Source organism: Emydura macquarii, unplaced genomic scaffold (genome assembly GCF_026122565.2).
Source record: "Emydura macquarii macquarii isolate MOO-44397 ecotype Brisbane River unplaced genomic scaffold, CSIRO-AGI_Emac_v2 contig_2897, whole genome shotgun sequence".
In the NCBI taxonomy this organism is placed as follows: domain Eukaryota; kingdom Metazoa; phylum Chordata; order Testudines; family Chelidae; genus Emydura; species Emydura macquarii.
In genome coordinates this window covers 34,622,320-34,691,960 of record NW_027133034.1, presented here as the reverse complement: position 1 = coordinate 34,691,960, position 69,641 = coordinate 34,622,320, and the positions used below count along the sequence as shown (strand labels likewise).

The 69,641-nt window shown below is 38.6% G+C and overlaps 1 long non-coding RNA gene across 1 annotated transcript; it reads left to right on the top strand.

Annotated features, from left to right (window-relative positions):
• Nucleotides 1–8,902: 8,902 nt before the first annotated feature.
• Nucleotides 8,903–42,886, top strand: LOC137167097 (uncharacterized). Its single transcript, XR_010923991.1, has 3 exons — nt 8,903–9,364; nt 37,601–37,771; nt 42,535–42,886. It is a non-coding gene; the product is annotated as an uncharacterized lncRNA (long non-coding RNA).
• Nucleotides 42,887–69,641: the final 26,755 nt, after the last annotated feature.

Here is a 69,641-nt window from a genome sequence, read left to right as displayed (position 1 = left end):
CACATGAGGCATAAAGGTGTAAGAAGCTAATTGGCTCTGGGACTGACTGATTCAAATAAAATAAAACCAAAAAAATATATTTACCTACATTCTGTGGATGTGTCAGGTACAGTGCGGGAGCACTACCTCTTTACATCACTCCTGGAAATAATGTCAAAGTCAGTATCAAAAAATTATCCCTGCACTATTCTTCCTAGGAATTATTTTTACCAAGACCAGGGGCACTGGTATTTATCAATAACAACGTTCCAGTTTTATAAGTTAGTGATGCAAATCCTTGATCTCGCTTAGCAAGAAAGTGCTAAATACTAAACTAAACAATAGTGTTATGAGCTGAGCAATATAATGTGTGGTTAACTTTATTAATTATGAATTAAGAGCATAACTTCCAGTATTTCTTGTGGGTACATAAAATCCACAGATTATTTAAAGCCTGGCCTAAATCTACTAATTTTAAAACTAAATTTACATAAAAAGACTTACATGCTTAAAAATTTATAATTCTAATTATTCAAACTCCTTGTTTCTTTCCATTATAACACTACTGTATTATATGACAAGAGAATTCACTTACTCCCAGATGTCTCTCTTGGTGTTCATGTAAAATAAACTAAATGTAGATTTGCAATGCTGCAAACAAACAAACAAACAAAAAAAGATAATTGATCAGGCCACATTAATAAAAACCCTGCATGATTAGTGCCACCCCTGCTTTACATGGCTGATGTCTCTGAAAGTATTGGTGGCTGAGTACTAATCTCCATCACATTTTATTCGAAGCATTCATTAACTAATGGTAAATTAATATGAAACATACATGGAAAGACATGTGACATCCATAAGACTAGCAAATGCCATTATGGGAAGTGCTCTTTCAATAACTATCAGATGAATTCATAATGATCGGACAGTTAAAGTAAAAATATCCAAATTTCTGTTATAGTGGATGCCCTGAAAAAACATCATGTTTTAAAGACCAGCTTTTCTATTGCTAGTTAGGGTTCATTTACTGAATGTTTGCTCCAACATAAATATAAGTCATGTATAAAGTTAATAGAACTATTATTGGTGATATTCCTAGTGCTAAAGTATCAGTGTTTCAGATTCTTAATGGCTTTCAGACAGACTCGAAGACACGGATGAGCAAATTGGTTCTATTGCTTATATAGCTTCACCCTTCCTTGTTTAGGCTGATTTTGTCTTGAACCAGAGAGCATGCCAAACATGAGTAGATAATATACAGGACAGATGTTAGAATATCTTAACATGACATCTTTATTCCTTTGTCTACACCTCATAATTTCTCTCTGCATAATTTTATTAGATCTCTAAAGTGCTTTGGAACACAGTTCAGCTATGCAAAATTAAGGGCAAGATTTTGCACTCCTCACTCAGGCAAAACTTCTTTTGAAATCAACGCAAGCTGCATTGCATTTACACAGAGAATGGGAGCTCCAGTGGTAGAAGTGATAGTGCTAGGCTGGACAGCAATGTTTTTACCACTGTGTCAGAGCAGTTCCAGAAAAGATGGCAGTAAAACCACCAGCATCTTGATGGCTACTCTACTTGAGTATTCCTAACCTTGCTAGCACCAACAGAACAATGCCAGTGCTAGAGCAACAGTGGAAGATTTCCCCAAACCCTCAGAATAGATTTGGGATCGGCAGATACTAGTCATAAAAGACCAAGATATATCTGACTCTACTCTCTGCTACTGGTTTATTGGTTTGCAAGCAGACATTGTTTGCAGTATTAACATTTTTTAGGAAAATTTCAGCTATTAAATCTAAGTTAATGGGTTTTTTTGTTTTGGTTTTGTTCATAACATATAAAAATAAAGTTGCATGACTTTCAAAAGTGGTTTACATGAATATGCACACACCATTTCACTTTAAATGTTTTGCTTTTTTTTGTAACATGAATTCCTCCCAAATTCACGAAATTCATGTTTATTTCTTGTAGGTGAATTTTTGATATACTAAATATTATGAGAACATGGAATTTTGCTAATGGACAGTTAAGGCACAATGTAATGAAGTTTAGAGGACAATTTCTCTCAGTGGACCCACATAATTTTGGCACAGCTCCATTTGTTTCAGTTAAGTTACTTTGGATTTATTAGTGTAAGAGATAGGAATCTCTTCCTTTCTCCCTTCATCTATATCAAAAAAATGTAGTCAGACAGCAGGAATTTAAAAATTAATTATAAATAAAATGAAAAGTTATTGCTAAAGAATTAGAACAGTAAAGTGTAGAACATTAAAAGAGATGTCTGCTTCTAGGTGATGGTAATACTGTAACTCTTTCACAATTAAGACTTAACATCCAGCCTGACACAAAGCATGATATTTTGGTCCCTGGGTAGATGTCAATGAGAAGGTTTTACTTCCATTTTTTAAGATTAGTTAGCATTCAGGTCTCAATGGGCAGATTCCACTTTCTGGAAGTTCTATTTCTCAAGACCATCTGACTGTGTAAGATGTCTCAAGAAAGCCATCAATGTATCTGAAAAAGGTTGATTTGAAAATTTCTTATTTCTAGGTTGTGTCATGGGATGTATAGACCCCATGAGGGTCTGACACCAAGGAATTAATATAGAAACTACCAGCCAACACAGCAGCTGGGAGAATAAAAGAGCTGAGAAGCAAAAGGTGCGGAGTGGCTGCTAGATGATAAGCAGGCTAGAGAAAGAAGGTCCTGCCAGCAAATTGGTGACAAGCTGGCCCACAGTGACAACAACTCAAAGAAAGGACAACCAGAGCCAGAAGTCTACAGAACAGTCTCCAGAAGTGTACAGAACCAAGGGCGGTAGGAAGGAGCACAGGCTACAGCAGAAGAATTGAGGACTGATTCTGCCTGCCTGGGTTAAGGGACCTGAGCTGGAACCAGTGGAGTGGGTGGGCCTGGGATTCCCTGCCTCCCCTTAACAGAGATTTAAGAGTCAAAGGCATTTGCAGGCCCTTTGAGGAGAAGGACCAGATAACCCCTACCAAACATCTGGGGAAGTCTGTACACCCCAGTAGGACAGAAATTAACATCCTTGCTTCCAGAATAGGACTACAGAGACAAACAGGCAGGGTGGGCTGACCACTCTACCAATCTGAGCAGACTCTGTGCAACACTCTGTCTGACCAAAGGGGGGCACTGGTGCATTGGGGCATCAACCCATATAATCTATGTACCAATACAGCCTGAAGGCAAAAAGACTCTTGTGTTAAATGGGGGCAGGGGTAAAGGTGAAAAAATATATATAATAACTTTTACACAAAGGCACTTTTCTTTTCCAGTAAGTTTCTGAAGATTTATATTTTGGGAGACATTTTTGTAAGAATAACCTTCTCCTTCCTAACCCAATTTCTGCCTGGTCTTCTGTTTGTGACATCTGTTGCCAACAGATTACAAATTCAGTATTGTGTCTTCATCAGAATAGCAAGCAGAACATGGACTAAGACACATATATATGTCAATATTCATTTTTTGGATATTTGTGCAAAATTATATTGACATTTTGAAAAAAGATAGAAGCTACATACAATTTAGCAGAAAGATACATTTGTAAATTTTGCCCAGTATAATTGTCTTTGAGTGTGCATTATAAAACAGTAGATATGGCCTTATGTACATTTATTAGTAGGTCAGATAGAGTCTGTGGACTCCTTTACACTTCATAAACATTCTACTCAGATTGAATTCTGTGATTATGGCAATTACCCTGCAGTGTCTTAACACAGCCTAATTTCTCACGTCTGCACATAAATATGATTACCTCACTCCTGTTCTGAAAATCATCCCCTGTTATTAAGCCCCTATAAAATAATTTCCTCAGATTCCTCCATATCTATGTTCCCATCTACCTCTATATTCCCTCTCTCTCTCCTTCACTATCATTCTGGCCACTCCCACATTGCCTCTGTAGTAGCTACTGATATATCCTATGCAACTAACACGTGAGCTGCTTGAAACTGACTGTATGCCTCTCTTTCCACCACAATAAAGTCCCTATTCCCTTTAAAAAGGCACTTTAAAACTCATTGACCTATGGCCAGTAAGTTATCAACACGTTTCCCATACATCCCCAACACGTCATTATCCCTTCATGTCTCTCGTCATCTATTGGCCCCATTTCCACATGCCTTGTTGTTAGAGATTTCCATTGCTGTAACAGCTGTGCAGCGTCAGGTATTTTTATGAACAAGATATAATAAAGGTAAGTTGTATTGAATCATATTTTTTGGCTATGAGGGCTTGTAAACAATTTTGTTCTGATTATGATTTAATAGCTGAGGTGCTCAGACACAGAATAACTTGCATTTTCTTCCCAGGATAGAAGTGCATCATCTGTTATCGTAAAACAGGCCTTTAAATTCAAAGTGCATCAGTTCTTGTAAATTTGTCATTGCTACTCAAATTAGGGATGTTGCTTTAATTTTTTTTAGCTTCTGTCTTCTGTCACAATAACTATTAATAAAGAGCTAGAGAAATGGGAATGAGAGGCAGATAACATTTAATTCTGCTTCAGATGCCTGGCAATGAATAATAATAGATTCTGGGTCCCTCTAGTGGAGAAATGCTTTTAGTTCCAATTTACAACCAGGAGACACCGGAGAAAATCATTCCAGGCTATATGATGTATTATATTGATGAAGCGTAGAGCTCCTGTACAGCAAGCTCAGTGCAGAGTTTTGCAGCCATAAATGTCAGTGATATGTGACCCTTTCCATAATAAAGAACCATTTACTTCTGAATTTCGCTTATCTTAGAGATAGATCGCTAGTATTTTATCTTCTGTACAGATAAGTTTCTTCTCTTCACTGTTTGAATTTTGCACCACTGATTTCATTACTGAACATCTGGGAATCAATTCTGAAATAGTTCAACAGTATTCTAAAAATAGTGTGCAACATATGTGTTGAGACTTTCCTAATTCCTATGCTTCTCCTTGTCACTTGTCTCCAGGCTCTGCCAACCGCTTCTTATTGTATCAAAACAAGAAATTAGCAACAACCACATTAATACAAATGTCTTTTCTCTCCTGTGAAAGGAAGGAAGGTCCAGAGTCGAGGGTGTTAACATAAGAGCCCAGAAAGCCAGGTTCAGTTTCCTGCACTACCACAGACTTCCTGTGTGGTAGTGGGTAAGTCACTTAGGCCAGGGCTACACTAGAAAAGATACGCTGGTATAACTGCCATTTTTGTGAGAAGATGTTTGGGCAGCTAACTCTAGGGGACAGCTCATGGCTGTGAAGCCTGAGTGGAGGGATGAGCTCCTCCAGTCCAAACATAGGTACCTAACATCTGCTGAAGGGGGCCTAAACCGTGGTATTTCCTATTGGTTAGCTTGGGCTCAGCTTGCTGGATTTTGGGAGTGCTGTCATTCTTAGATGCCTGTCTTTTCCCATGCATTGTGTAGGGACCCTGGGCATCCAACTCAGGTCTGTGGATTGCATTAAGTGGCAGGGAGCCTAAAGTTAAGGGTTGAAATGCTGAACCTATGTCACCTTTGTGGATCTAGCCCCTAGTGTAGATGCAATTTTATACTGGCAAAAAAAGTGCTTTTGCTAGTATATCTTATACCGGCATGTCCTCAAGCAAAATAAGTATTACTGACAAAAGCACCAATGCCAGTATAACTGTGTCTATATCAGGAAGATTTGCCGGTATGGAATTTGTTAGGGGTTTGATTTTTTTTTTTTTTTTGTATGAGACATTACTATTCTCGCAAAAGTTTCTAGTGTAGACCTGGTTTTAGGCAATCTGCACCTTAGTTCCCCTGTAACATGGGATTAAGAATACTTCTTCCCCATATTTGATGATAAATACATTAGAGATTCGGAGATACTTGGATACTATAGAAATGAGGCCTATACAAGTACCTAAGATAAATAGTAATTACAAAAATTCAAAAAAAATCCTGGCACTTTCTTCAACTTCATCTACCCACTTCAGCACATGCATCCATGTTTCCCCATATTGTTATGTCTGTGGGTTTATTTACCAGTTTTCTGAAAAGGTGTGGTTAGCTCTACAACATAACAGTGCATCAATGCACCAACAATAGTTCTAGAGAAATACAACAACACATGCTACACAGAATGGGAAGGACCAAAAAAATACTGCCCAACAAAGCCAGGTGCTATCAGAATGTTTCCCATCCTACTTCTGTGTGATAGTCAGAGAAGAAATATCTGCTGTTCTTTGAAGGTGCAGTATGGCATGAGCAATTCAACCTGATTCCTGGCTATTCTTAGTGCACTAATATATTTAGGAAAGTCAAAGGAATGGGAGTAAAGGGAAGTGGAGAAAGGAAAAAGAGAAAAAGATGATGATTTCAGGAAGACTAGGAGAAAGAGAGGAAACCAGCACATGTTTCAGGCCGGCCAGCACTACGGACAAACAGGGAGCAAAGTGAGAATAAAATTGGGAAACATAACAAAATGCCTACAGAAAAGAGTATACATAGAATGAGAGAGGTAACCAATAATGTTGCACTTGAAGCAGAAAGAGATAAAGAACAATCTGGTGGTGGTGCATCAGCGGGAAATTTCCTGAAAAATCCCATCATAGGCCAGGCTGAAGGGCAAGTAGCACAGAGCACACTGGGGTCCTGGTCTGCAACTAGGGATTCTAAGCACTACCGTAATAAAAATAATAAACAACTGGTCAGAGCTTCAGCTGTAGTCCTAGTGCCCCCTCCTAACTAGTATAGCTCCTCATGTGGAAGGGAGGACTATTGTGGTGACTTGTCTTAGTACTAGCTAAAGCTCATAAAAAATGTGGGGGGTTGGGCGGAATGAAAAAAATTAGCAATTATTGTTCTGTAGGTTGTGAAAATGAGTGATTTTTTGCTCATTCAAAATGGTCGTTTTTGATTTCTTCTACCTTCCTATTTCTACTTTTGTTTGCTACTTAAAATGTGAAAAGCCAAACGAATAAACTTTTCATTTTCCAGTTTTGTTGGAGGGGAAAGTTTCAAGATAATTTTTTCACAACAATTTCTGAATTAAAAACAGGCTGTTTTTCCAACAACACAACTTGTTTGAAAAACTTTTGACCAGCTCTAATAGCAGCTCCTGTAATAAATTGTGCTCACCACAGAGCTTAAAAACATAACAGAACTTAAATAAACAGGGTTAAAAATTATATGAACCTAGCGGGTGTATAAATACAGACTGTGAGAGGAGACAAGAAAATAAATATATTTATTTCCCCTTTACTGACAACTCTAATAGCTTCTCAGAGCAGGGCTTCTCCAATTGCTCATTTTCAGTAGCAAACTTTTATTATTAGTGTACTTAAGCTTCCCTGAAAACTCTTCCCATACAGAACTTTCCCTCCTTTAGCACTTTGTACTGACGGACTGTCTGTTATAAGAATTTTCCCAGGTTGTTGTTGTTAAGAAAGAACCCATGACTCACTTTTATATTCCCACTTCTACTAGATGGATATCTAGATCTCCCAGCTGCATTTCATAAAAGACAAAGGAAAGAGACTGCTAAGTTCTGGAAAATCAATTCTAAGGTACATAGCCTCAAGGAATAATTCCTTATTTTAAGATTTTTGGAAAACTAACAAATATGCATTTTCTTTTTAAGCTACTAAACCACAGGAACTCATCATTTTATAAGTTAATTGTTGAGGGTTTTTTCTCCTAGACTATCTTACATATAGGCTTCTTGGTACAGTGAAGTAGCTATAAGCAAGTACATTTAAATGAGGGAAAGGAGAAGGGAAAAAGAATTGTGTAAGTACTTGAACAGAATATGCAACATTTGTTTGGACTGCCTGCTCTCAAAATAGGGAAGTAGTAGAAGGAGAGAAGGAAGAATGACAGATTTGTCTCTTCCAGAAGGTGTCTTAATTTGCTCTGGGGAAGGTGCACTTTTATATAGCAAGAAATTCCATTTCTTTCTATTACCTGTTTCATGTAGAAGGAGTATAGCTTCAATGGGGGGGGAGGAGAAGGAGCAGCTGGATTGAGAATGTTGCCAATCCCTTCCCTGGGACTCTGGTGATGTTTCTGGGTTGTCTAGCCCCTCTTCTGCCTTAGGAATCTGTGTGGAATAAGTGTGTGCTAGTGTATGTTATATAGATGGTATATGAAATGTAGTTTAACATTTTCTGTCTCTTGTTAAAATACTGCAGTGTATTTAACTTTCACCAAAACTAGGAAAACTCCTTAATAATCATACCACTGTAAGAGAGACTAATTGTGTATCATGATGTGGCTCTAGCTTCATTGATGTCAGAAAGAAAGATAAAGGTTGCCAATAAAAAGAGCTCTGGTGGAGTGTAACCCCTCCCCCTCCCCCCAGGTTAAACATGGGTTAACAGGAACCTGAGCCTATTTAGGTCAATGTGAGTGTGTCTACATTATAACTGGGAGATGGGAATCCCACCATGGGTAGACTCATGCAGCTTTGCTCCTTCTAGCAAGTTAAAAATAGCAGCATGGAGATAGGGCAGCTCAGCATAGCTGCCTGAGTTCTAGATTGTCTGACCCTTTAAGGGTCTGAGCTCAGCTGGCTAGCCTGAGCCCTCAAGTGTGCAACAATGTCCATGCTGCTTGAGCTACTGTGAGACTGTCTACCAGGCAGGGAATTACTTCTCCTAGCTGCCATATAGACATAACCTGGATAGCATCTGAAGAGTTTTTAGGCATAATTGATGATCAAACCCAGCTGGGCCTTCATAAAGGCAGGTACATAGGATAGTACAAAGAGGATCAGGGAGAGGGATTCAAGGCAGAGAAACCCAGGAGGTAGGGAATTTCTTCTCTCTGAAAAGGCAGACTAAAGAAGGCTATAGGGATAGAATTAATCTCTGTAGAAGGCCCTGGAAAGTGGGGAGGGACTCTGGGGGAGGGGGGTTGGAGTTCTAGCAGAAGAAAGAAGGACCTGGGAAGACCTAAGAAGAAGCCAGGAAATCAGAGCAGTGGCTGGGTTAAGCCCAGGTTATACAAAGCAGCATATGGGGCTCAAAGGTGGAAAGTGGCTCAGAGAAAAAACAAAGGAACAGACTTTGCTATTTAATAGAACCCAGTGAAGTGAGTGGCCTGGGTTCCCCTATCCTAAATAAGGGATATATAAGCTTGATATAAGGGTATTGAACATAGGAGAACTGAAGATGGAGCTTCAAAGACAGGAAAATGAGTAGCCCAAGAGGGAGCAGAAAGATCTCTTGTTTTGGGATTCCTACTTGTACTTTTTGATAACCAAAAAGAGGTGTGAAACCATCTCGTGAGCTGGATGGAGGTCTAAGTCACAAGAAGAGGCAGACCACCACAGGGTTGGAGCAACTGTCAGCAGGGGTCCCTGGAGTGGAATGAGTTTGCTACACCACACCCACCATGAGGGAGCACTTCAGCTGTGAGTCTATTCTTCTATGAGCTCTTAGTTTGACTTTGTTCTTGTTTTGAAGTTTTTCCCTGCAGCATTACCTCCTCTGGCTGAGACTAGAGAGAGAATGCAATTCCATCTTAGCAGTAGCCATTAAAATCTGGCTACCTTAGTTGTGGATAATAGAAAGTCAAAGATGCAGTAATTTCTACTTAAATCTGAGACTAGATAGGAGTTGCATTGTAGTAATTGGTTTAAAAAAAAAAAAGGCAGTTTCAAGGAGGGAGGACGCACAACTTCAGAAATACTCAAGAGCTAGTTCTGAAATTATTTGTACTATTGTCTTGTAATCAGCCTTTTTTGGGTCTACTTTTTTTTAATTTAGGTGTTAAACTTTAGTTAATTGATGTCCACATGGTTTGAAGCTTTTAATTTAAAAGAAAACAGGCCAACCTGTACTTCTGGTCTGTGACAAAAAGGAAAACAAGAGTTTACATAAGGGTCTGATTCTTTTCCAGTGTTTTAGTAGTGTAAGGAGAGGAAAAAAGACTCAGGATTTCCTAGGACAGAAGTTAGTAGATATTGTCTGTCTGTCCTTGTGTCCCTCTCTCTTTAATCCTGAAAATAGGGTTTCTAATGTTTAGTGACACTAAAGAACTCTAACTATGCTATAAGAAGCTACACTGTTACACTTTTTAGCAGTTTTAATGTGACCATTAACAGATGATTGTATAATGCATTTTCTCCAAAGATCTCAAAGTAGTTGAGTTTCCTAATTCCCCATCTTATTGATTATCTGCTCTTGTGGATTTGAGTAATCCCTTGCACCCATGCAAAATGGTTTAGCACCTCATAAAATAAGAGTGGTAGTATTTGTGCTAGTTTACCACAGCTGTAAATGACTATGCAAGGCAAGGAGGAGTCAGACTGAATGTATACCTAAACACTAATTTGATCAATATTAGCAGGGCAATAACACACCATTATAACTTGAACTGATTCTCAAACCTGCATTGTGAAAAGGTGCATTGGTGTGTCTTAACTAAACTAAATTTATTTTGGTGTGTCTCTCTTGCTAAGAGTGACTTCCTGTTTTACAACTATATGGATGTCTGTTCAATGGTGATAATTACTGACATTTTGAATTTCCATTTAAAAATATTTATAGTTTTGCAAATGGCTGTCTTGGACCACAAATTATCACATAGTCTTGCTTAGCTTGGAATATGATGTACACATACACAGATATATTCTTCGCTTTTTGTAGCCAGTCCCTTAAAATGGGGATGTCCGCATTCTGGTTAATGGACATAGCTCATTCTCTGGGAACAGGAGCATTGCATTAATCGGTCATTACCTGAATAGCTCAATATTTATCAGTTTTTCTCCTGAAAAGTGACCACTTTGGAAGGGAACTTGACAAGATGAGAGGCAGTTTGTCTCAATAAATATTTAAATGTACATCAGGAAATTTCAATACAAAATAGCAATTTATTGCAAAAATATTTTTATTGCTAAAGAGATAAATGAGTATTTGGCAAACAAGGTACCTAGAAGAGTCAACAGGGCTTGTGAATCACACCAGAATATAAGCTGTTGCCATTACTTTGCAAAGCAAGTTCAGCAGCTTCTTGCTACTCTTAGGTGGAAGCTAGCTCCCTGTGATTATCCTGATTTCCTTTCCTCCTTCACCCCTCTCACAACTCTACTTAGAAAATATCTGGAAATGAATGTCTATGTTCTTCACTATAGTATAATCCCTCATGGGTCATCACCCTGTATGACTTATAGCCAAAACAATTTGCGCAAAAGAAAAAGTCATGAAAAGGTCAACAAATTACAAAGTGATTATAAAATCATTTCTTAATCAAGAGATGAATTTTCAGTCTAATAACGTGTGTGTGTGTGTGTGTGTGTGTATATATTATTGGAAAGCAATGTTAAATTTGTGTGGTTGGCAAGCTGACATAAATAGCAACTTTTAAGGATGGTGAACCAGGATGACTAAAACCAAAGTAAATGTTTCTTTTCTCCTCCATTTGAGTTCACTTACTACTGTAAACTTATGAAGCAGACTTTGTTAGGTTCTTGAGTTAAATCAGCTGCAAATGTTTAAATTGGATATACTTGAACAGTACATAAAAAAAACCTTAAATATTCATTGCATAGACTTATCTTTATTTTCAAAATATAATCTTGCATTTGATTGTAGAGATGTGTCAAGTAATAGAGCTGTTTGGTTTATCTATGCTAAGGGTCTCCTCCACCAAAGACCTAAAGAATAAGGAAAAGCTTAGCATGAATCTTACAGGGAGAAATCACCACTTGCAAGAATGACTTACCTGGGGGTTGTGATGGATTCTCCCTCTCTTGAAGTCTTGATTTAAAGACTGGGTCTTTTTCTGGGAGATCAGACTATAGAAGCTAGACTGTAGCTCAAACAAACGTTATGGGCTTGCTGCAGAAATTACTAGTGAGAGTCCTTGGCCTGTGTTATGTAGGTCAGACAAGCTGATGTTTAAGGCCAGAAGGGACCAACATACATGAAGGCGTTCAGTAGAAACACCACCAATTATTAGAGTCCCATTGTGCTAGGCAACATACAAATGAAGTAGATACTTCCTGTCCTAGAGAGCTCAGGGCCCAGGTCCTGCATTCAGTTTTGGTACGGGCACACCCTTATGCACTTGTGAGCCCCACTGATTTTTGCATGGCTCTGCATAAGCAGTCTATCTGCATAGATCCTATTGCAGCACCGGGGGCCTTCTTGTCACTCAGGATGCAACAGGTGTATGCAACAGACAAGGAGGGGGAGGATAGGGTAACAAAATGAGCAAAACTTATCATGAATGCAGAAGATTCAGCTTGCCACTTATTAAATCAATTATTGTATAATTTACTAACCAATTTAGAGCCTGATCCTATAACCTTTATTCCTGTGAGCCGTTCCATTAGCTTAAAAGCATGAATATTTGCATGAGAAAAGGCTGCAGTATAGATGTATGCAATCTTATACATGATCAGAATGCCATTTTTGTCTATTTAGCATCTATCTAATCCTATCATTTTAATGATTGATAAAATCTCATTCCTTTAGTCTGGTTTAACATCTGACTCCTAAACAAGCATGGTAGCTTAAAACAATATTGTCAAAACTGCTGCCTCTGGTTCACCTTTGGTCTTCTAAGAAACAACAAGTCACTCAAATCTTCCCCAAAAGTGAGTGATTATGAATTAAATACTTTTTCTGAGCTGTGAAATGTCAGAGTCATTGTCCCTTGGTTACAGGGAGTGGACTTGGCCAACATGATGATTTGCAGTTGCCTTCATACAGGCTTTGGCCCTTTCACTTACAACGTCCATTTCCAGACATGAAAACTTGGGTGTCATGTGGAAGTGCTATCTGCTCACTAGTCTAAGTCCTACATGCACTATCCCAGTTTCTCAAGGGGCTGTTTTAAAATGCAAAGACATGATCTGTTTCCCTGTTTCAAGTTGCCTGAATAGGAATAAACTCTCTCTGACAGATATCATTAATGTTTTGGAGTTCTCCGCATCCCATTTCATGCTGGTTTGAAACTCAAAGCTATAACGTTTCTTAAAATAACATGAAATATATTTGTGATTACTTTCTGAGCCAAGAGTTCCTTTACTGAAGTGATGCATAAAAAAAGTAAATTACGGTATAGTGTAATCTGATAAAATAATATTTCTACAAGTATGTATTTGGAGGATTAATTTACAGCATCTGTAAATTTAATTTATATATGTAAATTTGTTATAATCCAACTAGAATAATTAACTTCAGTCGTAGTTATGATTGACAACTGGTCTCCCAGAGATGCCCAATGAAATCTTTCACATTCCCTTTTTCCTCTGAAAACATGTCAAACTGCAAAGGGAAAAAGTCAGTTTTTTCAAATACAAATATAACAACAATGCAGAAGGTTACAATAACAATGAGGACCTCAAAGACTAGTCCATTCCTAGGAGAATGTCTGACCTAAAGTGAACTCTTCCTGCCTGTCATGAATCCCCAGGAAGCGCCCCGTATCTCAGCCATTGGAGTTTCATTACTTGGTTAGGTTTCAGTATAACTGTGTGTCTCATGCTTTTAACTGAGCAGTTAATTTACTTATCTATGCACCACTTCGGTAAAGAAACTCTTGCTCTATAACTCTCTGACAAACGAGACTGTTTTGCATACAGTGTCCAAGTAGTTGGAAACAGCTCTGTCTTCATGGCACAAGAATATTGGGATGTTTAAGTAGTGTGGTTGGCCATGTATGCTCACATTGCAGTTGGCTTCTGAGGTGGTTTTGCATGAGACAAAGGCAAAGTTGACAAACCAGGGCACATCATTTAGGGGGAACTCTTGGAATAACCCTTTCCCTCCCCCCACTGGAATAAACTTGGTGGTTTCCTAATAGGCCAGTCATCCTGAAATGCTCATCTCTGGCTGCAGAATTTCTTCCCACCCACTTACTCCTTAAAAGGGGGTGTACCTATTTTGTTTTGTCTCCTGCACAGCAAGTGCCCTTGAGTCTGAAATCCATCCCAGAATTTTTTTCACTGACTTCCACAGCATCTCTTCTGAAACACTGCTACAGCTGGTGCAAAGAATTCTGGGATGCATTTGGGAGCTGAAGTTGCCTGCTGCAGAAAGAGAGATTGGGAGGGCTGTTGAGGAGAATGGGAGCAGACCAGGGAGCAATATGAGTAATAAGGGGTCAGACTGTCTTTGCCTAAGAAGTCATCAGTCACCGCAGCTTCTGCTTCTTCTGAAGTTGAGTGTGCCAGATCTCTTGTCAATTTAAGCAATAGCGGTTCTGTTCTTATGTAGAGTCTGTAAAAAGCCTACAGAGTAGGCAATGAATACAATTACCATTACAGCCAGATTTCCGAGTATTCAACACTGGGCCAGATTTGCAGTAGAGCTCAGCCACCATTCTGGCACCTAAATAAGGGCCGTATTTTTAGAGATGCTCAGCACTTGTAAATCATAAGGCAAGATTTTTTCAAAGAAAAAAAAAAAGCTGGTCAAAGGGTCCCACTAATTCCTTTTTTATGATCCAAAAATATAATGTGGATGTCACAATACTTCTAGAGGAATTCCATTTTAATTTAGCATAACTAACGAATGATAGCTTGCTGTGCTACCAACTTTTAATTAACAAGACGTTTAACTATAAAGGATTGTAAATGTTGAGTTGTGCCGTATTTAATTTGACGATTATTTCAATGCTTTTAATTTAAATATCCATTTTAAAGGTGGGCTTCTTCGAGGGTGCTCAGATCTTTGGTTTTGGTTTCTCTCCTCCTTTCAGAGGTAACATTGTAGCACTGTTTCTTAAAACACCTGATTTAGAAACTTAGCAGCTGTAGAGGAAAATGTGATTTGGTGATTAAATATTGTTTAGGACAAAAGCAGTTTGTCAATCTGAGATATTATTTTACAATGTTGGGAAGGAGTGAAGAAAGGAACAAGATGGGAAGGGAAATGAAAGAATTATGTAGGAGCAATAATGTGCTGGAGGAACTTTTCAGGACCTCTGTTAAAATTCTGCCACTCTATGGGAGGAGGGGAGTGGAGAGTTGGGGGGAGACTGGTTTGTCTTTATCCCACATTCCTGGTTTTGATGGAGTTAATGTTAAATCAGCTGCATCAAACACTACTTAGTATTGGGACTCACAAATATACTATTAAAGGCCACATTTGTCTTTGAAATGCACAAAATAGCATCAAATGGCGGTTCTCAAAGTTCAAGGGCCAGGATAACCCATCAACCATCCTCTTATCCATTAAAAATATGTTTTTCATTCACAGTCCTTGCCACCAATGCAACTCCCATCAACAAATAGGCCACATTAAACATACCAGAGTTGTTGGTTTTTGGTTTTGTGGGTTTAAGACTTTTTTTTTTTTTTTACTGTGGAAAAACTTTGATGTTTGATGGAAAACTGATGAATTTTGGCCCCCCAAAAAGAGAAATTTAATTTGAAATGCTGCTGGAAGTACGTCATTGGAGTGGTAATTCAGGTTCTTCATGTTCCCAGTCTCCTTTATAGGCTGGGATAAACATCCCATGATGCTTCACATCTCTTCTCCTGGAGGGGGGAGGTGGTGAATAATGGGAGTCCTTGGCCATAATGCATCATGGGAGACAGGGAACCTCTCCCTTAAAGGAGAATGGGAATGTGATGCAGTATAAAATGGAAGATAGCTAGTTGCATTAATGCTGTCACAAACTTGCAGTCAATCTTGTCGAAAGTATGTCATCTAAGGTATCTATGGAAAAGTTCTAGATTGCTAAGTATTATCCTGTTTAAATGCATGTACCCTCTTTGTATATGAGGTTATAAATACTGACTATGTGTTTGTATCTCAAACATGTTTTCTTGGGTGACATCCCAAAACAGATTTGCATCAAGGCTCACCAGCCTGTTTGGCCAATTAAGAACAATCCGCTCACCTAGTGAGCTCCTCCTGGAGATATTTCAGAAAGTAGTGAGGCAATAGCTGGCCCATGGTTCAGCTAAGCATGTAAGGACCTATGATAAGGACATGGGATCTTAGACGCCATCTTTTGCCAGTAACTTCCCATTCACGTAGACTGAAAGTATAAAAGGAGATGGTGACATCCCTGCTTTGTCTTCATTCCTGCTCCAGATCTCTTGACATAATTTCTAACAAAGAGCTGTGAACAAAGGAAGTCATTAGTCCAATTTAATGAGTAAACCAGAGAGATTTATTACAAGCTAATAGATTTAACATCACTGCTGTGATCCTGACCTGCAAACTCTGCAATGAGGTGTAATGTATATATTTCCTTTAACCAATTAACTCTTCTTGTCTTATATTAATAATCAGTTTTGAGTTACCAGTGGAATTCGTTATAATGCCATATTTGGTAAGATCTAACATATATGTATTGCCCTGGGGGAGTGGCTGATCCTCTGGGATTAGAAGAACCGTATGTATGATGAATCTGGTTTTAAGTAACCTCTCATCATAAAGGCCAAATGTCTGGGTGGTGATAAAAGCTGGATTGCCTAAGGAGACTGTGTTTTTTGGCTTCTTGCTACCCAGTGTGGTGATACAGGAGTTTACTTTTTTTGTTACCGGCTTGGTGAACTCTAATGTTAGAATAACTGCTAGTTTTGGGGTGTGGCTGCCTTGTTTTTATCAGTTTGTCCTGAATTTACCACTCTCAGCTCTGACACACACCAGGCATGGCTCACAGGGAACATGGGACAACAAAATTCCCAGCACCAACAATGCACCTGTGTCACTTTGGCCTGGTCCTGGAAGTAGGCCATTGTTCTGTAACTGTCCCCACCCCAATGTTTGCTGGAAGGTTGTTTACCTATAGTTATCGTAGTTTCCCTACTTACTTCCCCCCCACAGTCCCCTATTAAGCCAGATCAATGCATGCCTACAGACATAATCGGTGAGGTGAAGTTTATCATATATTGGTTAGGTCATATACACTGTTTATAATATTACATGTTAATATTCTTAGTCATCGAATTGTTATGCAATAACTTATTGCAATAGGTGCCGTAGTGATCCCAGAGATAACACTGTATCGCATCCCACCCCCAGGTTTGTAGGATGACTTTAATGGTGTAATAACAGAAAAAGACATCATGATGTAAATTTCTTTACTGCTACATTTTAACTTCCATAAGATAAGTAATACAACTTCTAGAGCTATGTGCTTGTCATAGCATGATGAGAAAATATTATCCCTCTCAAACTTTTTTGATATCAACTTCTCTGGCTATGGGCTCTGCTACAGCACACAACCATTTCTGATGTTAAGAAATAAGAGACTTATATGGAATCTAGGAAGAATACTTGGTGGTTGAACAGGAAGGCATTTGTTGCAAGGGTGCCATTTAAGAGAAGCAAAGGGGGCAGTAGCCCCCCCCCCCTGAATTTTGTACAGGAGGTCTTGTTGCAGCACCCGTCTTAGCCCCAGGCAACCTGGGTGTGGAATGTGAATTCTGCAGAGGAGAAGGGCTGCTCCCAGCTTGTGTCTCTGAGGTGGCAGTGGGGAGTCAGTATTTTGTTTAAACACAGAGGCAGGGTGATTAAGATAATAATGGGCTGGTGATTAGATTAAGGATCTGAAAATTGTTAGATAAGCCTGTAGGCAGGAATCCCTCTGCAGGGGGGAGGTGTTGAAGAGAGAACACAGGGGATGGAAGAAATACAACCAAGCTCTCTGAGACAAGAGCTATGTCTACACTGCTGTGGGAAGTCGATTTTCTTTAATTCGATTTTCAGCAGCCAATTTTTAGAAATCACAGTAGCGTGTACACACTATGCTGTTTGCGATGGTATCTTGCGTTTACACTGACCAACCTTAATTCGAATTGCAAAACAGTGCAATGTGGATAGCTATCCCACAGTGGAACTAGCCATGGTGGCTATTGGGACAAGTGTCATCGTCCCATGATGCAACACTGCTTCCTCCATCTTTCTCCCCCCTTCAACTCCCCCCCCCCCACAGGAAAAGTATTTTTGTTCCATGTTTTTACTCCCTGTGACTTCCATTGCTGCAGAGACATGGAGCCAGCTCAACTCTGCACTATAATTGTGAGCGTGACAAATACATCACGGTTTATCATCGAGTATTTTAGAAATAGAGCAAGAAGTCGAAGCAGAGACAACAGCGATGCCACTGAGGCTGCCCTGCTACTAACCATCGAGCAGAACAATTCCCGATTGCTGCAGGCTGTAACACATCATCTGAAGTCAGTGGAGCACCAGTTCTGGTCCAGGGAAACAAGCACAGACTGGTGGGACCGCATTGTTATGCAGCTGTGGGATGATGATCAGTGGCTGCAAAACTTTTGTATGTGAAAGGCAACATTCCTGGAACTGTGCTCGGAGCTGGCCCCATCCCTGAAGCACATGAATACTCGCTTGAGACGAGCTCTGACGGTGGAGAAGAGAGTCGCCATCGCTCTCTGGAAGCTGGGAACCCCTGATTATTACCACTTGGTTGGGAATCAATTCGGTGTCGGTAAATCTACAGTGGGCATTGCTGTGAATCAAGTGTGCAGTGTCATAAATAGACTTCTGCTATGAATGCTAGTGACTTTGGGAAAAGTGCAGGATATAGTAGAGGGGTTTGCCACGATGCAGTTCCCAAACTGTGGGGGGCAATTGATGGGACACGCATCCCTATCTTAGGGCCTGCCCACCTAGTGACCGAGTACATAAATCGCAAGGGGTACTTGTCCATGGGCCTGCAGGGGCTTGTGGATCACAGGTGTCGTTTCACAGACCTCTATGTGGGGTGGTCTGGGAAGGTGCATGACCCTTGTGTATTTCGTAATTCGGGGCTGTTCTCTAAGATGCAGGTGGGCACCTTTTTCCCTGACCAAAAAATTCACATCAGGGGCTGTGGAAATGCCAATAGTGATCCTGAGGGATCATGCTTATCCCTTGCTCCCTTGGCTAATGAAGGCATACACCGGTCACCTTGACAGTGACAAGGAGTGTTTTAATAAGAGGTTAAGCAGTTGCACAATGGTTGTAGAATGTGCCTTTGGGTGTTTAAAGGGTAGATGGAGGAGTCTCCTCACTAGGCTAGACATGAATGAGAAGAACCTCCTGTCAATGATATCTGCGTGCTGTGTTCTTCATAAAGTGTGTGAAGCGAAGGGTGAGAGGTTCCCCCAGTGTTGGGCTGTGGAGGCAGAAAGACTGGGCGCCAATTATGAGCAGCCAGATGCCAGCACTATGCTGAGAGATAACTACGTAGCACTTTGCATTAGGGAAGCTTTGAAAACCAGGTTCAGAAATGAGATGCAGGACTGATTTCTGTTCCTGTATGTTTTTTGCCTTTGCTGAACCCCCCCCCCCCCCCCCCCCCCCCCCCCGATTGATATCTGTGCCTGATAAATCCTTCCTGAACAAGATATGGTTTAATAAAGAAACATGTTGAAATGATTACAAACTTTATTTCTTAACATTCAAGTCATGGGGGAAGGAGGGAGTGTTCATTCACTGTTCCAAGGGGTAGTGTGGTAGCTTGCTGGCCAGCTATCAGCATGGCTGCTGCTGCTTTCTCCACCCCGATGGAGGCGAGCACATACTGCAGCCTGGACAATCTCCTTTGAGACCTTTTGGGGAGGGGGAGGGCGGCAAAGCCCTTGGTTGAGGAGCATTATGTAGGGGCTGCAACGGGACTCTGTCCTGCCTCCGCTCCTCCAGCGGCTTGTGGAGTTTCAGGAGCATGTCTACCTGGTCCAGCATGATTCGCAGCATTTCCTGTGTGGTACTGCGATCATGCTCCATCATTTCTTGGTGACTCTCTCTGTCCATGTCCATATTCTGGGACAAGGTCAGCCCCCACTCTCTTTGCTCTGTCTCTGCAGCCGCTGAAGCGTTCATGGGCTTGCCAAACATTTCATCTCTGCTTTTTTTTTTTGTCTCAGATTAGAAAGAGGAAAAAAGTGTTTCCGCAGCACTTCTGGAGGGTCTGTCAAGGTGTCTACAGAATGAAAGAAAAATAACAAGATAGCCACTCTTAGCATAGTGAAGAAAATGAGCCCCTGATACAATGTAGAAAATGAAACCCTTGGTACAATGTAGAAAATGATCACCATGCAGCGTACAGGACAAACAGAGTCTTGTTCCATTCCTGATGTCTGAGAACGGTCTGCTCGCTGTGCCATTTCAGAGAGGATCTGAGGAGTGTGTGTGTGTGTGTGTGTGTGTGTGTGGGGTGGGGGGGAAGCTGTGCTTGTATTTTAAACCCTTAAAGAGAGGAACTGCGGATAGCGTGGGGGGAAGGGGGAAGGCTATGCTTAAAACACGGATTTGCTGGATGCAGCGGGGTACCAGCAGTGTTCCGCCATGATGCAAGCTACCTTGATTACAGTGAAGTATCATACCGTGGAGGGAGGAACAAAGCCGCCCTCCCCTGAAAAGTTTTGCAAAGGATAACAGATGACATACATAAAAGTTTCTGTGAGATATCAACTGATGATAAATGTAGCATTTCTCATCACATAAATCACTGTTCCTTGGTTAACCACACAGTACAGTCACCAAAATGCCTGAAATCCACTTCAAGCCCATCCCACCCAATGTAAAACGACAGAAATGCTAATAAGAAAAAAACCCAAAAAAACTCACCAGATGTGCCTTCCCCAGGATCATTATTACTGTCCTGTGTGCTGCTGGACTGCTCGAGGGGTCAGGAATAAGTCCTGACTTTCAGGGAGAACAGACACCCTGCTCTCCTCAGGTACCTCCTCCTCCTCGTCCACGGAGTCCTCATCATTGTCCATGGACTGTGACCTAGCAAAGGTATCGATGCCGTAGGGCGGCACCGTGGTGGGATCGCCACCGAGAATTGCATACACCTCATCATAGAACTGGCATTTTTTGGGCAAGGAGCCAGAATGGCTGTTAGCTTCCCTGGCTTTCTGATACGACTGGTGCAGCTCCTTGATCTTCACGCGGCACTGCTGTGTGTCCCTGTTGTGCCCCTTCTCCAACTTGCCCTGGGATATCTTCCCGTAAATGTCCAAATTCCTTTTGCTGCTCTGAGCTAAGCCAGAACGGACTCCTTGCCCCACAGACCGATGAGATGTAAGATATCTGGTCGACTCCATGCTGAAGCGTGTTTGGGCTTTGCAGTAGCCATGTAGAGAACAGTGACAAAGCTCTCTCCACGCTGGCAGCACAGGAAATGAAAATTCAAATCTTCCCAGGGCTTGAGGGGAGGGGACTTTTCCTGCTAGCGTGACCACTGAGCAGCACAGCATGACTGTCCAGAGTGGTCAAAATGGGGCATTGTGGGATACATTTCAGATGCCAATTAATTCAATTTAAGTAACGTTGTGTCTACACTGACACTAAATCGATTTAACAAATTCGATTTAGGCGCTACACCACTTGCAGAGGTGGTCTTATTAAGTCGATTTTCCAGGCACCTTAATTTGAATTAACAGTGGCGCCAGTGTAGACGCGGGTGTAAGTAAGTCAACTTAAGTGACTTTAAGTCGTCCGTGTAGACCAGGCCTGAAAGGTTACATTCAGAAAAGATGGAAATGTGAGATATCTGTGAGGGCAGATGCTGAGGGCAATAGAAGTTCTACCTGATTAAGGCCTGGAAGATTTGACCCTTCAACTCTTTCAAGAGGAAGAGCTGCCCAGAGCTCCTGTGCCTGTTAATCCTTTTCTGCCATGCCCTGATATACCTCAGCAGACTCCATTTTTTTTCTCAACTTTAAAAGGTGGAATTTTCTTCTATGAGAACTGCAACTCAATCACTGTACTGTTGTTTTTAAGAGCCTGTTGCCAACGCTCATGGTTTTGTCATAAGTCTCATGATAACTATGATTTTCCTTAAAACCCCAGCTCCTGGACTCAAGTGTGTATGTGATTTCAGTCCTTGTTTTTTAAAGGAAAAATAAGTTTCTAGCCCTCGTGGATGTGGAGAAAACCTCACAATGTGACCCCAGTGCATCCTAAAGGTTCAAAAAGCAGAAAGCCAATAAAAAGAACACCAAATCTATTATTTTTACATAATCTCATGATTTTTAAGCCAATCTTATGGGTGTTTTTTTTTTTTGTGAGCATGACTCATGTCTTCTGATTATTTGGGGTTGGCGATACTATGACAGTGACTGAAAGTGTCCATTTCATTCCTGTTTAAAGTCCATTTCTAGTCTAGTAGTATGATAACACCCCGTACAACTCCAGGCAGGTGCAATATAAATCACAGGGTTTTGATCTATTCCAAGCTTGGTGAACTGCAAAAAGTAAGTAGTCTAAATGATAGAAAGTATTCTAGATTTTTCTACTATTGTTTCAATTGTATTCAAGAGTTTGTAAAAAAGTAAGAATATACATTAAAATTTTAAGCCTAACTAGTGTCCCTTAAGTGATTTGACACAAGATGTCAGAATATGTTAGTATTAGCGGTGAGTGGGTCTAATATTTATTTAATTTTCTTTTTTTATAAATAGTGTTAGAAATAATCAAAAAGGTTGTCCTGGGGCTGGATTGGGGAGACAGAACCTTTTATTGCCTGCTCGTTCCACCATGATGCCGCGAGTGAGCAACGAGGGGGTTACTTTACAATTCTTTTATTTATAATAGTATGTAAATGTATAAATTTCTAGCAACTCCCCATAGACCCTTATTTGATTACATTGACACCTATAAAATGAGTATTAACTACATAATGAATATAATTATACCCGCCCCTGTTTGTTGTTTACAGGATTACCATACAGAGGTCGGGCCCACCACCTTAAAAACTATAAATTTTACACTAACATTCTTTGAAGTACAGGCATGCCAGGGGGAGAAGGAAGATAATGCTTTCTTCCCACCAAAAGACCTTGCACAGAAATGGCGATAGTTTATTTTATTAGCCTCATTCCCAGCACAGATGACCAGGAAAGGAGGAAAAGCAGAAAAAAATAAGACTCTTAACTAAAATTCACACCAATTAACAGAACAAGGTTTGCCATTGCCTTGACCCCATTCCGTGTAGTTTAGGCCTGACTACTTGTCCAGCTTTTAACTCTTTACTTTCCTACATATAGGAATTAGATACAGTGCTTCTGTCAGCCAATTTCTAAATTATCTGCAAAAACCTAGAATTTTCAGGTGCGTAAGTAGCCCCTGGAATCATGGTTAAAGTTGCCTCTCCTTTTCCCCTCCCTCCCCCATCTGAAATGGCACCCCTGTTTGTCAGTAGAAGGGCTTTTTTAACCCTTAAGGTAGCAAACTTTTCAGGTGAAAAGTCAGAGATGTTCAACTAGTTGATTATCAACTTGATCTCTTGGGTGGATGGTTTTCTCCTTCATCTTCTGGAAGCTTTCTGAGCCCAACTGTTTCAAGATACAAAATAGTGTGGATTATTCAGTAAAAGCAAGGAATTGATGAATCCCTTTCACCTCTTAGTGAGAATGTGGCTGTGTCAAAGATAGTAGGAAGATAGGGAGGCTTGGTGAGGAGCAGGCACAGATAGGCAGGCCAGGGATGGCAGCCCCCAGACGACGGACTAGCAAGAAGAAGTTATTAGTTCTCTATTTTTGCATCATGTGCATAGATAACAGGATGGGGGCAGTTTATGCTTATTAAGCAGTACTTGTAATGATTACATATTCCAACTTTTTTTTTTTGTCAGTTGCCAATCAAAACTGCAAACAGCAATATCGGTGTTGCCTGGAATTTCTTGCCTCTTCATATATTGTGCAATATTTTATTTAATCACAGTACTTTATTTGAAATCAAAGAGACAAATTGCCATTTACACTTAGCATAATTTATTAGATTTGGATGCAAGAAAAATCTTAATTCACTTTCTTTGAACAATCGACTTGAAATAGAATTATGTTTATGTTAACTGATAATATAGAGAAGGCTGGCACTTACAAAGAAGTCAGAGATCAGTGGAGTATAATATTACAAACTAATGAAGTTGCATAAAGAGTTGAACTGGTTGTATATTAATACTCTGTTTCCCTTCAATCATATAGTAATAAACACTCTTTTATTCTATTGTCTTTCCACAGTCCACTGAGCATTATTTATATAGATTTAAAATATTAATAACTTTGTACCAGTGTTTAAATTGAATTTCAGTGCAAAACCCACAGAACAGCTTTAGTAATATTTAACAGGCATATTTTGGTTCCTTGGATTAATATTTAGAAATATGGCTGGATTTACACTTGGAAAGTCAAGATGCTTAAGAATTTTTAGTAATAAAGTTCTGGTTTCATGTGCTTTAATTGTAGGCTCTAATCCTCCTTCTGAAAGCCATAACCTCTACAGCAGGACTAAACTGTCACACTTAGAGTGGCCAATACAAAACTTTGTTGGCTTTGTGCTTGGACATAAAAAATAAGGGAATGTTCAGAGGAACACTACTAAAAGTGGAGGGGGAGTTGTTTCTTCTCCCTGGCTTAGAAAGCTAGTACACTCCCTTTTCTCTGGTTGGTGCTGTACAGATTCTATTCACCAGAAAGAGGATTCTAAAAAGAGAGTAGAAGGAACTCATGTCTAATTGAAAAGTTTCTGGGGCTAAAAGTGGGATAAAATAACAAACATGTGAAGGAGATGGGCGTCTCCCAGCCTCATCTCCTCTAAGAAGATCTATTCCCTCCTCCCTGCCACACACATGGTCTCCCCCTCCTCTACAATGGGGAAAAAGAAGACCACTCTTGTTGATGGATCCCTCTTTTATGTGGGAGGAAAGGCAGAATAATAATTTTGCAGAAAATCAGGTTTCAAAAACTCTCCAGGAGAGGTCATCCTCTTTATAAAGGTTCTTTTACATCAGGTCAGACTCTCAGCATATGTGCTGGCATTTATTGGAATAGAATGAGGGCACCAGGTAGCTGTCACGCACACATATTCTTACACTAACTCTTGTTTGGGTGGCTATGGACTTCTTTTTGGACGTAACCTCTCTTAAAATACATTTCTTCTCTCTGTCCAACTTTTTTCCTCTACCTGCATCCTGTCAACACATGACATAAAATCCATCAAGCCCTCCAAGCCTAAGCTCCCACTCATACTTTATCTAGTTTAACCACTGGTATTAAAGTAAACACAGAATATTGGTGGGGCGTTGCCCTCACAATACTGTTCATGACATTAATTTTACTTATAGTTGCTGTGAACAGTATACATTTATTCCCTGTGTTACTACACAAATCTGTGCCACTCAGCTGAAAATTTGGAGGCAGCATAATATTTTATGTTAATATAAAACAAATACAAGGGATAATAAACCGATTACTTCAATTTTAAATTTTATTGGATTTTATTTGAAAAAAGTTACTTCAAGCTGTAGTGCAACTTCCAGTATGACGCATCAAAATGAGGAAAACAGTAAGAGGCCTTTTGAGAAACTATAGCTTTCCTATATATAACTTAACCACTGTGAATGAGTAGAACCCAGAGTCTCAAATCAAAATTCAGGCTCCATTCTATTAGGTGGTATTCAACCACATTTAAATGAACAGCTCCCGGTAACTAGCACTCAAGCATTGGCTGAGGAGCTCTTTGGACCATTACATTTTAAATTCTTGGGTAATTGTGCTCCTTGTGGGGCTGTCAATAAGGACTGAACCTGGGATTTTGGGATCTAAAAGCATAAGCCCCTACTGATAGCTCCCACCTGCATATTCAAGCTTAAATTTTTATGGGCCTGATCCACAAGTGAAATAGAGGACTGGGAGTCAGCGGGGGAGAGAAGACGGTCAGTGTGTCACACTTGTAGGGCTGGAGAAATTCTTGAGGAAATGGAAGAAATTTAATATTATGCCAATATTGTAAAAGGTAAGCAGAATGACCCTACCCAAAATCATGCAATGGCTATTACAAAACTCCTAACTAAAGATAAAAATGTAGTTAATTCCAATGAACATGGTCATATGCAAAAATAGGTGTTCTTGAACTAACATAGCTTTTTGATGCGTTACAAGTTTGTCTGAAGGATGCAACAGATTTAATATTTTGATTTTTGTTATGTGTTTGAGTTAGTACTGCATGACATCTTATTTTTGAAAAAACAATATAGTCTAGACAAAATCAATGTCACATCTTGCATGGATTGAAAGCTGGTTAACTAATAGCTCTCAAAACAATTTAATGTGACATCAATCAGTGGAAGTAACTTTTTTTTCTCCCTCTGGGATCTCTTGTAGGCCCAACACAATTCAATATGTTGAAAATATGCTCTGTTTCAGCCACAAAGGGATTAATGAAGGAACCATTGGGTCAAATTCTATGGCATATGTTATACAAAGGGTCAGAGTAGATTATCCTAAGGGTCCCTTCTGGCCCTAAAATCTATGAGGGGGAAGTCCCTGCCTCAAAGAGTTTACAATGTGATCTAAGACAAACCCTCCCCCCCCTCATTTTTTTGTTTTTGTTTTTTGTTTTTTTGGTCTTAAAAAAAACATTGAGAAGGAATAGGGGAGAAAGGAAAGGGTAACTGTGTTTTGAGTGACCTGGGTTCAAGTCTTTGCTTGGTTGCAAACTTTCTCTATGACCAGGGAAAGTCACTTAACCTCTCACTACCTTAATTTCCCGCCTGTAAAATAGGGATAATAGTGCTTCCTACCTTGCAGAATGTTGTGATGATAAATATGCTAATAAAGATTGTGAAGTGTTCAGATACTACAGTGATTGGGGGGCAGAGGAGGCATATCAATACCTAAGACTGCCTGGGGGTGGGAGGAAAGCTTACCTTTGCAAATATTTCCTTTGCCAACCTGCCTGTAGTAGTTTAAAGACATACACAAAATGACTGTTAGATCGTGTTCATTCTACCAAATAATTAGCAAATATAAGAAGTGGATTTTTATTCAGTAAGAGTTTGTAAATAACTGCAGCTGGTTTATATAGATTATGCAAATGAAGGAAATGATTTTTACACTTGTTGCCAACACTTTGCAAATGTGGTACAAAAAGCCAGAAAGAAATATCAACTGTATTCCATTTTAAGTATCTAACAAGAAATATTACAATATAGCGTGCCAGCTATATATAATGGAGAGATGCTTGTGTTAAAATATCTGCAAGTGTGTTATCTGCTTCTCATGCAGAAATCCATCTACTCAGTAGCTGGTACAATGATTTTTTTTAAACTCTTCTCCATGCCTTATTATCCTGAAACACTCAGTGCTTCTCTTCAAAATGCTTTACAAACCTTGATCCTCACCACACCTACATGAAGTGGATATTATCCTAGTTTCATGTAGAGAGCAACAGAATCAGATGTCAAGTGACTTCATCAAGCATAGGAGTTGTTAGACAGGATTAAATCAAATTGGCTAATCTAGTGGGGATACTCAGGTAGTGGGGAAACAGGTGGTTGTGTTTTTTTCCTCTGAATATTTACATATGTCGGCATCATAATTGCAATGTCGCTGATCTGTGACCCAGTTGTAGGAATAAATAGAAAAAGCATGTCAACACTGGCACTTGAGCAACAGCAATAAAGCGATACCAAGGCTGGGACACATGCAAATCCAGGTACAATGGTTTATCAATACACAAAACTTTGTAGTGAAGCAGTTAGGATTGTCTAACACACACAGAGATAGGAGAACTAAGCCAATTAACAGCATATTCTTTTACTCCTGCACCCACAAACACATACTTAACACACCACAGTAGTTGTGATAATGGTTATCTGTGGTGTATAACCTTAACTCAGACAACTAGGAGTGCCAGCCTTCCATCAACCACTTTAACCACACATTTTCATGTAACTCTTCACCAGACTATTCTTTCCCAATACAATCAACCACTACACTGAACATCTACAACTATTAGTGTTTGGGAGGAGGCAGGAAATGAGCTGGTAAAGGAGTGTGTTCCCAAGGATGGGGAAAAAAAAGATTGTTTTCAGGGCCCAGGCTGTGTTGTACAGTAGTTGTGGCAACAATAAAGTGTGTGGAACAGTAAATGGCTCTCACGTGCTTAGTTCATCACAGCCATTATACACTGAAGTGAAATTCTGTCCTCACAGAAGTCATAGGACTTTTGCTATTGATTTCAGTGGGGCCAGGATTTCATCCCAAGATTGTAATGTGATCAATCCTAGGCACTTACAAAAGGAACTTTCATTTTTCCCAAAGTGAAACAGTCCTAATTGCCTCTCCAGCTTTCTTCATCTCCAGACAGCTGTAAGGACCCAGGGACTAGAACCTCCATGTGCAGAACCTAGGGTTGCTGATATTCCCACAGTATCACCAGGAGGCCATGCAGAGACACTACCAGAGAACATTGTGTAGAGTAGGTGCCATAGGAAGTACTGCCCATGAGAGCCAGACTTACTGCTCTATGATTGGCCAAGTGCCTCTACTTACTCCTAGGAATTGGCCCAGGAAGTTATCTAGGCAACCACATAGACCTTGGTCTATGGAATGCCAGATTTTGCCTTGTCTTCTGGTCTTTGTCTCCAGCCTGACTCTGACTCTAGTTCGTGGAACCTGGCCTTGTGATTCCTCCAGCTCTGGCCTGGCAACACCTATCTCAGGTAGGCAGGCCTCAGCTCAGTTGTGATCACTAAGTAAGACTGCCTATGCCCTGGTCCCTTACAACATCTGTTCTTGTGGTCAGCATGCTGTACGGCTTGTCAAAAATAATAGTATGCATCTTCCATGAAATTTAAAAAACTCAACTAAGAGTGTGTTCTAACTTACCCCCCTCCCCTCCCCAAAAGAATTTTTGTCAAACCTAAACAAAAATCCTCTCCCCTTTCCTACAGTAGGAAAGGGGGCTGGAGCAGAGAAACACCCCTCCGCTCCCCCTACCAAAATGTTGACTAGATGACAATATTTGAGTACAGACATTTCCCACGGGAAGGAGTTCAAGCAGCATTCTGATCCCTGTGTCATCTCCTGGGACTAAATCTCTGCAACCGGACTGCTCCTTGGATGATCTCCTAACTTTCAATTCAGGGTTCTTGTGCTTGGGCTTCTCACTGTGCTTCTGCCATAGCCCAGGTTGTACAGATTCCAGTCAACTACTTCCCCCAATTGCTGATCAGGTATCATTTGCCTGTCATTACTTGAGTTGCGCCTCATTCAATGGGAAGTGGACTGGCAGCCGGAAGTTGAAGGTGGGATTTCTTTGCCAGCTGTCTAGCAAACAAGGAGTTTGTGAGGATGTTGGTTCCTCTTTTCTGTCTTCCTCTTAATCTATCTGGGATGGGGAGCAGCACTCCCACTGGCATGTGGCAAAGGCGATCCACAACAGTGTGTACAATTAATCAAAGGCATTTAAGAGGGGACAGGTGACCTTGAAAGGATCAAAAGCTGAGCTCCTGAAGTTGTTAATTTCTGTGTCACAGATGTAGCAGGAACTAGGTTTTTATTTTAATCCTTAATATTTCTCCATTTACAGCCAAGAAGTTTCTAGGAGGAGGAAAACCATATCCTTCCACATGTGGCTTGGGAAGTACTTGCTATAGCAAATATCAATTCTACCTGTATTACTCTGGCTATATTGACAATATGTCTCCAATAGAAATAAGTGTCATCTTCAAAAATAGATTAATTTAGTGGTAAGCGATTAAAATGTGCTAATTCTCTCACTAGTCCTCCTAATGACCATGTTCATCTCTTCTTACTCTGGCAAAACTACCAATGATCTCATTGGCAGCTTCAATGAAGTGATGAGTAGGTTCAAGTGATTCAGTTAATTACACCTACCCACATGAAGAGTAATGTATTGGCTTACCATGTGTGTATTTTTTTTTCCTTCTGGGCCCACTTTTTAGTGACTGGCTCCAGCCAGCTGTAATTCTGGCAACTTATTGATAGCTAATGGAGTTATTTAAGTTGCAGCAATAGCTGCTGAAAGTCCCAAGTACACTCCCGAGTGATCACTGTGGTGTTTATACGTATGTGGCTCTGGCTTGTTACATTTGTTGGCCCAAAGAGAAATGACCATCTGTATGATTGTGCATCTGCAAATATTGGATTCTGTGTGTCCAATTGTACCTCTATCTGTGACAGAGGATTGTGTATCTATAATTTACAAATGATAGGGGTACTGGTAAATGGAATTAATGTCTATTAAAGGAGACAATGTTTAAAAAAAAAAAAAAAAGGTACAGGTTGAAGGCTTGTCTACAGAGAAACTGGAGCCAAAATAACTTGTCAGTTGTAATTCATATCTTTGTACTTATGTCAGTATGACTTAAGTTATATAGAAATAAATGTGTCCACACACACACGTACTGAAATAATTAAAGGTGTGAATTACAACTGACTTAGTTACTGGTTTGAGTTTCCATGTAGATAAGTCTTGACATAATGAGAGCTCTATCCAGGAACAATGGCAAAACTAGCCGTCCCTGAAAAGAATCAAGAGGATAAAATTCTGGTTTAAAGGTAGGGAAGCTCAAACTGGATTTAAAAGCAGGAAGGTGGGGTGGGAAGAAAGAGGGTGACATCTGGAACCAAACTAGTGTGTTGTGGATTTTTTGGGGGTGGGATGGGACGTGGGGAGGAGGAAGGGGATTTAGCAGATGACACACCAGAAAAATGGTGCTTTGAAGTGTGGATGTAATCTTGCCCTGCTAGAACAAACACAAACTCTTGAGCTGAAATGGATGAGAGGAAAGGTCTAATGAAGAACTTGAGACCTAAATATCCTGGGACCAAAAAAGGTGTGCATATAGTGCATTTGCCAAAAGGATAAGAGGAAAACTAGATGTATAGCAACATAATGTATATTTCTCTCTTGTTTCACTCTTAATTAAAGATAGGATGGGCCTAGCTAAACTGAGCTTTGCACAGTTTGAAGCTTGCTAAGGCTTGTACACTGTCTAACTTTAATATGCCTTTTTTTCCTCACTGAAATCTCATCCCCCCAGAGAGGAAGCTATCTTTAGAAAGGAGGGTATCTGAAGCTTACCCTGATTTATCTCTGTCAAAAGGGTATGGATCAAGGAGTCCTAGCCTGTGTTGTATATGTGACTGGAGTCAGGTGGACAAATGTAAAACACCTAATTACTAGATGTGACAATGGTTGGTGCAGATGATACCAACTCCATCACATGGTGCATAATTGTATGTACAGAATACCATTTTATAGACAAGGCAGGAACAGATTTGAGTTCATAGCTCTTTGTTGCTCAAAGCCCTCTTTCTCATTAACACGCCATCCTCTTTATTTTGCTTTCACTGGTACTATGTAAATAACCACTAACAACTTCAATTTCTTTTCATTCAAACAAGCAACAGTGTTTGCAACTAAAATGAACATTTAAACTTGACTTACTGTTATCTTTCACTGAAAATGAGATTAAAAATATTTACTCTCCAACTCTCATTTCTCTCCAACTCCATTTGTAATTGTTCTGACATAGGGCCTGATTCTGTTCTTAAACTGTTGTACAACAGAGTAATTCCACTGCCTTCCATAGTAACCGAGTTTACATCAGTGTACCTGGATGCAGAATTTGGCTCATTAGTTTAGCCTAAATAATTGACACAACTAACCTTTGACTGTATACATTATTCGCAAACTTGCCTTTTCTTTATTTTCTTCTTCCACTTCATATAATAAAAATATATGAATGAATGTTGAACTTCATACAAGCAGATGTAATAGCCTTTTCATATTTATGTGGACTGTGAGAAGCAACTCAAATACAAAGTTCTATTTTAAAACATTTAAAATCTGAACAAGCTTGTGTTAGTGGGTCAGGCCTGGGAACTAGGCATTTAAGGTAGATGCATGCTCAATTTCCTTTAAAATTCATTGGGAATTGGGCACCTAACTCCCTTGGTCTCCTTTGAAACTCTCACCCAAGATGTAAGCGGTGTTCATAAAATGGTGTGACTATTTCCATAGATACTATTAGTAGACCTGCTGACCATGGTCTGCTGTGATTCAAGGGCACATGACTGGCATACCCTTGTCTTCTTGCAAATGCAGCTGTGCACCCATTTTGAGAAGGATGGCAGCATCAATATAAACTTCCTGCACCTGTATAATATATTGCAGTGAGGGGTAGAATCCACCACTACTGCAGCATACAAAGACTGGAAGTTGACCTGTTCAATCTCCATTTTGGGCAATGTGGGATGAATACTAAAGTGGTCTTCTGTCTGTAGCACTTTTGTTTCTCTGAAAATAAAGTGAGTAAATTTGCCTATAAAATACTGTGGTGGAGGGGGAAGATTCCTGAAGCATTAAATCCGACTCCCAACTACTGTAGGACTACATCATATAGCTGTTGCCACAGTAACATGTTAATGGCCTGCCCCTCCAAAGGGTTTAATAGAGAGAAGCATGAAATACTGTGATATTAGCTGTGGCAGTTCTGGTCAACTGCACCTGTATTTCCCACTCTCAGGCTTCCGGCTCCCCTATTGCCTTTGCAGGTGGAGATCCACATCTCTCTCCCTTCTGAGCAGTGTATTTCCAGGTTTCACACTTCCCTGCCTTCACTATGTTATTCCCAGATGAGACAGGCTGCCTAAACACACCTGCTTGCTTTCTCTTCAGAGACTGGTAACAGAGTGATTGCCAACAGTTATAAGTACCATACTGTTCTTTCTAGGCAAACCTATTTTATTCTGAAGATAAAAAGTACTACAGAGAAAACATATTTTAAAGGAACCAATATGCTTGCTAATAACCCTACCAGGGTTCGCTCCAATGCTGACATGGATTCTGGCAGGAGCAGTCCTCCAAATCCCTACCCAATGGGATTCCTTGTGGTTACAAACTCAGCTCAGCAAGCATTTGGTCTTATGGGGTCTCAGTAGGCTCAGTCCTTCATACCCTTCATAAACTGAGGTATCCTGTCCATGTGCTGCATCAGGAAGAAGGCCCAGGATAAAAATTGTTTATCCCAAAATCTTTGCTTTGTTTGTTGGTCCCTGAAGACTCCAGTTTGAACTAGTATATGTGTACTCCAGAGGGTGGCCACAAAGGGTTGATAATGGAGTAAATACATCAGCATTCCCTTCCTGCTACAGAAGGTACATCTAATGCCACAAGAACACATACATAACCGTGTCTTTAATACAATGGATCTCTAAAGGTATTAACTCTAATTCAGTAAGGTTTATCTTAATTCCATAAGGTTTGCTAAGAATATTACTGGATATTGTCACTCTGTCATGCTAGCATTGATGTTCTAGCCTTTGAAAGAAGAAATGGGATGACTGGGCTACTCTTTGAGGTTCAGTATTATTCAAATATAACGTATATATTAACAAAACTCTACATTTTCTTCTTTATTTTTAAGAACTCAAGCAGGGGGAAAATACTTAATCCAATCAATGAATTATCTAATCTCATTTCCCATGGCCACTTCCCTGCTAAATTTATGAATGAATCAGTATAAACTCTTGGATCTTCATTGATACATTTATTATACAAAAACAACTTAAAGGAGTCAAGAACAAAAAATATCAAACCTATATTCTCCAAGACCCCCTGAAATCTCTTAAGAAATCAGTATGTGTATATAGAGCAGTTTAGCAGTTACCGTTAATGCCCTTTCTTATGTCTTCTGTCATGGCTGTGAGTAGTATTGCAATAGTGATTAGTGGCCCTAATCAGGGCCTCGCTGTACCAGGCACTGTCCTCACAAAAGAAATGATGGTTCCTGCCCAAGAGCACTTATAACTGAAGCAGAGGCTGTTACCTCGGATATAGGTATTTGGTTTATTATGGAAAGACATAAAACTTAGAGTCCATTTTTGGTGCTTAGTATAAACTCAGTCATCAGTTGTCAATGCTTTGGCTACTGTCTTTTTGTGGCTTAAAATTGCAGTGAGCTCTCTGCTCATGCTATCTTCAAGATTCAATGAATGACTTCTAAAACCCCCTCAATATTAACATCCTGGTAAATGGTGAGTGATTGATTGGTTTGTGTGCAAACCAGTGATGTCCTCTCTTATTCCATTTCTTTCACTGAATGCAATGAAAACTGGAACGTCACTCCTTCTGGGCAGGGTTTCCTGAAAAATGCGTGAATTCAGTGGCTCCACAATTTCAGAAATGTCAATATGCCATTACAGTTTGATAAAATGCCGACTTTATATTAAAAAAAAAAACATTCTGTAGCCTTGGTCAGTGGATGGCATTTGTGTTCACACAGTGCTGATAATTTCAAGAAACTTTTCTTAAATGTCTTTGAGTATCTTAGATCTATTTATTACATTTTAAAATATTTGTTGCAGATAAATACTTCAGTATAACTGCAGTGGGAGACATACAGGAGCAAATGACATGTTGATGTAGATATTTCAAATGTTTATTTTCATACTTCCTTGTAATTGTATTTCATATGTCAATTCAAGACTAATACTTGTATCTATAGGCATGTGTCTTGTTTGAACATATATCAATTTTTATAATTTAGATTCAATTTAATTTCCTTAGAACTACAAAAATGCATAAAACAAGTGTACAAAATATAACATTTACTCTGTACATTTCATTAACCAATTTGTATAGTCCGGTAAACAGAAGATGTGTATTCTTCAATTCAGTATTTAAAATGAAAAAATATAATCAGTTTAACAATCACTTTTAAAATTTTAAATCAGTCCAACTAAATATGACAGGTTTCAAAGTCTGTAAATGTTACCAGGTTATAATTCCTTAAACAAGATGTTACAAATGATTTCAAGGGTGCTCCCCAGTTCGAAAATTTGTAGCCCAAAGCACTAAAATGGTGCTATAAAATAAGTCCTAATTGGCAACATTCAGGAACACACAAGTGTAGTCATTCACCTGACTCTATACTATTTGTTAAGCACCAAAGAGGTGTGCTGGGTATCTTCCACCTACCTCAGAGACAGTCTCTTATTACTCAGAGTTTACAATCTCATGCAGGTTTTCACTTGTATTTGAATTGATGATTAAACTCCCACATCCATCCACTTAATTCTGTTCTCTCATTTTAAACCCAAAATAGTTTCTCTTGGGGTAGGCAAACTGACTAATACTTTTGCTGAACAGCTAGAATATTGCCATACTTGGGGAATGGAACGTAATAATTTTGTTCTTTTCTATAGTACCTTTTATCGGGAGATCTTAAAGTGGATTTTAATGCTAGTTAAGCCATCAACCACCCAGTGAAGTACCAGAGCTAAGCATTAGTGTCCTGAATTTTGATAGGAAAACAGATACACAGATTAAATGTCTTTTTGAAGATCAAAAGCCTGTGCTGGAAGCAAGGCCCAGATCCACAAAAGGACTTAGACAATGCAAAACAAATTGTTGCAACACTTAATTTTTAGGCACTTAGCTACCAGTGTCATCTACAAACTCTAGATTAGGCACTGGGGTTCCCTATACGATGCATGGGGAAAGATGCTTTAGAATGGGATCCACATAAGCCAATGTACCAGGTAGGGATCCACCTCAGCTAGCCAATGGAAAGGTTGTGTCTTACACCCTACCCCTCTCAGATTTAGGGGCAAGCTGGATGGAAGTTCCTATCTTTGTTTCAGATCTAAAGCTGGCAGCTGTCTTCTGTATTCAGGTACCTAGGCCACTTGCAAAAATGGCAGAACAACTACACAATGAGGTGGGGAAAACATAGACTTTCCTTATAATCTTTAGCTCAATGATTAGGGAACTGAGATGGATTGTGGGAGACCTTGGTTCAGTTCCCCCTGCCTGGGGAGAATAGATTTGCACAGGGGGTTCCCATCACCACTTTACTATAGTTATTCTCTTTCTCCCAATGCATATTTAATACAAAGTGGAATGACTTCAACAGAAGCAATTAAGAGATTCACTCAAGAATATCCTATGCCCAAACTAGTGAGCTATTAACATAAGACGTAGGAAACCCCTGGTCAAATCCATTCTCCTCAACAGGTGGAAAAGATTAATAATTGTTTATGGTTTCAGATTCTGCTACTAGAAATGGTGTGTAAGTGTAGCAAGATGCTTAGTATAATTGTGATTTTTCTGTGAACAAAGGAGGCAGATTGAACACTAACTTTTTCATGTCGTTTTTAATGTACAAAGCAATTTTAAAAATTGAACACGCAGATTGTTGCAACTTGAAGTTCAAAGGAAGGCTCTGGGTCAAGGATCACTTCAGGATGTGGACCAGGAAAACATAAGGAGAGAAAGCAGATGGAAGAACTAGAGAGGTTGCTGAGGGCATTTCTCTTATACAGTAAGAGGATGTCCATTTAGGTGACTTAAAAGTGAAGAAAGATAAGAGGAACTCAGATGTGCAACACTTCCATTTCTACAAGTATTGTGGCTTTGTGAGATTCTGTATGATTGGCATGTTACAAAATGAAACCGTAAAGCAGGGCTGTGCAGTGGTGACTGATATAGTTACATTAGTAAAAGTATTTGCATCTAAATTCAAAAGTTTACAAAGCATTTTTGGTTCCAAAGATTGATTATTTTTATCTATAATCAACAATGATCACCATTTGTCATTCCCCTCTCCTTCCCCAGTTACATCTCATGCATCCTTCAAAGAAAAACAAATGACCAAGGAAATGAGAATTTCATATTCAGAATCAAAATACTGTTTCAGAAGAGGCAAACATTAGAATGATGGTGTAAAGAGCTTTAAATAAAGAGAAATACTAAGAAGCAGACCAAAAGAATCACCCCTTTGCTCCCATCTATGATCTGAATTGTGTTTAGTGAAGAAATAATTCAGTCTAGTCGTCAGCAGAGGTCCTCAGTTCCATACTTTATCCAGCACATTTGAATGCCAACAAAACCTTTGTCCTCAGTTTACAGTCAGCCTAACTCCTGTGTTTATATTCAATTCCTTCAGCCAACTGATTGCAATTAATTGAAGTAGTTTCACATTCTGGCTATGAGTGGGTACTTTTAGGTTTCTGAAAGAGACATGATGGAGCTAACACATGCACAAAATATTCAATGGAGTAACATTTTAAAAAGGATTGACAGACGCAAACCAACAAGGGCTATGAAATACAAAGTGAAAACACAGCTTGAGGAGGGGAAAGAGCAAACCATTTTGTTTCTATGGTATTATTTTTGCACAATCAGTTTACTAAATTACAACTTGTACTACAGAGGTCACTCTGGAAATGGATAAAGACAGTACCACGGTGGAGGTGGGGTAGATGTTTTGAAAAGAGTGGTACTAAATGGAAATAAATTCTGAAGAAGCAGAGGGGGCATAGGAGTATAATAAGGGGATGGATTGAAACATTTTGGCAAATTAGTATCTGGAGTAATTTGCCCTACTGTAGCATGACTGATCCAAAATGTACAAAAAGCATGGGATTGGCTGAAATCATGATTTTTACAATTATTTTTATTTGCCCATGATGGTGCACTTGGGTTATATTTTTAAGCTTTTCTCTGCAGCCATGCAGGCTAGAAACACATGATTTTTTAAAAACAAAGATGAGATTTTACTTAAAACTATAATTCTAAGAGGTGATGCTTTTAAAAAAAATGCACCAAATATCAAAAGACTTGGGATAAAATCACAGTAGCTGGAAACACTTCTTAACTATCCCTTCCTTCTTAGCATTGCTGCTGACCTCACACCTGAACATTAAGGGACTGATTCTGCTCACTGGTGTAAATCGGGAGTAACTTCATTTAAGTAAAACTGTTTATAAGTGGGAGGGCGGGGAGAAAAATCAAGCCTAAAAAATTTGTCCTAGCGCTTGAAATAAAATGTCTTCCCATCTGCAGTCTCCTCTGAGCATTGGTGCTCTCCTACCTCTGTCTCCACAGCTCTTGACTCTGGTTCTTTTCCACAGCTGATATACTTCAGGAGGCTCATTGCAATTCCAGAAGGAACAGACAAAAGCAAACAATTCTGGAGTGCAGTTGCAGATGGGACAAGAGTGGATGGAAGCTCTGCATGCTTAGCAGTACTGCTTGAGGGAAGGGAACAGACAGCTGAAAAGACCCAGATGAGAAGTCAGGGAGTAAGCTTATTTTTTTTCTCATTTATTCTTCTTATTGGGGGAATGAAGAAATCAATCAAATTGCCCCTCCAAATAACACACTGCTGTGGAATATATACTGTAGGATGTGCAAGTTAACACAATGATTTGAAGTGTTGGTAGTGCCAAGACACGATAGCATGCTTCTTTATTTCCTTATGGAGAAGGAGCAAGGGTGGGGGTGTATACAAAAGAGAGACATACAGAAGAAATATATATTTTTAAAGAACGTAACTAGGTCAGAAAATCCCAGGGCCTTATTAATATGCAATCAGGCTCTTTATTGTCTATCCTGTTAAGGCCTGCTGAAGTGTATGGTTTAGTTTAAGCACATAGATTTTTTTTTAAACAAAGGTCCAAGGACTGCAGGTTTTATGTATTACTTTATTCTACATATGCATTCAAAGTGTTTACCAGAATAGCTTCATTATAAAAGTTTTTTTGGAGTATTAGGATTAAAATTGCTACCGTGCCTGTGAAAGAGCTGTTTTTCAGCAGTCACTAAGTAAGTATGAAAAGGTATCCACCACATGCAATGCACTGCTTAATTCAATTTGAAAGTGTTTCAGTTCTTAAAATTCAATGATGAGCAAAAAAGTGTCCCAGAGATAATCCACCTGTTTTTCTTTTCCTTCCTGTTATCTTATTGACTTTGCATACTGTGAAAATCCAATGAATAAGAGTGGGAAAAAGATGCGTGTGCGTGTGTGCGTGTGTGTGTAAAATCTACACACCACATTATAATGCACAACATTGATTAGTAGTTATTTTCTTTCAGATATCGATAATTTGAGTGCTATTCCTGAGACATATTCCAATATATTTGAAAAGTAAATTCAGGATCTCAACATCCAATTTCTATTCTCACTAAATTTTCTATAAAAGTTTAACTTGATTTTTTTTTTAAATGACTCAAGGTGACCTTTCTTGCAAAACTCAAAAACGTTTTTTTCAAAACTTTGATGAAATCTCTGAAAGATGTGCATTGTAATTCAGTCACTAACTCTGAAGCAGCACTTGTGACACACCACTTAAGCAAGCCCTATGAGCTTGTGTCTCCCAATGATCACCTTCTTTATTCATGTGCCAACTGGGATTCACTTCACCACCTTTAATTTGTCTGAGAAGCTAAGAGATAAGAAATAAGAGGTAAAAAGAGAATCAATGGAATTCTAATAATGTTGTACTACTTATGTTTTTCCTCACTTTATACAATACTCATCTGAAAAACTTAGGACTCAGGAAAGTATATCTTAAAGAAGACAGCCAACCTCAAAGTTAAAAATGTGGTGGCTTAGACTGAAGTTCACACATCCTAGAATCATCCTGCTGCACATCTTCAGTTACAGAACAATATATGAAACCACATTTCTACTTAAACAATATGCAATTATTTAGGAAGACCCCAAGTCTCATACAAGCAAAATTTCCACTCCTTCTTAGGCAAAATTGTTCTGTTTGCCTGCAGGAAACAATTCTTTTTTCCTCAATTATATCCATACAGGGATATTTCCTCTTGGCAGGAAAGCATTTCCTAGAGTCAGGATGGAATTTTCAACAGCTGTCAGTGTTGGCCTAACTCTGCTTCCATTACAGAGTTAGGCTAATGCTGAAGAGGGTGACCAGATGTCCCAATTTTAAAGGGACAGTCCCAATATTTGGGGCTTTATCTTATATAGGCACCTATTACACCCCGGTTCTGATTTTTCACACTAGCTATGTGGTCACTCTTGTGCTGAAATGCTTTTGAAAATCCCACCCTTAAGATAACTGCAGTAATAGATTGCTGCCTCTTTAATAAACAATAAAGGAAATGGGGAAAGTACTGTTAGGGAACTGAGACACAAGCTTCAAGATGAATTCATTCTGAATCAATTGTTCATGCATTCATTCAAAAAAATTAACGGTGGCCTCACTGTCCAGTCTCCCTACAGCCATTTGGAACTTTGAAAGAGTCACAGAATCTAGATCCAACTCCTCCAAAATTTATTGCTTTTGTCATTTGAGCTAAAGAAGAATCTCAAACTGTTAGCAGTGCAGGGTTCGTAACACAGTTGAACAATTCTGATGTCATCCAGTAGATGGCAGTGCTACACATCCAGTAAACCAATCCATTGCAATACGGTTTATTTTATAATCCACTTTCCTGGTAGTGAAAAATCATCTCAAGAATTGCTGTCTTCTACAGAATGACATCTAAGTGATACAGAGAAGAAGGGCGCTGAGCTATTTTTTCCTGTCTGTAAAAGGTGGTACAGATGAAAAAGAATAATAAATCAGTCTCTCACCTGAGAGATTGCCTTTGTCCCTGTGACATTCTGCCACAATTTCAGTCAGCAGAGGGGCTAGAGCTGTACGTCCCTCAACATAAAAGAGAGGGGGCTGCTGGCAGGGTGTCTTGGTGAGGCCCCCAGGACTCTGGAATTTGCTACCCTTTGGTGTGATATAGATCAATTTGGATGACTTTATAGGGATGCTGCAAAAGTCATTTGTTTCATAGAGTTTATGGGACAGCATGAGGGTATGTTCCTAGCCATGATTTACAGGTGAGAGAGGCTTTTCTGTTGTCTGGCTGGCTGAGATAAATTATGACCTTCATTTGATTATTTAAGGCTGCTGGCTAGCAGAGCTAATTTATCTGTGTATTAATATTAATAGTGCTGGGTGGATATTAATTACAATTAATGATTTTAGTATTATTATTATTATTATTATGGCCAGGATGTTCAGAGCTTTTATATGGGTATGTTTTTTTAATGTCAAGTCTAAAGAAGCAAATATCCATCCAGGCATTTTGAAGATGCTCACATCTTCCTATGGGAAATCACTACAATTTTAAAACAAAATTATAGCACAAAGTTCAGTGGGAATGTTTGAATGTCAATCAAGTTTGCATCATGGGGTATAATCTTATTAAAATATCCTGGTGAATCTGAAATGGAATCCATTTTAAAATATGAACTAAAAGTTGTTTTGTGTGCTACACCTGTCCAGAGTGTCTCAGCAAATTATTGTGGCTTTACAATCACATTTATATTTGTAGTGTTTTCTCAAACTTGTTGCTGCTACAGGCCTATGCAAATGCGGAGATCTGACTATAGTAAAACAGTAATATTGATTATACACAAAGTGCTGTCAAACTCAAAGTAAGCAAACTGAAAGAGAATATGTTTCTCTAATCTCTTCAATTATAGTAATCTGAGGTGTTAATTGGCAACAATAGGTTTAAAAAAAAATCACAAGTGTCACTTTTAAAAAAACTGGAGTCCCTTTAAGCACAGTTCGATTCACTGGAAACATCTGAACTGAATTTTCCATGATGCTACCAACGTCTTTATAATAAAGGGAAACATCTTGTTTTGAGACATGTTTGTGTAGAGACCATACTAATTTCTATGCATTGATCCCAAACACTGGTTTTTTTCCACAATTCTTGCTTGGGAAAGCACTTTATTTTTCATCTAGGAATTGGTTTTCCTTTGGAAATGCAATTAGAGTTTGGTTACCATGGCAACAGATTTCAGTACTTCTGTTTCTCACACCTTCTCACACCATATATTTCTCTGGGTTGCTACAGTGCTAGTGCTTATCAGTGCTTATCCATTGAGGGAGGTTGGTGCTGTCTGACATCTAGAATAAACTTCAAAATAGTGACCTATGATACTTCTGAGTGACAGGGCAATTTGCCACTATATATGTATATACAGCTTTACCTCTTATCTTCAGTCATTTACTTAGGGTACTATTAACTTATCTGGTGTGGGTTTTTTTTTTTAGTAGCATGACTGTCTTAATTCAGAAATAATAATAAAAGGGTTGTTTAAAAAATGTATATGGTTTTGAAACAGTGACCAGATGAACAGTGACCCTCCCCCATCCTTCTGTCATAGAAGTTAAATAAAGTAACTATGTGTAGTTTGGGTAAGAGCCATGACAGAGTGGAGTGAGAGATATATTATATACAAATGTTTGATTTAGTACAACATTCCCCTTCCTGGAAGCATTTAAGCATTGACTTCAAAGGGACACAACAGTACTTAATTTTTGTCCTGAATGAGAGCCTGGAGGAGGACAAGAATTAATAAGCATGGTGCAAGGGGTTATAATTAAGAGTAAATGGATGGCGTCAAAGAGAGCTAAAGCTGAATATTAGTGAGGGTTAATCTTCCAAACTGCAAGATCTATTAGCTTTTTGAAAACTGTTCCATAGCCTCTGTCTGCTTTAGTATTTTTAGAAATTACCACCATTGATGCTCCAAAAGCAAAATCTCTTGAGTAGATAAACTGCTGTCACTTTAACCCCAATGTTGTATAACCCTGTTCTGAGAAGGTCTAGTCATCACAGTATTAAAAAGACCAGTGGCAAAGGCTAACCTGTCTGTGCTTGGGACCCCATGATGACATCCATAGAATTACATGGTATGTAGCGACATCTTTGAAAAATAGACATTCTGTATGAAATTCTGGCCCTGCTGAAATCAATTTACCATTCACTTCAATGAACCCAGGATTTCACCCTTCATGTAGTCTGTCTCACTTGGAGACTATTTGAGAAGTTGGTCCAATAAAAGTGTTGGTTGCCTCACCCACCACTAATATACTGGGACTGACATGGCTACAACTACACTGCATGGAAACTATTTGTTTTTCTTTGTTCTCCATAATCTGAAATAGAAGTAATTTACACTGAAACACATTTCATTCTGCATACATGGGAAAACACCACTTTGATCTTATCTTTCCAGAATGGTTTAAGAGTCTGGAAGGGACTTCCTCCTCCTAATTTCCAACCTGATGGACTCCATTTGTCATGATTTAGTCATACAGACCAGAATGCAGCCATTGTGAATTATTTCATACTGTGTTAAGATGTTTCTTGTTTGCTCATGCCATAACATGTACATAAGTTCCCCTTTAATTACATATGGTAACTTAATAATTTATTTTAGATTCTCAAATGTTTCCTTCCTATTTCTTTTTCTGTGCTTGCTATTCAACATTTTCATCTTTGAAATCCTCCTTTTCAAGCTTTTATTTGTCACATACCTTTTATTAATGTACTTGCACCTTAAAGTTCTGTAAATGCCATAAGTCTTGTGAACGATGCTATATAAATGAATAAATAAAATACTTCTTTGATTCATTGGGGACTAGACAGCTTGCAATTCAAGAGAGTGTCAAATCTTTGTTTTCTTTGAATACCTTTTCCCTATATGTAGCTCTGATAGCACAGAGATAATTATATTATATAATTATATTATTCCATATGTATGAAAAAGAAACTGCTGTCTCCTACCTCTTCTAAAAATCTAAAAATCTCCCTGATAAAGCATCAGATGCTACTGTAGGACTCACATTAAACTTCCAGAGTAGGCCAAAATTCCAGTAAGTAGTGCTACTGTATATCTTTCTTTTGTTTACTTTCTCATGTTGATGAATGAGACTCTAAATAAAATAAAATGGGCAGATATCACTGTTAATCATCATCATACATATAACTTACCCTGGCATTCTTTCCCTGCTTCCCCCCGTGTTTTTTTTTTTTTTAAATCCAACTTCATTTCAGCAGGGAATCTTTTATCCTATTCAATCTCTCTCAAGAGGATGAATTCATTTTTCACAAGGTTACTAAGTGCATTTGTGCATTTGCAAGATTTTACAACTAAACAAACATATTGTGTGCGTATGGCAATTACTCACTTGGATGATCACATCTGTAATAAATCTATATCTTGGCTTTTATCACACTACATTGAAGTTCTAAGAATATATTAATAGCTCCTCACTAACTCTGATGTACTAGAATCAGAAATAGTTTTCTTAAAGATGCCCAAACTGTTCAATATGAAATCTCGAAGTGGATTACTGATGAGTGGAGCTTTGGTCTAAAAATGCCAATTGTTTTCTTGAGAAAAAACAAACAATTTCACAGGGAATTATTTTTTTTCTTTTCTCCTTTTTTCAGCTGCTAACTAGAAACAAGGCAAAAAGGAGGAGGAAAAACCATTTTCCCATCTTATCTTTGCTGTAAAGTTTTTAACTAACTCTATCTCTGAGCTAATATAGGAAGTATGTCAAAGATGTCTTTTTTGTCTTGATATACTAGGTTAATACTAAGTTTTCTTGTTTAAATTCTAAGGACTAAGATAATCATCTTGATAAAGGTGAGTAAATTTTAGGTTTTATCTAAACAAATCTGATTGGTGTAATAAATAATGAGACTCAAGCAACAGAATCAAGCTGTTGGCGAAGTGGGAATAGAACACTTAAGGAAGATATCCCTTGGAGATTAGTTGAGTGGAGATGTGTGAAAGAACTTTAAAATATTTGTTGTAATTCCTTCAGCAGCTAGAGCGGCTTCTGACATCACCAGTCTTTGTTGCCCCATGCTAAACTTCCACTCCAGAATCTGTATGGGCTCCCTCATGATCCTCCCTCATCTTTCATGGCCACTTCCTTTCTAAGTAGTTTTCCTTGATGGCTTTATTCATCTTTTCTAATTCTTGTTGCTCTATTGCATTTGTTATGGACTCCTGGATAAAAGAGATAGTAACAAGCATATCTCCCTTCAATTATTTCCTTTTAGGATTACTATTTTTCCATGGTGGAAGAATAGTACTTTGAAAAATGTCATCATTCTGTATGTAAACTGTCTGGCTCTCAGAACTGCTAAGGCTCTGTTGTATTGTTGATTGGCAGAGCTAAAATGGAATGACTAATGTAACATATATAAGTAGGTAGAGCCAAGACAACATTTCTCTTTCTGAATTGACATTTACTATATCTTTGTTCGACTCTGGCTGCATTTGCAATTAAGTGTTTGTTCTAAGTTTAGAACGTGTTTGCCATTTTCCGACTGGCTTTGACTCATTAACTGTGCTTGGAGTACTTCTTGATGTTCTTCGTGTGTGTGCAGCTTGTTTGCCTTCATGGCGGAGGTCAGAGAAATTTTGGTCTTGTCAAACATTGAAGTGCATTTTATTTGTTGAGAATGCTTGGCTTATATATTTTTTTAGGGCGCTGTGAGTTTACCTTTTAGAATGTTTGCCTGTAAATTGGATAATGGGGGGAAAGGGGAAGAAGAGGGAGGTTGTTGGAAGAGCAGGGAAATGATTCCTTTGCTATATTTATATATTCTTTTGTCCTTTAGGAAGAGATTACTCAAATCAGGGCCTAAGGCCTGGTCTACACTTAAAAGTGATCTGCATAATTGTCGGAAAATAATGGTTTTATTTATTTACATACTTACAGACATAATTGTGCTGGTAAGATCCCTAGTGTAGATATAGTTATATTGGTATAAGGCACATTATACTGGGATAAATTAGATCTAGTCTACACTACAAAGTTTTGCTGGCATAGCTATGTTGGCTAGGAGTGTGGAAAAAAAAATCCCACCCCCTAGTCAACAAAGCCCCATGTGGAGATGCAACTACACCAACTGGGGAGTGCTTCAACTGGTATAGCAAATGTCATTTGGGGAGTTGGCATAGCTATGACAGCAAAACTCTTTCTGTTGATTTATGCTGCTTTTCCACTGGGGGCTCTTTTGGCATCGCTAAAAGTCTGTGTAGTATAGACAAGCCCTTATTTTGCTTCACCAAACCAAAATAAGCTATATAGATATGACTGCATCCACAGTACATGGTGGCTTGTTTTTTTGTTTTGTTTTTTGCTGCTTTCACTATATCAGCATTCTTAAAACAACAGAACTGTTAAGCATAAACAAAGCCTAATTCTCCAATGCCTTGCACCATCTGTTGTCACATACACTTTTGCAAAGTGGATGTAAAACACTGCCTGATCAGAATTATGCCATTTTGATCCCACTTTGCACAGGTGTGAATGACCACAAAAGGTGCTGAGGCACTGAAGAATTAGGCTATGTGTGCTGAAAGTCTCTCTCTTGTCTAGACTTATGAATGTTATCAAACTTCAACTAGTGGTAGCCCTAGTTTAACTAGGACTCTGGTGGCTTTTGGGTTGTTTGTTTTTTGGTTTTTTTTTTTTTTGCTAGAAGCTGCTGATGTAGTGTTGCCTACCCCAGGCATTCATAAATCACAAGTAAGGCTCGAAATCTCATGAGAGTGGCTTAAAAACCATGAAATTTGAAAATAATAATAGATCATGGTGCTTTTTTTTTTTTTTGCCTCCATCTGATTTCTAGTCTTCGGGAGAAGCCACCCATCCAAAAAAGACTGTTTCCTTTTCATACACACTGCATAGCACAATTTTGCTACAGGTGAGGAAAAATAATCAAACATAGAATCATAGAAGATTAGGGTTGGAAGGGACCTCAAGAGGTCATCTATTCCAACCCCCTGCTCAAAGAAGATGCACATGAAGATTTTTAGAATCCCTTGAATTTAGAAGGTGTGTATTTGCCACGGAATCAAAGAAGTCTTAATTATTATTTATTCATTTATACAGAGTCATTCACAATTATCAGGTGTAAAACTACAACAAAAGTTTAAGAAGCAGTAAATTAAAGGTATGTGGCAAAAGCATAGAGAATCCACTATGGTCCTTCTTTGTTACTTCCTCTGTGAATTAATTCAAAGGGCTCTGTATGAGGCAGCAGCTAAAAACAACTTCAAAACGTCATCTAGTGTAGAATACAACTTTGTCTCATTTCTTCTTCACATACCACATTGACTTTAAGTTCATTTCCAATTACAACATGAAAGGTTTCTTCCAATCTACAAATATTGGCCTATGGTTCAGAATTGTTCTTAAAAATAGCTTTCAGCAATGTTCCTTTCTGAATCTTATTGTAAAATATTTTAAGTACTAGTGTAAATAAGACAAAATAATTTTTAGTACTGCTTCAGAAAGAAGAAGCTAGGAAGATGAAAAGTAGTCAACCAGTATCAGTGTCTAATTGAGACTAGCATCACCTTAGTGTCCAAAAGTGGATTGAATTTAACCCCTAAAACAGATTTCCTTCACCTTCCATACAGACCTTTCAGAATCATTACAACTGTTAGAATTCTCCTTAGCCACAAGTACTTGACGATTATTACTCTTAGCTTTATTTTCCATAGTGTTACTCAGTGAAACATTTTTTCCACCAAAGTTAATGAAAGAGCTGTAATGTACTGTGTTCTCAATTTCAGAATTTCACTATTACACACAAACTCCACTGAGTTTTCCAGCTTAACAAAAGGAGGAATAAAATAATCTATTTTCATGTAAAGTGCCCCAGCCACAGACAACACTATATATAATTGGCAAGTTGGCAGTATCTGATTCCTTTGAACCATTAGCAACAGCAAACTGCAGTGGGAGATCCATGACCAACAATGTTTCTCCATTCAGTTGGCAGTTGAGCTCATTATTCTAACTGGGTTTTGATATAACCATTTAAAAAAATCAATCCTTTTCCAGTATTACATCTTCATATGGCAATGCTATTTTTCTTTGTTTTACTTTTTACATATGAAAAGAACTGGATCAGATTGTACTTGTAAAACATACCGTGGGAAAGTAAGAATGGCTTTAGAAGTTGGCTATAGGCTTCCCAAAAGAGGTAAAGAAAGCAGAATAAGAGAGAATCTGTAAAAATGGGAAGATTTGAATATGATAGGTTTCAATTCCTAAACACTAATTAAGATATCAACTGTGAAATCACAAAAGAAACCTTGATATTCCTGGAGACAGTACAATAATATTTCTTTACAGTTCACTGAGCAGAGAGAGAGAGAGACTGGAGGCTATTCAAGGCTTATAAAATAGGTATTTGAAAAGAGTTGAAAGATAGCGAGCATGTAAGGCTGAGTGTTTAAAGCCTAAGGACATATACAAAAAGTTGCAATTCAAAAAGCATGAAATTTAAAGTGGGCTTTCAGACTTTTGTAGAGTCTGTTTTTTTTAAAAAAAAGTTGATATGGAATCAATTTCTGCTTAGAAAGTCTATTTCAGAAACATGAGAGGTATTTTAGGAAAGTTCTAAGTCTATTAATACACAAAGGGCACATATGTTACCTGATACAAAACAAGGAAATGAAAAATTAAGCTAGATAACAGTACATATTCTCCATCTACCTTACCACTACGCTACTCCACAGCCCACACCTTAACCTTAACTCTGCCCACCCTGGAGGTGCCAGCTGTCCCCCATTTTCCTTTACAAAAATGGGGATTGCATGGGAAGAGTGAGGGAGAGTGACAGAGGCAGTATTATCAGACACATTAATTCAAAAGTAATCACCCCATTACTTTATTGCTCTCCAAAATCATGAGACTGACCTAAATTATTAAATTTAAAAAAGCAACCAAAGAAGACAAAACCCTATTTTTTGGGGGGCCACTTTGACTTCCAGCGGTATCTGTCCACCCTCAATTTGTGTGAACTTCTCAGATTCAAAATACAATGCTAAATGCACAAGTATGAGCTTCCTTGGAGGAGCAGTCTGGTTACTCTCCTCACGTCTGGGAAGGAGAAGCTGCAGTTCTGTCCCTCCTCCTTTATGACCATAGAAGGGCATCAGCTTTCCAGGAGGACTGGTTTGCTCCCATTGGGAAAATTGGAAAGAGATGTCTATGGTTAAGGGCAGCCTAACCTTCCTCCTGCAGAGGCTGTAGGGAACTTTGTCATCTTCCCTGAGAGAGCCTGTAGCTTCAGTCCCACTGAAAACAATGGGGGACAGGGACCTCTTTGAAAAAGGGCAATTCTTTGAAGGTTTATCTGAAAGGGATTTTATTCGGGCTCTGAAGGATAAACTTTCATTTATGTATTTCATTCATTATTGTATGAACAATAACAGCACAAAGAATTACCTTTCATCTTAACTGTTTCTTTTCCGAAAGTGACCAGGTCTAATAAAGATGAACTTTCCTTCCAGTTTGTGAGTAGATACAATATACTTTTAAAATGTATCTGTTGACAAATGTCAGCCAAAGACTGATTTAGAACTCTTCTCATTTGAAAATTTATGAAAATAACCCAAACAAAAACTACACAGAAAATTCAAAGGCCATGAACACTAACATTGTGAAACTTCACCCAGAAGACTATCTATGTGGAGGGAAAAAACAGGAATTTAAGCCTATTTCAGAATGGATCCTTAATTATGGAGTTGCAGCTCCTGTCTTTGTATTATTTATGCCTCACCGAAAAGCCCAGAAAATCAGTATTTATTGGGCACAGGTGTTTGTGTATGTTGGGGGGGAGAGAGAGAGATATGGAGCATTACAAAGAAAGCAGAGCCATTTTTGTGCCATTGTGGCCCCTAGCATAGATTATGGCAGTGTCGGTAAGGCTCTAAACTATGATCACTCTCAGGGCTGATTTGATATTTGGGGATGACTGGAGAAGCGAGGCAACAGTCACAACCTTTTCTCTCTGCCACATCCTCTATGCTGGGGACTGGGAGATACGGTGGCATAGAAGCTGCTATAATAGCTCTATGTCACCTAGAGATTCTCCCACGTTATCAGATTTGTAGTAGCTATGCACAAGGGGCAGAGTTAAGGCCACACAACAGCCTTAATTTTAAAATTTCCTCACTTTTGAACACTTAACTTTGAAACTTTAATATCTGTTATTATTTAGTCAGACCTTTTTAATTGTGACCACTGTTTACATCTCAATGCTAATGTGGCTGTACAAATATGAAGGACAGCTAGGAGGATTTCTCTGTGTTAAAGACAAACTGAGGAATTGTGTCAACATGAATGGAATGTGAAAGGGCAAATAGCATGATTTAGAGCTGTTCAAATCAATCTGAGGTCTGTAATTGTGTTCCTTTATTTTTCAGCAGTTCTTGGGAGAAAAAGAGTTCTTTGCTTTGCCATTTACTCTTCACTGAATTCAGCTCTGTTCCTTTGGTTATCTGGAGTTCCCAAGTTCTCTCAAAAGCTATATTCTTCAGGCAGAGCACCACTTTGTCTTTTGGCCATATGAAATGCCCAGCTACATGCCTTACAAAGCAAGGCAGACTATGGCACTTAGTACTAAAGTGAGTAAAACACTTTGGGGATGTTAAATACAGGATTACAAAGTACGAAGGCTGACAGAAAGTTTAAAAAGAGACTAGAGAAAGGCAGGACAGTGCAAGAACTGAAGCAGGTGACAAAAAATAGGGTGGAAAAGTGATCATCAAAGACCCCCAATCATTTCAGCTAAAAGAATATATATATTTAAAATGCAAGCACTGTAGAAAAATCTGAAAGAGGGGAAACAATTTTAGGAATGACAAGAGAGAATTGGAGATAGGTGATAAGGAAACAGTGCCTATATCAGGCAGTTATGCTGCATGAGCCTATACTCCCATACAGATATATCCCAACATGTGTAGCAGCAGCAACTGGAAACATTACCTTATCCTTGCCTGACTAAAAAAAAAAAAAAAACAAAAAACCGATCTCTCTGGCCACACCAACCCCAGATCGGGGCACCAACGTAAGCAGTCCAACAAACCTTCCATATGGTCTGCATGGCTGCACTGATACAGGGAGGTATTGGTGCTGCTTAACGGAAACACATTAAGCTGCCACTCTTCCTTCTTTCCAGCTGAACAATCAACATTAAAGAGGCCAACAATGAATTAGAGAACTTCCTGCAATTTAGGCAAATATTCCCCACTCCTAAAAGAATGATGCAAAATGTGGCTTACCTATGGAGGCCAGAGTTAAGGTAGTGGTTGAAGCAGCACCTTAACTAACTGTGTTTTTTAGTTTTCATAACTGATTTTTTTTCTTGTAACACTAATATTCTTTTGGGGGGTATGTGGGGAGACCTTTAACTGAGCAATTCCTGGATTTCTAACATATGGTGGTGGGTGGGGATGTGTGTCAAAGACCCTGTTATGCAGCAGCCTTAACTCCAGATTAATTCATCCCTTACAAAGAAATGTTAGTAATAGTTTGAATTGACTGGCAGCAAACATACAACTCATACAGCTTTTTCCCCCGGTCCTGACATTGCTGTCAAACAAAATTCTACAGAACCTTCATTTTAATGAAAATCTTTCTTTTAATATTGAAAATGTACCTGTTTCATAGAAATAATAACCTGAAAACACTTATGGTGTGCTTTCATTCATTTCACATGGAATGCAGAATAATAAAAAGTAGCAAAAACCTATATTTCAGTAATATCAAGCTGGGGCTTATTTCTAAATGAAAGACTTTCCTCCTGAGAGCTTGTACAGTGCAACTATTACGGTGCGCAGATAAAAATGACACCTTATATTTAAATAATGTGAAAAATGTGACACATGATGGAAAATCTAAAAAGGATAACAGCAGAAGTTAAGGGGTTGGTATTCATTCATTCTTTCTTGGCTTTTGTTAGTACATCTCACAGCCTTTAATGGTTTTGAAATCCATTATTTATTCTGAATTTTCTTTTTTAAAAACAGTAATATTTTAAAGCTTTTATGAAAGATCTTAAAATGTTTGTTGCCTAGAGGAAAGGTAGGTCAACCATATTTAGAATTGAAGGAATTTAGATTTAGCTAGTTACCATTCTGTAGTCTTCAGCTATTACTATAAAAACAAGTATTTTTCAGCCAATAGTAGAGTATTCCAATCAACTGAAAGCTCCTGCTGGTTCCATACACTGTCCTTGCACACACAACTCCTATTGGCATCAGTAAGGGATGTGCTTTCTTTTGAGTTACACTGCAGGTGTGTTTTTTTCCAATTCATTTTAATTGTTCCAAATTAAGAATCAGAGAGTTGAGTTAGTTAGAAAGTTGTTTGGTTTCTTCGTTTTTAATAGTCACTTTTCACGAATCAAAAGACAGGACACATTCTGTGAGCAGTGTAATTCAATAGGAGGCACAAACTGGCAATGGCATTTAAATGATGCATAGTGGGTTTTGACAAGATTACTTACCTGTCTCTTGTGAATTGTGATAGATCTCTCTCTCATGCTTGCTTGGATTTACTTAGTTATACACATTTCATGAAGTGGGAAAGGTTAGCTTAAAATCTACTTTAGGTACTTATCTGATCTCCTTATCTGAGTGCCTCTTTATCTTTAAAGTATATACGGTATTATTGATAACTATTTATATTGCTTTAGTGCCTAAGCCTGTTATTGGACCAGGAACCCCATTCATTTAGGCACCATACACACACAAAATAAAAACCTCAGTCTAAGCTCACTGACAATTCTCACAATGCCCTGTGAGGTTGGTGTGGCGGTTCTCAGGGCATCCAGGATTGTGAGTCACCTTGTTATCTCTGTCACCAGCATGAGGGAGTCTTGCCTTTGCCTGTGCCTGGCTGGGTGTCCACTCCCTACCACCACCAGCCACTGAAGCACTCTCCTCTGGTCTATGCCAACCCACTCTTCACCTTTGTGGATTAAAAATAGGTGCACCCCCCCAGTCCTCAAATCCCTTTGAATTGTTCCCCTGTGATATTCAGCTCCTGACACTGGCTACTCATAGAAACTGCATCACTAACTGTACAGGATGGGGCAACAATTCTCTTTTGCATGAATGGGCCATAACTGAGACATGTTATCCCCTGGTGACTAATTTTTACTCCAAGTCCATAAAGCATACATTCAGTGTAAATACATTATTCCTTAAATATTACCTATACATACATCTAGCAATGATTATGAATCTTGACAAGTTATGAGCTTTCTGTAGATACCTATTCTTAATGGATAAATAACCTGTAACACAGGTGTTTGGTGTAATGTGTTTATCAGATTTGAGATGACAGTTGTTTGCAAAGAACAAGAGACCTTTTGTTCAGCAGTCTGTGTGTCACATTTGGGAAGTACTATGGTTCTCATTTTACAGATGAGGAATTGAAATACAGAGACTAAATAACTTGCCCAAGATCACAATGGAAATCTGACAGAACAGAGAATTGAACTTGGGTCTCCCAACTCTGTTGTTAGCACTCTAACCGCCTTTTTTTCAATGCACGTTCATTTAAGCAAAATCTAGTACAACTGATTTGAAGTGAAACTTGTGTTCCCACTGTTACCATGTTTGTTGTATCACATCTTACATTTAGACTGCAAGCTCTTTGGGACTGGAAAAGAAAACTCCAAAATGCAAATGGTATTCTCAAAATTTCTGATCCAGCTGAATCTAAAAATCTGTATTAATATTGTGAAAGCTTGTTATCAGACTGGAGATCTCAGTTCCACATCAGAGAAGTTCAGTATTTCAGTTATGCTTTGGATAGTCATCCAGACCAAACTTTCAAATCTTCTGGGGGTTGCCCATTGCTAATATATGCCCAGTCATCAGTATACATGTTGAATAATACTATGTACCTCTTCCAAGAAACTCCAGGAGACTATTAATTCCTACTATTCATTCACTTTTGAGTTGAAAAACATACTTTGAGACATATCCATCAGCTGTTACGCTTTCACAAAGCTGGCAAGAAAAAGGTTTATAACTGGTATCCTCAGTGATATGAAACTTGCCACATAGCTGTTGGAATCCTAATATTTTAACCTTTTTATGCAATCTGGACTGCTTAATCTTTTGTGTGTGTGTGGGGGGGGGGGGGGCAATATTTCACTAAAGGCTTGATTCAGCAGAGCATTTTAAACATATGCTTAAACGTTTTCCTGAATCTGGGCTTAACATACTGCCAATCTTGGGCCTGAAGCTACCACCCTTATCCTCACAAAATACATATTGAGGTCATGGGATTTCCTGAAGGTAAGGACTACCTAATTGGGTCCAGAGAAGAGTAAGAGAGTACCAATCAGAATTCTTTTTGTTGATAACAAAATACAATGAAAGCGATGGATTACTTGATACTTTTCTTGACTACTATTCCTTCTCATACACTCTCTTTTGATTCATGATCATGTTGATTTCTCTGAAAACCATAAACACATTAAATCATGAGTCAATTTGCCAGTATAATTGGACAACAGCCCAAATTATTTTTCCCCTTTAAAGTTATCGATAACATTTCCAAAAATATAGGCTGTCAGATCCACAGAGGGCCTGATTTAACAGTCATTTAACTACATAAATAAACTCACTCAAATGACTTGAACTCATGTGAAGTTATTTCATAACACATTGAATTTGCACATTTTCACTCTATAATAGTCTCCTCAACACATTTTTACCTCTCTTTTATACCTGATCCTACAACGCACCTTGTATGTAGATTAGTGTACCCATGCAGTGTACTATTGAAGTCCATGCGTTCTGCCCCTGCACACATGAAGAGTCAGTTGATGGACTGGGGTCTAAATGTTCAAAGGTAGGTGGCTGTGCAACTCAAAATTCTCCATCTCCACTTATGACATTTAAGAGAGTTTTGAGATCTTTTAATGGAAAATGTTATGTAAATGCAAAGTATTATACCGAAAAATCAACCAGATTTACACAAACGCACACAAAAATAAAAATAATTAAGGTTAGGAAAACAGCCTATTTTATATACAAATGCTACTGCATTTTTGAGAGCTGTTAATCTACAAAATGTTCTGTATATACATCTTAAAGTAAATCAAATTTATTTCTATTCACATTTTTCCTTTTGTTTGCATAACAACATTTCAGCTCTCCAGATGCTGTGTTAGAATCTCTTATTATATAACAAGAAGAGAAGAAAATAGAAATCAATAGCTCAGTGTCTGGTCTGTATTCTGTGTAGCAAGATGATAAAATAGTTTACCAAGTCTGAGACTATGAGGTAGCTGAGACAAAAAACACTTCACAGGTGCTATGCTTGATGCTCTTTGCTTTTTTGGGCAGCAGAGATTATATATCACAGTCCTTTAAAGGTTATGTTTTCACTTTCTGGTAAAACAACAGTGAAAATAACTGAGACAGAAATTTTGTCATTTTAGCCTTTGAAAGTAGTAGATCAATTTACATCCAGCAATTCTCATTGTTGTTTGATCTGAATGTTGACTAAATTATAATTACATACATAAACTAAGTAAAAAGAACATTACTAAAGTTACATAGTCAAGCACTCAAAAGTTAGAAAATGCCAGAATTAAGGTTACTTTAATTTGGTTCCTTTGTGAGTATGCATTATGATACAGGAAAGACTGATGGCCACCCATCCGAGAATAGCTTAAATCCTGGGGGATATTCGACCATTTGTCTGAGAATATGGAGAACTGAATTCAAATTCCTACTGCCGAGTGCAGATTCAAACTTCAGTATCCCCCATCCCAGGTAAGTGCCATAATCACTAGGCTAAAGGTTACAGAGGGGGAAGTTTCCTTTCTTGCTCTTTTCTGGTCCTGAAAAATTTTTCCTTGGCCAAAACTATCAGGTCAAATTTGCAAATAGTTGTCTGAAAGTCCGGCAAATAAAGTATTTGGCCAAAAAATTTCACTCAGCTCAAGTTATGAGTAGAGAAAGTGGTGGTCAAGTCTAGAATGCAAAAGATAGCTCAGTAAACACAAATCAGCTGTTATTGTCAACTAGGACTTCTGGAGGAAAAATGTCTTTGGCTCTGACTTAAAGAATGGCCTCAGAAATATCCAGTCTGATGTTTCCTGCTTTTGCTGGCAGACTTTGCAGCTGTCTCGGAGCATATGTATTATGCGGTCTCACATTGTAATTGTCATTTGGGTCACATGTTATAAATGGAACTTTATATAACTAGTTCACAAAGGATTAATAAAAGATGACCAGATATTTTTATAAGTGACTAATCAATTGCTGTCAAGTCCACGCATCAACAGTTACTTATACATGTCTATAATATCTACTGTTGATGTTCTAAAGCCATCTATAGAACACATGCTACTCATGTCTGTAAAATGCTAATAGCCTATATTAATTATTTATTAACTATATAAATAGAACTTTAATGTAAAGTATGACCAAAGTCTGTGTGTCATGGTGGTGTTGAGGCTTTAACAAAGGCATCCTTTGGTTAACATCTTCAAGAGTCATTGAGGTTAGATTTTTTTTTTTTTCTTGATGCCTAAAACCCCATTCCAAAAACTGACTTTACCCAGACACACCAGTGCGCCTGCATGGAGCCCTTCTGTGGAGTGAATTTTAAGATTGGGCCCAAAGTTTTAAATAGTTCCTCTTTAAAATTCCTTCCCATCTCAGAAGCTCCATTTTTTGTTATGTTGGGCTTGTGATGCCACTAGCTCTGTGTCATAGTCATCCATTGCAGACAGTAACGTAAGCCAGCAGAATGTGCTCCTGTTGTATGTATGTAGCAAGCAAACAAAAACAAAATCCCCTCCAAACCTTTCATGCCTTCTTTTATACACTATAAAAAAGCCAGAAAGGGCAGAAGTGTGGAAAACTAACTTTAAGAAGAACATATATTTATTTATTTATTTACTTATTTTAGGGTCAGGTCTGGGCTTGTGTAACTTTTGTGACAGATGAAAAGGAGATGTGGCTGGAGGTGTACACAGTTCAAGAAAGTGCTTTTTCATAGTATGAAAATTTGGGATGTCGTGACACAAATGTTCCATCCAGTGCAGTAATAAGGAGTGTTGTGGTGGACCTCTCTCTTTATCTCTGGTGCACCCTGCTGTGGACTCAGTCTTGGCACCTCTCACAATGTTATTGAAAGTCTTGTAATTTTTTTGATGTTAGTTCATTTTTTAAAAGTTCCAGCTGTTGGAGGCATGTAAGTAGGTGAGAATTCATTTAAATAAATAAAAAATTCTACTCTAATTGTTGTGGAGAAAATCTTGAAAACACCAGGTGCACCCAAAAGATTAAAAAAACAGAAGACAAATGTACAGAACCCAGAATGTATTTTTTTTTTAAATCATTGGCTTAAAATCTCATTACATGATTTCTTGGGGTGTGACTCATGATGTTTAAATGCATGGGGTTGGCAATACCATGAATGTCCTCTGTGGTTTGAAAAGCGGGGGAGAGGGAGCCTCTTCATTACTGTGTTTTTCTGCTTTTTGTCTCTTACTATGATGCTATGAAGAGTCAATTGCTGTAGTGGCCATGCCTCCCCCATTGGTGGAACATTACAAGGCTTCATGTAGCGTTTCACAATATTTTTAGCTTTTTATTTCGGGCTAAGGGAAAGAACCATGAATGAAGAACAAAAATATCGAAAGTTTCTATGGGTGAGAGAGAACAGAGTGATCCAGTCTCATTCCGTATCTGCACCGACTAATAAATATCAGCTGCCTTACAGCTGCCCCTTAAAGCAAGCAGGTAACTTTCATATTTTAAGGCACATTATCCAGACTGTCAACATCTACTTTCAGTTCCATAACTGTGGACGCCAGACTCTTCTTCTACTCTAGTCTCTTTGATGCACTTTCCAGCATTGTCTCAAGTTGTGCCTTGCTTATTTTTCCAAAGCATCATGTTCGAAATGAGATCCTGATGCAATAAACTCAATCTGGATGGTTTCCTGGGAGCTTGAATTTGTGAAGGCTTAATTTCTAAAAGTGACATGAACATTCATGTTTTCTTTGGGCTCTCTTCATCATCTTCTCAATAGGAGCAATTAGACTCGTCAATGATTTCTCAGAATTGTTTTATCTACCAACATTGAAACATTTGCATTTTATGGAGAAACTGAATCCCTTTTTCCAGTTCTTAGACATCAGATTTATAGCATGGTACATAATAAAGGAAAAATATGAAGTCAATTGGATATTAGACAGACTAGATCTGGCCTCTTTGTCATCCCACTGATGAAATACTAAAGAGACTCATTTGTTTTCTTCTGGTAGAATGAATATAAGCTATGTACACACAAAAGAGTCCATTGCTAAATTTATAACTTAGTAAAATGCTCTGCCTGTAATGCACTTCATGCTGATTACTTGTATACTTTACTTAATAATAACAAATAATTACAAAAAAGGTGGGGGTTAAGTAACTTCCGGTCCAGCCAAGCTATGCTCAGTGCAGGATGGGGGCAAAGGTGTCTTGAAATCCACTGCATGCCCCACTTAGTGTTAAGGCCAACTGGGGATTGGTCTGGTCCCAAGCAAAATTTAGATCGGTCTCAGGATTGTTTTATTATATCTTGCTGCCTATAGCTCCAAGGGGCCATACTGCTAGTGGCGGATGCTATAGTACATAGGTGCTCCACCATTCTTCCTTTCACCTCAGAAATGCCACAGCATCTAAAGAGGCATAGGTAACCCTTTCTCCATTGCAAACCTTTTTGGTCTATTTTGAACATTTAGCATTCCAGTTCAGACAAAATGTTTTTGGTGGTTCTAGAACTGAAGGAACCATCTTGCTAGTTAGTTACTACTGCACCCTGTCATCCTGTCCAAGACCTAAACACTTTCAAAACATAGCCAATAAAAGCTTTATTGCAGACTCTTCCTGTAGAAAGATACATAAATACATCTTGACAGTGGTGTGATTGGATTCCAGAGAACAGTAAGTATTGCAAGTAAAAGTTAACTAAGCAATAATCAACCCAATGAAAATGTTTAATAAATATTTGCTGTACAGTATCTTTTTATTTCTCAACTCCCAAATATTTTGATTTTGTTTTACTCCAAATTAGCTGAAGAAAAACAGCAATTAAGCACTATAACACCTCACTTAGTGGTTAACTGTTAGTACAATGTTATCGCATTTCATTCCTGAGACAGCCAACAAATAATGAGCTGAGACTCTTAAAAATATAAAACAAAAAACCACTGAAACACATTGAGATCTTGCCCCATCATGCGGGTGGTGTCAGTTGGAAAGAAATGGTTCAGTTTTGCCTTCTGGGTTTAGGTTTGCATTGGCAGCTGCATGGAGTCAAACTGTACTGAGGAATCACCACTTGGAGACCCAAATGTGCAGGGGAATCATACCTATTGCTTTTACTATGCTCCTTAACGGAGCTCATTGGGCAGTTCCCTTACCATCCAGCCAGTTCCAGTTCTTCCTAACCCCTTTTGGGACATCTAGCAACATTATCCAGGAGCAGCCTGTTCACATAGGGGATACAGGGAATGTAATTGTGAGCAACACCTATGCAGGAGGCTACTTTTTTGTGCCCACTTCCTCCAGGCTTTTTTTTTTTTTTTTTTTTTAAAAGAGGGGTCCATTTTGCCCCTATGCAGTGACTGAATACTTCTGGCCCACAGTAAGCCCGTGATTTGCTATGCTCTCATTACGAGCTGACCACTGGAGGTATTGGTAAGCAATGTGCATGGGTTGCCTGGGTTCTGAATATGGGGGGGAACAAAACTAAAGAATATGGCAACATTTCCTTTGTATTTCCAGTGGCTCTAGTCATGATCACTTGTGATCATTAAGTATCTCTTGGTATCTTTCACAATTAGGGGTATCTGACATGGTTACAGTTGCATGTAAATTTTTTTTGTTTGATGTTGCCCTGGTGAAGTGGTACAGAAAGATAAATGGCATGAGTAATGTAGCTTGCTTTGTCACTGAATTAGGCTGCTCTTTGTTTAAACAGATACATAAGAGGGATCACAGTGCTCCTGTGAGATTGGAGTAGCGATGACAGATCTGAATTTGGCCTTATGTCTGCATTACAGATACATGCTGCTCTCGTGGGAACATTACAACCTTATCAAAATGCTCCATTTTGATTTTAAAAAAAAACCAAAATGTCATCAAAATGGACATGTTTCTGAGGAAAGTATTGATTTTTGTGAAACATCATTTTTCAAAGAACAAATGTTCCCTTGGAAAATTTTCAACCAATTCTAATTACAACCAAAGCAGCCAGAAGTCTGCATTAGAAAGGCCTTTCTTCCAGAATAATGGGATATAATGTAAGTGTCCTAGCAAGTTCCTCATGGTTCCTGCTCTGGCCTCTAGTTAACAACCAGCTTGCATGATATGTTGGGATGCCCATTGGTGATCTTACTTCATTTTAATATATTCTATCTCAATGCTCAGAGATGGGATGGCAGTGAATGTTTATGGGATGTGGGTGAGGGATGTACTCTTAAATATTTTATTCCCCTCTTGACAGGGACTCACTAGAAATATGTGTATTTTCTGGCATTCTCCTCTGAATATTTAGTTAAAAGGTGTATTGATTGGGGAGAGGAGGGGGGAGCGAAAGCATTGCAGAAGAGGCTGCTTACTACTTACTATAAGGGTAACATTCACCTTACATTACCTTTTTGTTCATCTGATTTTCTGTTCACTGCTTTGACCATTTGCATTTCACTTCAAATGCCCCAGGAGCACAATTTGTTGTACAGACTATGATTCATGTTGGAAACCAACAAATGGAACTGTCTGAGCACTCATCTTGTTTGAGCCAACTATCCTATTTACCTTTGTCAGATTAATGGCAGGGAATTTAAGGAGAGAACAGCTGTTTGTAACTGGCTCTCTGAGGAGGTGTTCTTATTATTTTTCAGTATCCTCATCTTACAGCTGAGTCCAATGGCAGAGCCTGGCTTTCCAACCAGAGGGCAATGGGTAGTAGGCTGGAGAGTGAGCCCACCCCCATGCTTCTCTAGCAGTGGCAGCTCCTGTCCCGTGGGACTGGGCCACACTTCCCACTCTGTGTTGTGACCTGGTGCATGGGGTCGTACTGCCATTCAGGTTTGGCCTGGCTACCCTTCTACCATGAGGGAGGGACAGCCAGGACAAATTTGTATGGGGTCGAAGTGGCATGCAACACCCATGTGCCATGCTGCAGTGTCCGAAGTGGGGACCTGACCCTGGCTGCATGGGACAGGAGCCACTGCTGCCAGGTAAGTGTAGGGCAGGCTCACTTTCCAGCCCTGTGTGAAGATTTGTGTTGTACAACTTCTTTTGTCAGTTGCATACTATGCTTGAAAAAATGCCACATATACACCAAAGGTTGCCCAAGGGTGGGGAAGAGTCACGCCCACTGTCCTCCTATTAGCTCCACCATTGACTGAGTTTATCACTCCTAGAAAAGAATGTATACTGTCCTGAATGTAATAACCAGTCTTTGACTCTAAATGTTTGGCTCCCCTTTGTTACTCTCCTGCTTCATCAGTGACAACTTAAGAAAAAACAAACCTACATTAATACCTGAGTCATTTCTCTATTAATTCCATGCACCCTTATGTGCAACTTCTTAGCCTATAATATTTAGCTTAGCATGCTGTTTTCTTGCAAAACAGTGTTTTGCTGTGACATAGGAAAAGCAAAAAACATAAGAACTTTACAATCTTTTTATTTCTCCTACTGCATTTGCACTTGCAGGAGCACTGTCACTAACCTTACGAACAAACTTTAATATGGACATTTTCATCTCTTTTTTTATTCTACAGAAATTGAAAGAGAATTTTCAATTAGGTCTTGTACACATTCTGTCTGAGGATTTGTGCCAAATATTAATGCCTAAGTTGAAAGATCTTTTTCAAGTAGAGATGGTTTTTATATGGTAATCACTCCATTTCCAAAACTCTTTAAAATGTGGAATTGCTCTGAAAAGTACTGCTTGTTTTCATGAATATTTATGATTATTCATCCTACTAATTCAGTATTTTGTTCTCTAGGTGATCCAAAAATAACTTTGAAAATGTCCCCCTGGGCAAATACATTTCTTTGTTAAAGGAGGACACCTTGGTATTCAAGATATAAACTCTCGGGCTCTTGGTTTGTATTTCCTAAATTTACTGGCTAGTGCTATTTAACGCTTATAAATGAAACAAAGTTACAAAGCAACTGCTGGCACCAAATGAACATTTTAAAATAAAGTATTCTTATCCCCTTTTTAAACTCTATATCAGACTTCTATCCAGTCAAACAGTATTAAATTATTTTGTTAAAAGCTATTTTGTCATAGTAATTGGACTTCTGTCTGTCTTTATTATTCAGACTTTCTTTGGGGATGGCAGTAGTAGATGAGACCTAACCTCTTCCCCCACTATTATATGTAGGAACTTAATTAAATTCCAGTTTGAACAAACCATGTAGGAACAGAAGCAGGTAATGAGCTCTTCATGTATATAATGGCTCTGGCTGAAATATTCTTAAGTTTGACTTTCATTTCCTATCCCTGTTCTTGAGCTATGAAGGGCCAGCTGGTTGTTATTGCCCAGCTGCTCCTCCCAGTCTCTTATCAGATACTATTGCATTCTGCATGTGCATCCACCAATGTGAACAATATTTTCCTGCCCCACTAGGAGCTTAGAGCCCCATTTTAAAACGTATTTAGGCACAGAAAGATGTAGATAGGTACCTAGTGCGATTTTCAAAAGTGTCTTGGTGCCTAAATACCTTTAAAAATCTGCCTCTAAGTACCACTAGATCTTTCCATTGGCCTGGCCATCCCTCATTCTGTATATATCAGTAGAAATAAGAGGGAAATGTCAGAGCATGTTGGTTATTGGTTTTAGCTAGATCAGCTAAAGAGAATCTAACAAAATGGCACAATAGCATCATCCCCAAAGTTTCTCCTAATAAGAGTAGGAGATAGCTTTCTCCAATAGGCAATGCTAACTATCTGACTCAGTGAAGTAATCAGATAGATGAGGGATCCTAGCCTTTTCCTTGTTTTCTAGGGCCCTCTGCAAATTAAAACTTCTCTTTGCAATCAGGAAGTCACTGTGGCCCCTAAGGTCTTGTCATTGCAGGATTTATGGTGGGCTCTTCAAAAGCATCATGTGATTTTTATGAGCATAATTTATTTCTCCCATGTAACGATTTCTTCATCATAGGTAAAGGATAAACAGGCAAATATGGATGCTTTGAAAGTGTTTTTGGGGAGGTGGGTTGGAGTTAGATTGGAAGTAAGGGCACTGGGCCCACCACTAGAGAAGTTTGTGCAATACAATTTTGTTGTTTAACTCTGAGGTTCTTACACTTTTTCTTAGTGTGGACCACATCTTAATAGGGTCACTCATGGACCTCCTTCCAACATATTTGTGATCCTATGGCCCTCTCTCTGCCCTTGGATGACTGAATAACAGCCATGGAGCAACTGCAATGGTTGTTTTACATTTAAAAAAAAGAAAATCCTATTAAGAAAGTATATATTTGTAAATGTCTCTTGACCTAGTTAAACAGATAGATAGAAATAGATAAGATCCAGTACTGTATGACTAGCTAGTGCTTCACAGACCATTAGAAAACATTACATGGTTCATAGACACATACATTTGGTAATCACAGTTCTATACCTAAAAATCTTATTTCCTAAGCATTCAAAAATATACTATGCAACAATATTTTATTGACTGGGGGTATTTGTTGGCATGCTAAATAAGGAAAGATGCCGACCAGATGGTGTGGAAAATTTAACAGGCAAGCAGCTGGCCTGCTCCTGTCATGCAAATATGTTTTCTCTGCAATTCAGAAAGTGGAATAAAATAAAATCTACAGAATAAATACTGTTTGCATCACACATTGCAAATGAAGATACTGTGCTGACATTCTTGTACAATAGTACAAAGAATAAGATATACATTTTCTACCCACAGTTTTAAGAAGAATATTTTATAATGCAAACATTTTAAATAGTTAGAGTAATTAAAAAAAAATTGCATTTTAGATTTGACAAGTGCTTCATGCAACATATCTGGAATGTGGTGCCTGGTGTGGTTGTTAAAAAGCTGCCGACAAAAGTTAAAGAATTAGTTATAAAACACTTACTAAACATGAATGGAACAGACAACCAGTATGCTGAAGCCTTAAATCAGAGATGGGTTAACTGAACCACAGACAGCTTTTTGGTTGAAAATGTACAATCTATCATATTGCTGAATAGAGTCATGAGTTACCGATACATGTCATCCCAATCTATCCCATGTCTTCTGCCTTTTCCTGTGGGTTTACTACTGCACCTCATTAACTAAGACATACTATAAAAGATTTATATTAATAGGTGCAGCCCTGATATGTAGCAAATACAGAATTCCAAAGGACTGTTGACTTTTTGCAGGGTTTTATTGACTCTACCGTGCATATGCAAAACTAGTTGTGATACAAACTTGTGTAAGAGGCAGGAAACATTTTTTCAGTTCAAATAAAAGAAAATGTAAAAGTTGTAATGTTCCTAATGACCATACATCTTAAGGTCTAGCTGAGCTAGACTGTAAGCTTGTTGAGACACTGGAGATTATAATGGAAAAAAATGTATCTAATAAAGAAAAAAAACCACACCAGCATTATCCTAGCCCAAACTACACAGGAATTATTCAAGCTATAGTAATACAAATATATGACTACAAAAATGTTTCCTACTTCAATCTTTTATTATCATTACTTACCAGAAAGTTAGGTACTCTTAGTATAATAACTGTGGATGCAAAAAGCCATTTCTCAAGTTAAATACTCTTTTGACCCCCAGAAAATATTAGAAATGATATGTTTTGACCAGGTTAATACTAATAATTAAAAGCAGTATGTAGCTGCTGCTTTGGTTCATGAGTGCTGCAGTGTTTTCTATTAAGGGAAGAGTTTTATTGCCTCATAAAACTTACATTATGCTATTCCTATTATGCTACAGTACAAGTGATCAAATACAAGGTTTAGATAAGCTTTTAAGTGACTTAGGTGAGAGAGGAAGGAAAACAAATGAATTAGGTCACATTGAAGAAAGTGGCAATTAAACCTAGAATTAGATTTGAAAGATGATGGTGGTATCTCCATAAAATGGAACGTTTATGGAAACCTGTAATGTATACATTCATATTAAAGCTTCTGACATACAAAATATTTATTTTAAGTACTACTTTGGGGGAAGCAAGGAGTGTTTTCATGATGGGTGAATTCAGAGTGGATTATTTTTCCATTCTGTTATATTACAGAACTTTATCAGGCATAATGAATTGGTAGAAAACTTTCCACTTGGTTAAAATGTCCCACTCATAATCCAATGAAGAGATAATATCAACAGATGAGAAAATTGGTACAGAAGAGAAATGACTTGTTTGTAATTCTGCATCTCTGACGACATCCTTTCTATGGGATACTCACTCCTGGGTTTTAGCTCCCTTGCACAAGAATGGCAACTTCCTCAGCTCTTAAGGAAAAGGGACATCTTTCACACTTGTACTGGGGTAGAGCGGTGAGAGAGAAAGCCATTACCGGCCATTGCACACCATTCCAGCCAGCTATCTGTGCTGCAATACCATGTACCAGTCATTTCTTTGGCTGCACGGGAGGTGAAACTCTTAGGGTAGGCCAATTCAGAATGATGAATCGTAACTAAAAACAAGGTCTTGAAAACAAAAGCAAGCTGCAGGCAGTGAAGTGGCTGAGCATCCTTTGAGTCAGAGAAACAGCATTTACAGGCAAGTGATTTCCCTTATCGAAAGACACTATCTGCTAGGATTCTCATTACTGATAAGCAAGACGCTTGAGTGGTGTGCTCCCTGCACATCACTTCTCATGATCTAGCTCCCCCAAAAGGTAAACTGCAATGGACAGGAATGATAAAACCAATGATATCAGGATTTTTTTGTTTTTTAATTACACAAGTAGAGAACAAGACTGATACCTCAGAAATGTCCAAACATTTGGATGGTCCATTTGGATGGTCAAGCCTGAAAAGGGAAACAGAGAATAGACACACAGGGAAAAAAAAAGAGAAAAAGGCCCATAGAAAAAAATATACATTCTGAAATGGAACAAACATATACCACGGGAGAGAGAGTTTGGCCTTTCACCATGGAAACAAGTTCTTCAGCATTGAGTGTCTGAAAAGGGATTTGTCTCCTTGAAACTCCATCAGAACAGTAATATTTTGCAAATGAGAGAATGATGGCACTGCTTTACAGACATGCAGTGGAGACTTCTTGGAGGCAGATAGTGGTGGTAGCCTTGCCTCTGCCCCGTAAAGTCATACAATGGGAAAGGGCGGATACGTGAGTGCTAAAAAGCCAACACTGAAGGATTGCACAAATGCTCCGAAATACTCGAGGCAAAGGGTTCACAACTTAAAAAACAGATCAGACCAACCAGGAAGTCTAAAAGATTAATAGATTTTAGGGCCAGAAGAGACCATTCGATCATCTAGTCTAACCACCTGTATAACACAGGCCGTAGAACTTCACCCAGTTACGCCTACACTGAGCCCAGAACTCGTGTATGACTAAAAACATAATTTCCAGAAAGGCATACATGTTTAATCTGAAGTCACCAAGAGCTAGATAATCTGCCATTTCCCTGTTCTAATGCTTAATCATATTTAGTGTTAAAAATGTGTGCCTTATTTTTAATTTGAATCTGTCTTGCATTTGCTTCCAGCCACTGGTTCCTATTATGCTTTTCTACATAAATTACATACATTTTTAAATTAAAAAGCCCTTTGGTACCCAGTATTTTCTCCCTATGAAGGTACTTATATGCTGTATTCAAGTTGCCTGTAATCAGTCCCTTTGCCTATCTCTGAATATTATGCAGTTCCTTTGTTTTTGTCTCTCTGATACAACTACAATAATAAATTGGTCAGCAGGAGAAATGCTTTAAAGGTCTTAAAGTTTATGGACCTATGGCAGTATTAAAGCATGGAATGCACTGGCACAAAACTTCAAAACTTCTAGCATGTTAAACTTCAGAAAGCATTTTTCAAAACTTAAGTTAGAATTAAAATCAGTGATGAGATGATGAGATGAGATAATGAGACAGCTATTGAACAACATAAAGATGCAAAAAGACAAAAAGTACGGAAGAGGAGTTGAAGTAAAAAATATATAATGGAGGAACAATAATTAGGAGGTAGCCGGATACAAAAAGACTTAGAACTCTTACAGGATGACAAAGATGTAAAAATAAATAAAGTGATACGATGATGGCTTTGATCATTCTTTAAGGCACAGCTCTTTCAAATTCCTTAGATTTTCATGGTATGAAGGGAGTGAAAGATTCAAAAGTCTAGTCTCCTAATTATTGACAAGTAATAGAAATAGAAATTTCAATATATTTTAATAAGATCTTATCACTCAAGTAAGTATACAAATGTTTGAGAAATAGAAGGAATATATGAAGGAGACAGGAACTCTTCCATCATGTTTAAAGGTTTGGGAAAAGGTTATGGCAAGCCTTAACGTAGGACGTTTTCATTATCTTTTTGTAAAAGGAAAAACACTTAAGTGTAACTTTCCATTCTCTCCTGTCTTTGAATAGTTATTGACTTTGTAAAGTTATCAAACACCAAAATAAAGGTAACTAATTGGTACCCTTGAATGTCTGTTTCCTAGGTACCTGCTTCAGCTCCCATTATAGTTGTTAGGAATCTTTCCATTGACCTTTATTGGGCGTTGAACTGGAACCTTAAAGGAGGATGTTGGAAGAAGGCTCTTTGTATATAAGAGTTCCAGGGGTTTGAGTCTTGTGGTATGTAAATACATAATGATGAGAGAGTGTTAATGTTGTATGGAAAGCGTTGATTGGTGTACTGTCAATATTTCTGTAGTCTATAAAACTCAACTGACTCCAGAGATGGAAACTAAGATCTTGAAATAATGTATTGCATTTGGGATAGCAGTAATTATAGAAATCTTCTAGAGTTCAATAGTTCTTTGAAGTAGGGAAGGTATGATACATGGCAAAACATGACTTCTGTACTCTTTAATTAGAAACCTACAACTGAATAAAAGTTAAAGAGCTATAGAGAATAATTGCAATTGGGTAAAATGAATTATGATTATTTCTGATGCTAAACTACTCTGACACTGTAGCCTGCCTGTCCAACAAAAGCCTCTTGAAGAAGGATGTCGATCAGCAAGACATACAGACATGGCTTTGCTTTTTAATGGAAAAATGATGCATGCCTCTTATCGTATGAGCCAATATTCTAAATTTTCTCCTGCACACTGCTTGCTATAGGGTAATAATCAAATGGAAGGAAGAAAATAAGGTAAGCAGATTGTTCTTTAGGAACATTCTCACCTTGTCCAAAAACTGTGTTGTCCTTTATTGTCTTAAAATATACCTTTTATACATCCCATCTATATTGGGTAAATGTGATACCAACATATGCCATATATTACACTGTATAAAGATGTTACTATTCTATGTACCACAGTCACAGTGTGGCAAGAGCCTGACTTTGAAATCCTGACCTCTGGATGTTCCTGATGCCATTTTCATCAGACTACTTCTTTAGCTTGTTCCCCACAGTGTAAGTTAAAGGGGCATATGTACACTCCGGGAAATGTTCCCAAGTCACTTTGAATAACTGAAGCACTGCCTCCTTAGTGCACACCATATGGCTTTTTAGTTGCCACGATGCTTTAGCACTTTTGGCAGCATTCACTGTGACTGGTAACAGTGCAAAAGTTGCTGCAGATGTAACAGGAACACCTCAGAGAGAGAAATTGGGGAAGCCGGTGAAGTAATGTACCTTACTGCTTTTCTGTTAAGGCTGTGTGTTGTATTTTTTTTTCTGTTCTCTATATCACCCATCTCCTCACCTAACTGACAGAATGACTTTTCAATAGTACTGTTGTTCCCCCCTCTATCTGGTACAATTGTTAATTATTACTAGGCTGTCTGTGTGCTGTGGTTTGCCAAAGGGTGCTAAAGGGTTTTGCCTGAGTCTGTTAGTGCATCAGGAGTATTGATATGACACTTGTTCCTAGTGACTTTCACCCCAGACTCAGTTTCTTTCTGACCAATTATTAGATATCAAGCCAGTACATTTACCCTGTTACCATGGCTGCCTCTTCCTAGGAGGCTTTTTTTAAACTGGCATGAATGCCTTCAGCATAGGGACTGCAACTGTGATTGGCCTTAAGGAGGTCAAGCAAGAAGGGAAAGGTTTCTTCTGCCCACTCCACACAATCTAGCTCTAATAAAGGGCACACCTGAAAACTTCCCTTGGCCCTCTGCTACTCTGGCTGGGCTGTAGAATGAAGTCTAGTGCCCTTCCCAAATTTCTGATGCTGCCCATTCCTGGACTACGCACTACTCAGTCATGAGAGCAAATATACCCTGTTAAAAATAACAGCTTGTTTTGGGACAGTTTATTCAACTTCAAATTTTATTTTCTCACTTTTCTGAATGAATTAGTGCCCCAGAGGCAGAACCACCAATGACCTTCCCACCTGGTTCTGGAGGAGGGTAAGATTCATGTTTATATGGCTCACAGACAGGCAGAGCAAATGAGATAAGAGGATCAGTTACACAGTCTAGCTGGAAGAAGGAGCAAGCAAACACTGAGAAAGCAGATTCTGAAGATGTTTGTTTTGGGGAAGTCAAAGGGAATTAACAAGGCACAGAGCTTCAAAAATAGAAGCCTATTGCACTTGAGAATATTACCTCCTCCAAGTAATCAAACTTTTTTTTCCGCATTCAGACAGTGTCATTCTTGCTAATTATCCACTGGTGCCATGAGGCATAATGCCAAAGGGGTCAGCAATCTGGTTTTATACAGAGACATCCATTTTCACCATCTGCTACATAGTTTTGGGGTGGGGGGTGGTAAGATAACAGACATCTAAAAGCATTAGTGTTGATGCTATTTAGAGATGCAACAAAGGTTCCACTGGCAAAAAGCCTTGTAAGCAAATAGTGTGGGTTGTTAAAAATATGGCAATAATCAGAAGGCGCAACCATTACAGTATCATTACATAGTCCTAGATCATCTCTTTCTCAGTTGCCTCCCATCCTATGTTTGCATGCAGCACGCATGGGAATGAGAGAGCTTTTATGTGAAACAAAAGATCAACATGAGGGTCTTCCTTAGCATTAGAATGAGCATAAATTGTTTAATGAAGTCCAGGACAAATGACACCACATAAAGCTGTGGCCATAAAAGGCAAGTGCACATCTAATCAGCCATCTGCACGGGTTTGCTATAAGAACACTACAGAATGCAGCTGTAGACTGATGTTTCTGTTTAATGCAGTTATCAGATTAGTGTTTGCTGACCGCCTGCCTTTCTTTTCTAAACTAATGCACTATTTTACAATGAAGGCCCCAAACAGTATAGCTTAAAATAGAGTTACCATTATTGTAAAACACACTCTCATTTTGTGTTCTTAATTTTTTTTTTTAAGCTGTCTTGCACAATAGAT